At 44.0% G+C, this 72,089-nt stretch overlaps 1 protein-coding gene and 1 pseudogene across 1 annotated transcript; both read left to right on the top strand.

The window, feature by feature from the left end:
- The first annotated feature begins 17,789 nt into the window (after positions 1-17,789).
- LOC136654951 (5S ribosomal RNA) lies at positions 17,790-17,909 on the top strand (annotated as a pseudogene).
- Positions 17,910-52,774: 34,865 nt separating this feature from the next.
- On the top strand, positions 52,775-70,236 carry RAB18 (RAB18, member RAS oncogene family). The gene is made up of 7 exons (XM_066628249.1): positions 52,775-52,942; positions 57,617-57,672; positions 63,108-63,169; positions 64,873-64,945; positions 66,437-66,555; positions 66,634-66,700; positions 68,756-70,236. Exons 1-7 carry the CDS (start codon positions 52,875-52,877, stop codon positions 68,929-68,931), a joined length of 621 nt encoding a protein of 206 aa, XP_066484346.1. The 5' UTR covers positions 52,775-52,874; the 3' UTR covers positions 68,932-70,236.
- The last annotated feature ends 1,853 nt before the right edge of the window (positions 70,237-72,089 follow it).

Genomic DNA, 72,089 nt, shown 5'->3' with positions numbered 1-72,089 from the left:
TATGCTATTCCCTTCCAGGCCTTGATCCGCCTTCCTAGGTTCACTCAGTCTTGTGCCAGCAATATCTGGTGCAATTCCAAGTACCAATTGCATCATTGGAGGCTTACACCCAAGCAAGTGAACAAATGTTCCCTTACCTGGAGGAGATCACTTGGACACCCCCCCACCCACGCACACACAAATACAGTGTGTGCTCTGGTGGCATGGCTGCATTGCCAGGGGGTGGGTGGGTTTAGATAGGATTGGGATGTTAGTTGTATGCATTCCACATAAGGTTGCTTGGATCTCTTAACAAAGAATCTGTAGTACTCTCACAAAACTACATTTCCAAGATGCTTGGAAGAAATGACATTGAAACCATCAAATGTAAGAGTGGCACTAGGCTCAATCCTATAATTGCTGACACATGAAACACAATCAGTGACAGCACCTTCTTTAGTGGTTTCAGTAAAACGACACCGCAGCCTTCTCCTCTTCCATAGCCATTTGCCTCCTTAGAAAAAGTTTTGCTCAGACCATCAGGAAAGAGTATTTTTGTTTTTCCCAGGGATACAAAGGTGCCGGGATTTATGATGCAGCTCACTCCTCCACAGAGTGCTGCTTCACAGTCACCTATTAAGAAAATGAAGCTATTTCATTAGTTAGCTTTATTTGAAATTGTAAAGCCTCTCAGTCTTGGAGACTTCAGGGATCACCTTTCCCCACATGTTCTTTCCAGAATGCTCAGCTCACTGGTCTTTGCTCCAAAGACCCTGGACATCAGAAGGGAGTACAAGCAGTGGATCTTATGGGATTTGTTGCCTAAGATGTCTAGCCAAACCAACTTCCTCATGGTTATGATGGAAATAGTAGTCTTTAGAACATGGCAATGGGGATGACTGGTAGGTTTGCTTGCTTGGTTTTTACCTTCAGTTTTCATATTGGTGTTAACACTTTTGGAATCTGTTTGGGTTCAGCAACACTGCCAATAGTGCAGCAGATGCATTCTCTAAAAAGATGCATTCTCTAAAAGTTCTGCACAGCACGAAACTGGGTGGTAGAATACACCTTTAGACTAATAGGCAGGACATGGATGCTGATTGTCCTAGAATGCACTGCTCCTATTGGTTAGAATAGTTGCCAATCACGCTGGGACAAAGAGCACTATAAAGATTCAGTGCTAAAGGAAGCTGCATTATTGGAGTATGACTGTAACTCTTTATGTATTTTATTATGTGAACACAGCCCAATAACCGAGAAAAAGTTATCATCAGTTACTGCGACAAATGGTAGATTCAGTGCAGATTCATGTTCTGTATTAGTATAGCTGATGTAGTAGAAAGTTAACTTTATGATGCTCATAATTAAAATGTTATTCTGATCTTGAACCAACAGTAGCAAATGGAATCACAGTAAAATACTGCACATAAATACCAATATACAACAGATTTCATTAATTCAGAAATCCAGTACCTTGTTTGATCATGTTCAAGGCACAATGCAGTGCATAAAGGAAGGATGAGCAGGCAGTGTCGATGACAAGTGATGGTCCAGTCAGATTAAATGTGTATGAAATCCGGTTAGCACTTATGCTTGCTGCTGCCCCAGGAGCATCATAATGGTTCATTTCTGTCACTGCTCCACTGGTAATAATCTCATAGTCATGATTCATCAGACCTAGGAATACAAAAGATGAGCTTCAGGTTCAGTGGGACAGTAAGTTTCAAAAGTATGATAAAGTTAATTTAGGGGCAGGATTTAGTGGTTTGCGGGGGATTGGGATATTATAACATGGAATCAGAGAAACCCATCACATTCCCAATCACGTCATTGGGAAAATGATGAGATTTTGAACTTGGTTCAGGATTAAAAAAAACACAAGCTTTTTCTTACTTGTTTTTAAGTAGTTCAGTTTGCTAAGTATCACCTGAATTGAACCAAAAGGAGTCAATCTGTGACAGTTTTGGAAATGATCTATCATTATAATTTAAGAGCTCATCAAGAATTGGGACCTACTTCCAACCTGCAGTGTGAACCACCATAAAGAGCCAGTGACAAAGGGAGGTGAGGGAGTGAACTGCCACACTTTTGTGGTTCTCTTCCTTCTTCTTTTCCTGCACTGCTTGGTGGTGGCCAGTCAGCATTAGCTACTACTTTCCCTCCTGGCTACTTGGAAGGAGGAAGGGGGAAGCAGAGAATGACATGGCAAAAGTGTGCACCCAATTTTGTAAGGAGAAGAGAGAAAAACAGGCGGTGAGTGAGGCAAGGTGAAGCAAAGCAGACAGACTGCCGCAGGAGAGGAAGTAGCGGGTGAGAGATCAAAAAAGTCTGCTGAAGATTCAGAGCTTGGCCAGCACAACTCCTCCAAAGTCTCCAGTAGAAACAACGTAAACTAGGATTCCTTGATCTACCTTAGCTACTGTTCAAACAATGCAGGCTTCTCAGACAAATGCCACAACTCACTCGAGGCCATAGCATGATCTCTTTTTTTGCAATTCTTCAGTTCTGTCCTAAAACATTCATAGGCCTTATAATGATCCCCGAATAATATAAATAGATATTTTTCTTCACTTTTCACAGCTACTGTGATTATGCAGTAATTGGATTTATGATGTACAGACTGTGACCCACCAATAAAAACCCCTGTTTTGGTGCCACTGATGTCCTCTGTGGGTATTCCTGCATCCTCTAGTGCTCTGTAGGTGCACTCCAGGAGCAGCTTTTGCTGAGGATCCATATGTGCAGCTTCCATATCATGGATACCAAACAGCCCATTGTCAAATGTGTTGAATCTGAAAAGGACAGATGGTAAAATGTCCACACAAGGAGAAGTATCATTATTCATTTAATGAAGTTATACCCCATTCCATCTAAAACCTCTAAGTCAGTTCACTACTAAAAATACTGTACATCAACAAGATAAAAATAAATATTTATTTTAAAAAAACACAGAACTTTACAACTGCAACCTGAAGCCCACTTACCAGAGAGTAAGGCTGCAATCCTATCCATGCTTTCCTGGGAGCCAGCCCCACTGAACGCAATGGGACTTACTTCTGAGTAGACACGCATGGATTGGGCTGTAAATCATATTGAACTTAGAGGTACTGACAACTGAGTAAACATGCTTAGGCTTGCACTGTAAAATTCCCCAGTACAAACCCACCCCTGATTTACAACTTCTGGGCAAAAATCAGATCCCTGATAAGTACTGCAGATCCCAAAGATAGCCTCATTTTGTCAGTCTTTGTTGTTTGCCCCACAGTTGCATCAGTGACTACATTGGTAGTATGCCACAGCTGGGACAGTAATAGACAGAGTTGGGGGAAGTGGGGCTTAGTCAGAATCCTGTACTCACCCACAGATCAATCCCAGAGTCAGAACTCAAATGGAGCCTTAGCTTACTTACAGCCCAATCCATGCATGTCTACTCAGAAGTAAGTTCCATTAAAGTCAATGGGGCTTACTCCCAGGAATGTGTGGACAGGATTGGGCTGTCAGACAGCATTCTTAGCCATTTGGGGACTCTATATGCTCTCTCATAAAGCACTTATCTGCTAGTTTCGGCATGCTTGACAATTAGCTTATCACGTATTGAAGGGAGGAGGCAGAGACTGAACAAGACCAGCAACTAGGGACACCAAGGGCTAAATCCTATGAGCAGGTCATGCTGGCAAAATGTATGTTCCAGTGGCATAAGATTCTATACAAATGACAAGTGGGGAGGTCTGCACAAAGATGGACCGTTGATGCCCACCAGTGTACTAAGGCTGCATATGGGGCTGGGTGAAGGGGGGGGTGGAAAAGGGTGATGGTGGGTGGAAAGAGGAGGCAATGGGAGGAGGAGGGCAGATTGGGCCCAGGTAGGGGGTGGGTTTGGTGGATGCAATTGCCACCAAATCCTAACCCCATTCCCTGGCCTGATCTGCCTTCACCGGCGAGCATGGACTTGTGTCAGCAATATGTGCCCAGCCATCTGATAACAACAAAAAGAAAAACATTGAATTATCTTTTGGGAGAATTTAATCACAGAAGCCATAAACATTTTAAAGGGAAAAATATTAATTTTCTAGGTCATTAACATTTGTCTGTGGCTTCATGTTAAACATGGCCTGGCCAAGTCATCTGATGCATGATCATTATGCTTATGCATTATACACATTAGAGACTTATACACATTATAGACTTGCGCATCAAGAAGTGCAGCACGTGTTGTGAATATTTTTCCTGGTTTGTTGGGGTCTGGATCATACCACTTCTGGGTGTCAAATCTTTCTGGGGGTATTTCCGCAGTACAGTTTCTGCCTTCCACCAGCACTTGCCAGAAATTATCAATTCCTTCTCCTGCAGCAAGTTTTAATAGATATATATTAACTACTTTTTTCAACACTTTTGAGGGAGAAGATTTTTGTGTAAATCTATTTTCCTGTTGGAAACAATGGAACTCAGCTACACTCAACAACATCCTATACAAGTCCCTTTATTTCCAGTGCTTAGATATCTAGTACTTTCACCCATCCAACATTAAGCTGCAACAACCAAATGCTCCATGAAGGTATACCAAAGTTTGAGTCTATTCTATCTTGCTCTGTTTAACCTGTCAGCACGTTGTCCTAGGCAGCAACTAATTTTGGAAGCAAGTCTTCCTGATAACCCCCCCCCCACCCTTGTTCATAAGTTACTCTCCATGTGTTTCTCTATGTGGGAGGCATGTGTAGGCAAGTCCAACACTAACAGTGATGCATTCACAAAATCCTGCCTTCCCCTCCCCTCAACACAATTTTCTGTTGTAAAAAATAATAAGTGATTATCACCCAGGAATGTAATTTGGGATTAACTGCTCTTCTGCTTTTATTTAGACTGTTGTTTTTTCTGTTTTTATGGCCTTATTGAATGAATGAATGAATGAATGAATGAATGAATGAATGAACCTTTATTAGGCATAGATAGAGAAATCATAAAAGCAAACATAATTAGTCCTAATCCCGTTTATCAAAAACGGAGTTAAGATACTAAATTACTAATAAAACATGGCCTTATTATTTAAAGCCTTGTCCTAAAGAGCTGGGTATAAATACCGTAAGCAAATACATGTTTTCCGGTATCCTTCCCAATCAGAGAGTTTAGAAGAAGTTTAATAGCAGCGATGAGCAGGGGAGGAGGAAAGAAGGAGATGGCCCTTTTCCTGACTACTTGCTTAGAACAGGATTGCAGGAGCAGCCATGCCCCCCCCATGCCAGTTTTTTTGCTGCAACCTTCAGTAGTGGTTCTGGAGGAGGTAAGCCACCCTTTCTCTTGCTCCTGTTGCTCACTCTCCAAGGAGATTGCATGTGTAGAGGATGTGGCAATGACCAGTGGAGCAGGCAAACAGGCCAGGGGATGCCTTGGGCAGCCCAGTCCTAACTTGCACTGGAACATGCAGACTGAGTGGCCTGTACTGTATCCAGTGCAAGGCAGGTGCTGGCTGGAGTGCAACTGGAATAAGGAGATATATCATATTTTCTCTTTACTCCAAGTAACGCCCCAGCCACCACTATGAGACTACTCAGATCTGTGTCAGCAAAATTGGTGGCACAAATCTGAGCAGCCTGGTGTAACACTGGGCTGCAGCTGGTCCCACACTCGTCACTGACCTGATCCACCCAATGCCCCACCCTCCCCCACCCCAAAACGGCCCCTCTCCACCTTGGCCTGCCCTCTTGCCATCCTCTCCCACTCACACCCCCCCCCCCCCGTGCCAGTCTCCTGCAGCCGGTGTGAACTCACCTACTCTGGCCATGGATCTGGCATCCGTGAGCCAGTGCACGCCTTTGCGCCTGCCCAGCCAGCTCTCAAGAAGGCACAAATGTGCTTTATGGCATGTTCACAACACTCCTGGGCTGACCAAACAAGCACTCAGGATTGCACTCTAATACTTTCTGCCAATTTGCCACCTTCTCTAGCTTTGCTAGGCCTTGTGGGTAGCCGTCCCTCTCTATGGCATCAATATTCAAGGGTCAAGATGATGATAAAACAACCATACGGTCTTCATTCGGAGCCATTGGGTGGTACACCTGAATCATCTGCTACTACATGTCTCTTGGTTTAGTGCATTATAAGTAATCTTGAAAAGCAACCTTAATTCCTAGTAGTTGGCATCCTTCAGTCTCGGAAGACTATGGTGTCATGCTCTGAATGTTGGTTCTGGAACAGAGTGTCCTCTCCAGTGCGCGAAGCATGGGTAAAGTAGGTATGGAGGATAGGCTGTTACCCATGCAGCAAAACCCCCCTCTCCACGTCGCTGAAATGGTCCAATGGAAAGGCAGAGGCCAATACGGTTGGTTCCAGCGGCGTCGCAGGAGTTGCCAGAACTTGACTGTGTTCAGCCATGAACTGCCTCAGGGACTCCGGCTCCGGATTTTGCCTCGAGGTTGACTCCTGAAGCCTTTTCCATAACTGGATGTAGCCACAAGGCAGTGGAGGTTTGGGATCAGAGTTTTCCTTCTCTCAGATGAGCTGCCTTCCCAGGCTGACGAGTCCCATCTACCCGGTGGCCTCTTACAACAAGTACAGCCAAACTGAGGGCCTATTCTTATCCCCAGCCCCCAGGGGAACCTTAATTCCTAAACCTTCACAAATATGGATAAATCCCTTTCTAGGTAGAGTGTAGTTGATGTAACAAAGTGCTTATGACATTATTACTGATTTGTGCACATGTTCCTCTTTAAAGTGTAAAATGATCTGTAAATCACTGTGGGCCCAGTCCTATCCAACTTTCCATCACTAGATGCAGCCGCAATATAATCCCGAAGTAAGGGACTCCTTTACCTTGAGGAGGCCTCTGTGACTGCCCCTCACTTCAAGATTCAGTACACACCCCATTGGCATGGCTACTGGAAAGTTGGATAGGATTGGGCTCTCAGTTGCCTAATAATTTCCATTTCTATCAAATCCCCACTATTTATTGCCTTACTGATAGATTTTGATATCTCTGCCTTGGGTTGACACTTTCGTGTAGCAATTATGGAAACTTACCTCCAGGAAAATGGCACGCAATCCCTACTATCGCTATCTCATCTTCAGATTTCATTTTCTCTCAGGTATTCTGCAACTGCAGAATAATTAGTTTTCTTTCTCAGCACCTGTTTGTTTAATTTAACATAAATATAGGCAGAAGGAAACTGAATGATACAAGCTGACATTCATTCTTGTGCAAAACATCTGATTGATGGAGACTGCCATCCTCTGCATATTGAACTAAAAATAAATACTGTGGAACAGAGTGGACACGTTTCTGAGGAAATATGTGAGAAAAATTTGGTTCTTGCTCCATTGAGCAACTGCCATACTAGCAAAAAGCTTTACACAATCTTGCTTTACTTCTTGCCTTGTGTAAGCTTGCCTTCAGGTGGTCCCTTCCAAGTTATTCCCACATGTTCCCAGTAAGATGTTTTCCAGGAAGGGAATGAACCATTGAGAACCATTGGGAATGAACAAATCTTACAAAACAAAATGCTTTTCCGCTTAGTTTGCAAGTCTTTAGAGCAGCGATTTTCAACCTTTTCCATCTTGCAGCATGCTGGCAAGGCATTAAAATGGTCAAGGAACACCATCAGCTTTTTGATAATTGACAGGGCACACTATGCTGTCAATGGGGGCTCACATCCCCCAATGGTCCTATTGATAAATGACCCTCTCCCAAATTCCCACGGCACACCTGTGGACCATTCGTGGCACACCAGTGTGCCATGGCACAGGGGTTGAAAATGGCTGCTTTAGATAGTCCTCAGCTAGCTATTTCTTCCACAATACAATTCTTCTGCAATGTTTCTGTCTTGGTCCTTAGCCAATCCTCTCCACACAAATTCTTCTGCAAATTTCTAACTAACCTAACTAACAACTCTAACTAACAAAACAGAAATATTTTAAAATGTATCCAGTAGTGTCTTCCAACTCTTCCCCTCAAAATTCAAATGGTTCACAAGATTCACATTAGTCACCAGAGCGCATCTGGTGCAGATTAAACATGACAGGAGATGAGGAAAAATGGAACTGGCTGAGCACTTTGGTCTTGTTTGCAGACTGGGTCACCAGAGACCCAGTCGGCCAGCACTGGACTAGCACCGGCGGGGCACTGGTGCTAGGGCCCGTAAACATGCTTTATGGCGAGTTTGCGACAGTGCGCGCCAGTGGTGATCCGGCCTGCACTGTATAGTGTTGGGCCCATAGTCTTCAGATCTTGAAACAGATATAAAGAAAAAAAATACTGTGCTGAATACATAAAGTATGGGTTTTCATATAGAGGAGATGAGGCCTTATATTATTCATATTAATTATAAACATTTTGCTAATGTGAGGGTACAATTTATGGAAATTGGCTGCCAAAGGGTATGCAAGTGAAAAAAAAGTTGGGAATCATTGCAGGAGAACCATGAATCAAATCCTCCTTTAAGGTGCCTGATGTGTTAAACCAGAAGCTCTACGTGTAATGTGCAACATACACGTTGCACGTGTATGCAATTCAATGCACAGCAGAGAGACAAGCAACAAAGAATGACTGCGAGTAAGTGCAGCTGCACATATTTGCAACCCTATTTAGTCAGAAGTAGACCCATTGCTTTCCATGGGTGTTATTCTTAAGTAATGGTGCACTGAATTGTAACCTGGGACTTTGCTCCAGATGGAAACGAAGATTACATCCTGGTGTTTAAAAAAACAAAAAACAGACATCTGCAGAATGCAAGCCTTTGCAACCTGGAAGGAGGCTTCAGCAGCATTTGCAAAATGGAACAAGGCTTGCTTGATTTCAATGGAAGCCTTTAGCCCAGAGCTACTCAAACTGGGTGCTGTGACACTCCAGCCTGACAGCCCTGGCCTCTGCCCCCTTAAGGGGTGGGGGCAGGGGCAGAGGGAAGGCAGTGACACAATCCCCAGGATCGCGTTGCTAATGGGGGCTGCAGGGACTGGGATGTAGTGAAAAGTGAAAGTGGAGCGATCGTGCTCTACTTCCACAAAACTAGAAGTGGAACGCAATCGCTCCGCTTTCACTTTTAGAAGGCTAGAGAGCCCTGCAGATGCTTCCGCAGGGCTTCCCGCACCCCTGACAGGCTGCTGCAGGGACTGGTGAGTATATCCCAGTTCCTGCAGCACCCCTTAGCAATGCAATCGTGGGGATCACGTCGCTGCCTTCCCCCCCACCCCCGCTCACTGTTTTTGGGCAAGAAACATTCTCACTGTTTGTGGGCAAGAAACAAAGAGTGGCTCTAGGCTTCCTGATCCAAAAAGTAAGAAACCCCCAGACCAGTGGCTTATCTATCCAAGCAGCTAGACACAGTAGCCGCAAGATGGCCACCTTGCCTGCGAGCGGTAGCTGCCACAGCCCTTCTGATTGAAGAGGCTCGCAAAATCGCCCTGGGGGGGGGGGAGAACTGACAGCATACACTCCACACACAGTCAAGACGCTGCTAGAACAAAAAGGGAGACCTCTAGCTCACTCAAGCAAGGTTGGGAAGATACCAAACAGTTTTATGGGAAAAAGCTTCAGCTCTGTAACACTCCTACCTGAAGCCAGACCATGATTGCATCCAAACCACAGCCAGAGAAGACTTGAAAGCTACCCCTCTTGCAAACGCTGATAAAGTATGGTTTGTGGATGAGTCAAGCTTTGTGAAGAGAAGAGTCAGGAAAGCAGGATACGCAGTTGTTTCCTCCATAAAGTCAAAAGCCTGACCACTTGCCAGTGGAAGCTCAGCCCAGGTGGCAGAACCAATTGCCCTTACCCATGTGCTTAAGCTGGCAGCAGGCAGACGTGCCATGCTCTTCACTGATTTGCACTACGCATTCGGGGTGACCCAAGCATTTGCCACCCTTTGCAAAGAAAGAAGGTTCCTAACAGCAGCAGGAACACAAATCAAAAATAGCCAGATCTCCTTGAGGCTATGATGTTACCCCAAGAAATGACTATAGTACACTGCCAAGCTCATACAAGGGGAGGTGAAGAAGTGGAAAAAAGGAAATGACTTTGCTGATGCAATAGCTAAGCGAGCTACAAAACAAAGGCAGCTCATCTTCGCTGGAGCCCTATTGCCAGTAATTCCCCTCCCTCCAAGAAGCCCCTAGACTCAAGAGGAACTAGAGCTAGCAGACAAGCTAGAAACTTGAACTCAACGCAGGGGGATGGAGAATCACTCAGACAAGTCAAAGAACCAGCCTCAAAGAAGAAGTCCAGAAGACTCCAGTCCCATTACCCCCGCAGAAGGACCAAGCATGGAATGGCAAGAAGACTTCACTGAATTACCTCCAGCAAAAAGGAAGCGCTACCTGTTAGTGTTTGCAAACAGATTTCTAGATAGCCAGAAGCATTTCCTACCCAAAGCTGCCCCATAGCAGGAGAGGGTTATCCCCCTTTGAACTCCTTTTCAAGAGAGCCTAGCCAGTCACCAGGACGTTTGAGGAGGCTAGACTTATAAATGTAACGTGGGAAACTGGGAATGTCTGCATTGCCAGTGTATGCGCTCCCGTTCTGCTGTTTTGCCTTTTTTTTTTCCACAGGTACATCTGTCCCGCTGGATGCCCCAGTCCACAGTCTGCAGCCCAGTGACTACGTGCTGGTGAAGACCGGTCCCACTCCAACCGAAGTGGAAAAAGAAACCTCGCCTGGTACTCCTGACCACTACATTGCAGCAAAAGTTGAAGGAGAGAAGAAATGGATCCACCACTCCCGGCTAAAGAAAGTTGAGGCACCCGAGAATTGGACTGTTACCAGGGTGCAAGAAGACAACAAAAAAGACAGTTTGGGACTCAAGTAGTTGTTTGTTTGTTTAAAACAGGGGTGCTCACACTTTTTTGGCTCAAGAGCTACTTTGAAACCCAGCAAGGCCCGGAGATCTACCAGAGTTTTTTTTTACAATGTTCGCGCCATCATAACATATAACATTTATGTGTACAATGTATGTTGGTGTACCTTGAGCCCCACTGAGTATAACAGGACTTACTCCTGAGTAGACATGCCTAGGATTAGGCTGTGAGGCTGCAATCCTAGCCACACTTACCTGGGAGTAAGCCCCATTGAGTACAATGGGCCTTACTCCCGGCGTTTCCTCCCAGAGGCACCTGAAGGGGGGGGTCGGCACTCCGCGATCTACTCATTTTGCCTCGCGATCTACCGGTAGATCGCGATCCACCTATTGAGCACCCCTGGTTTAAAAGAACCTAAAAGTGTATGGGAGGAGAAAAAGCTGTTAAACTGCCTCCAACTAAGGTAATCACTTATCCCAACATTAATGCACACAGAGTAACAGTATTCCTGAAAAACCCTGAACAATCTAAACACTTTTAGGAGCTAAGGGAAAACCCACAGTGTGACACAGTAACACCACATGACCCTGACCAACTACAATCCAGACCACGCTTATTGTCAGTGCTCAACACCCTCCTGAGGTAGTTAACAGGCCGATAGGAACGAGGCTACCCTTACCTGATCCAAAAGCCTACCAGGAGAAGACGCCCATACAGAATCAGCACCTACACCTTAGCCTGAACTCCACACAAACCTCAGTGCTGTAAGCAGTGCACTTTTAAGAAATACACAGACAAAAGCCAAAGGAAACTGCTTTCAGGAACCACAAACCCCAGACACCAACTGCTTTTAAACAGCATAGCAAAAGCATATCCAGAGTTTCGAAATGAGCCTAACCACACCCCAGACCACACATTCTGCCATTGCTCAGTGCCTCTTTGCTCAGTGGTACTCGATACTGGTCTGGAGTGGATCACAATTAGAAGCAACAGGGATCTCAGAGAAGTGGAATGAGAACTTAGCAGTACACACCTTCCAGGCAGTGGCACTTCAAGCCTTAAAATGCCTCCCAACCACCAGTCAGATTAGGGAAGACTAAGAGACCACACATTAACCTCACTACCTTGTGGCAGTTCTGGAATGACACAGGAATATAGAAAGCAATACATAACAGGTCAGTGACAAATACCTCAGGCAACCTTTTCACTCACATGTTCGATTCAGATAACACCATCACTGGGAGACCAAGTCCACTCCAGGAGAAGTTAAGTGGTGCTGTGAAACCAGGTTTTGGAAGCAAATTTCAACGCAAAGGAGTGAAACATGTTGCTTCTATTATATGTCAATGGCAATATTTGTACAAACTAAGCAGCATTTTATGTGAGGGTGAGGGTCTCCAAGATCACATCATTGAGATCCACACCCTCAAAGGGGGGAAACTGTTACCTAATTACCTGTCTTGGACCCCCTTCTTTCCTCTCAAAGTAACTTGTAACAACCATCAATACAGGACAGAGGGAGGGGGTGCAGAACGAAGACAGACAAAGTATGAACTTAGGGGAGATGCTCCAGACTAACTGCCTTGCAAATTCTATAATTAACAGACCCCCTTCCTTTTTGCTGACAAGTTAACCAAAGGTGCCTAATGCCAGTAAAACCACCACTGACAAAGCCAGAAACCAAACAATATAGCTGAAAATAGCCATAGCAAAACATGTTTGCACAGAAAGACCGAAACCAGGATACTTCCCTGTTGGAAGGTGGGGGGCAAAAGCCATGAGGAGGACAGTGAAGAAGGGCGGGGGAGTGAGGGCATCTCAGTCACAAAATGGGTCCCTGATCCAGTCATGAGTGTCAAGATTTCCTGTGAAGTAAGCAGTGAGGTCTTGAACCAAGTTTTGACAGGAGTGTCTTATGTCCCTCAGCACATCAGGATGAAATTGGAGCTCATTCTCTTGGATGAAAACCTTGAAGGACTTGGAAGAAAGACCCACTACCTTTCTCAGCTTCTCTAACTGCAAACTGAAGCTTGCGTTTCATGGCATTCACATTGTCTTGAACATGAAAGGGAGTGATGTGTCCTTTTGTTCAGGTTTTCAGTAAGCTGAAAGTATCTGCTAAGTATGCAACTTTACACAGCCATATTGAGCTTGCATTCCTTCCTCCAGCCACTAGAGGAAGCAGCAGTGGTGGAGATAGCAGAAGTGGACTAGGGCGAAGTAAGATGCCCCAGCCCACTGCCACCCCTTCCCTTCCCTTCCTCCTCCAAGTCTGGCACTGTGGCCTCTGCAACCACTATTACAGTGGTCTCTAATGGCAGTGACAAGAATGCTGGGCTCCCAACATTGTTCCCTCACCTGGTCCCTCCTGATACCTGCTGGAGTTACTATTGCTAGAGGAAAACCTAGAATGCATTGCAGAATGTATTCATAGAAAGCATGTGTGAGTAATATTTGGCTGGCTGGCTTAGACTGACAAGAGGCTGGACAAGAGAAGCCTGGGAGTCTGTTGCCAGAGTTGAGATGAGGACATCACGCCATGAGAAGAGAAACATGCAGGGGAAAAGATAAAATAATTGTTAATGTTTCAACCATAGGTTTTGCCTAACAGCCCAATCCTAACTAAATTCTCTTGTGGCAATGTAGTGGTGCCAGCACAGCCTCTGCTGCATCCTGCAACTGGGAGAATTTCAGCTGCTGGAGGTCTCTTTGGGGTAAGAGGACATTTGTCCCCATGCCCCAGGGTAAGCCCTGCAGCCACAATGGGTCAACTCGAAGGCAGAAGTTCAAGTTGATCTGTGTCTGCGGATTAGACCTGGGAAGGGGGATAGGGTATAGTGAGCACTGGCACTGCTGATCCCACCCCCTCCCGGGCCCAATCCACCCACTCTGCCCCCATTGCCGCATTCCCCCGCCCCATTTCACCCCTCCCCACCCTTCCCTGCGCTAGACTTTCGGCAGGCATCCGTGCGACTACTGGCCCCATCGGGAAGGCTCCATCTTTCTTGCCAACACTCCTGACCTTCACACTGTTGCGAAGCTCTATATGGCACTTTTGCAACAGCACACACAGGTGGATCACATGTTCTGCTGTCACCAGATGAGACTAGGATTGGGCCATAAGTGTGGTTAGCTGAATAAAGGACTGTCAGGGTGGAACTAGAAGACTTGCCCAACAGGCACTTGAACTCACATGCTCCGACAGTCAAGGCTGTGTGGGAGCCTAGCTCGGTAGAGCAGCCATGAATAGAAAATTACTCCATATGTTATAATGACATCAAGAGAGTTACATAGTTAAAAGGCAGACCCAACTAGGCTGGAGGTCAAGACCTGATGAAACACATTGATTACCAGATGCCAGCCTTTCAAATACTAGTTAACAATTGGATCAAGGCATCTAATTGACTATGCTTGTGTGAGTATGAATAGGCGCATATGAATAACGGAACACCTGTAACTATCCAAGCCAGGTGTTCTTAGCTTGTACCCTGTTGTGATTTTTGCAGTCCTCTTCTAACGATTCTTGTTCCAGAGCGGTGGCCTGATTCCACACTAGACTAAGGACACAATCCTTTATGTCAGTGCTTTCCAGCATTGGCATAGCTGTGCCAATGGGATGTGTGCTGCATCCTGCAGTTGGGTGTCACTCATGGAGGCCTCCTCACAACAAGGGAATGTTTGTTCCATTACCTCAGAGCTGCATTGCCCTTATGTCAGTGCTGGAAAGCATTGACATAAGAGGTTAGGATTGTGTCCTGAGTGGTCAAATTTGTAACAGACGAGAGAGACAAGCCCTCCCCATTATCCTCCTGTGTGCTATTGTGTGAGAAGAGGACAGAGCTGGACAAGAAGCAGGTGACAGTTTGGAGGAGGTGGCAAGAAGGTATACACCAAAGAGCTCAATTCTACCTAACTCCCCACATAAGAACATAAGAACAGCCCCACTGGATCATGCCATAGGCCCATCTAGTCTAGCTTCCTGTATCTCACAGCGGCCCACCAAATGCCCCAGGGAGCACACCAGATAAAATGGTAATGCAGCTGTTCCAATTTGCTCACGCTGCATCTTGTAGGAGAGTTTCAGGCTGCAAAGGCCTCCTCAAGGTAAGGGAACATTAACTGCCTTGCCCTGGGGTAAACTCTTGCTGTCCTACTGGGTCTACATGGACCCGTGCCAGCAATATAGCTAGTGCAAGCCTGAGTGGTCCCAGGAAGCTGGATTGAGGTCACCAAGGAGGATAGGATATCAGTGGTGCTGCTTCCGTCAATACTGCCTCCTTCCTAGCCTTCTCCCTAGCCTTCTCCCTAGCCCAGTCTCTTCTCTGCATGAAGGGAGCACAGTGAACCTCCCATAGGAGGGAGCTCCACAGGAATGGGGCCACCACTGAGAAGGGCCTATGATTTGTCCCCTCCTACTGTACTCCAACACTCACGGGATGTGTAAGCAGTGGCATAGCTAAGGCATCCGGCACTTGGGGCACAAAAACTTTTTACACTCCAAAATACGTAATTGTGGTGACATGATGACGTCACTGCCAATTACTTCTTGGTTGCGGTGCTCTTGGAGTGGCTGCATGCTGCTCGGAGCAGCCAATGGATTTTTTTGCCTTTTTCCCCCTCAAAATTTTCCCCCTCCCATTATACCTTTTGCCCAACAGACATTCTTTGAGTAAGCCTCTTTTGGAGTCGGAATATGAATGTGTCATGGAATCTGTGCAAGGAAAAATTAATGAAGCACTGTGTCTTGCACTACTTACAGATGGATGGACAAATGTGAGAGGAGAAGGAATTATAAATTTTGTTAGAACACCTCAACCAGTTGTTTACAAAAGCATTGAAACAGGAGAGAATAGACATACTGCAGAGTATATCAGCTGTCAAATATGTGAAGTCCCACAGAAAATTGGGAGTGGTAAAGTAACCCCTGCTAATTGGGTAAGAGGCACTTTTTCAAGTGGGTACTCCTTTTTTTTTAGCAGGGGGAGAGTAATTGGCCCACCTCACCCCAGCAGTGTCTGTTCTAGTGGCTGTCTGCTGGTATTCATTTGCACCTTTTTAGATTGTGAGCCCTTTTGGGACAGGGAGCCATTTAGTTATTTGATTTTTCTCTGTAAACCGCTTTGTGAACTTTTAGTTGAAAAGCGGTATATAAATACTGTTAATAATAATAAAAGCAGAGGCCAATACGGTTGGTTCCAGCGGCGTCGCAGGAGTTGCCAGAACGTGACTGTGTTCAGCCATGAACTGCCTCAGGGACTCCGGCTCCGGATTTTGCCTCGAGGTTGACTCCTGAAGCCTTTTCCATAACTGGATGTAGCCACAAGGCAGTGGAGGTTTGGGATCAGGGTTTTCCTTCTCTCAGATGAGCTGCCTTCCCAGGCTGACGAGTCCCATCTACCCGGTGGCTGTTTAGTCGCCTCTTACGACAAGTACAGCCAAAACTGAGGGCCTATTCTTATCCTCCATACCTACTTTACCCAGGCTTCGCGCACTGGAGAGGACACTGTTCCGGAACCACCATTCAGAGCGTGACACCGTAGTCTTCCGAGACTGAAGGATGCCAACAAAAATAATAATAATTAATAATATTTGCTTTGCTGACTGACAATGCCAGCAATATGAAAGCAGCATGGGAGATCATAATGGATAAGTATCCACATATTACTGCAATAGGATGTGCATCTCATGGGCTCAACTTGCTTCTTAATTATATCATGAAACTGGACACACTTCAAATGATCTTTAGACGAGCAAAAGAAGTTATAAAACATGTAGAAGGTACGCATGTTGTAGCTGCAGTTTTCAAGAAGCAAGTAGAAAAAAATTCAAAAAATAAAATAGTGACACTGAAGCTCTGTAGTAAAACTCAGTGGGCTGGAGTGGTGATCTCCTTTGTAAGTTTACTAAAAAAAATAAAGAAGCTCTTCAAGAAACAGTAATAGATGAAGATCTTAAAGTACCCAGGAGTGTGAGAAACACTGTTCTTGATCAGGATGTCTTCCGGGTTCAGCTGCAAAGTTCCCTGAAGATTCTAAAACCAATTCCTGCAGCAATCACTGCATCTGAATCAGATGGTGCACTTTTGTCAGAAATTCCTTATTTAATGACCAAGATAAAAACAACTGTTTTTGAAAATCTCAGTATATCTCCACTTACAACTATAGAAGAAAGTACAGTGGAAGATTTTATTTTAAAAAGGGAAGAATTTTGTTACCATCCAATTCATACTGCTGCAAATTTGCTGGATCCAAGATTCAAAGGTGGAAATAGAAGTGATGATAGCACTGCTACTGCATTTGACTGGATTACAGAACAAGCATCACATTAGGACTTGATGTTGGGAAAGTACTTTCAAATGTTGCAGAATTTCTTCAGAGATTTGGTCTAGGAATGCAATCTGGGATTCTGCCAAACATATTCCTCCTGCAACGTGGTGCAAGGTCTTTGCACAACACAGCCTCTGACTCTTCTTGCTTCTCGCCTTCTTCAGATTCCTCCATCTTCTTCAGCATGTGAAAGAATCTGGTCTATGTTTGGAAACACTAACACTAACTCAAGAAATAAACTGACATGCGTAAGGATAGAGAAACTTGTTTCAATCCAGGCAAACCTTCAGTTTTTAGAACTCCATAATAACTGTGATAATGACAGACAGAACAGAGTAGCTGCAGCAGCAGAGACTGCAACTGATAATTACAGCTCAGAAAATGATTCTGATTAAATTTTATGTCCATTCATTGAAACTTAGTCCCACTCCCTTTTATACACTTCCCCCCTCTTCAATTCTTTTTATGAGAATGGGTTTGTTTTTTTTAATTTAATACTGTGGAGAGGAAATATGACTAATTGTTACTTCTGGATTTTAAAAAATTGTTTTGTGGAGGTTTTTTGTCTATTCCACATAAACTAGTAAACAGTTCAGAGATTGTTGCTCCATTTGTTAAAATTACAAACAAATATTATTTAAAAAGTAAATTATGCTTGTAATAATTGTTTGGATACACTATACTTTTAATATGCTAGTTGTGATAATTTTATGCAGCAACTGTTACCCTGCACATGCCTGATCTTGTCTGATCTCAGAAGCTAAGCAGGGTCAGGCCTGGTTAGTACTTGGATGGGAGACCTCCTGGGAATACTGGGTGCTGTAGGCTTATACCATAGTCTTTCGAGACTGAAGGTTGCCAACCACGATAATTTTATGCCAAGTCAAATTGTCCATAGTCATATTTTTATGTTCCCAAAGTAACTGAATGACTTTCAATCTGGGAAAGAAAAAAACAGTGCTAATGTAGCATTTTTTTCAATTTTTCCAAACATTTCCGTTTTTTCCCGAAAAAAATGGGAAAAAACCAGGTTTTTTTCTGAGCTTCAAAATTTCCAGAAATTGTACATCTCTGAAAGGGCTCACAATCTAAAAAGATGCAGAACACTAGGAAACAGCCACTAGAAAAGACACTGTGCTAGGGTGTAGAGCAGGGGTGTCCAAAGTTTTTGGCAGGAGGGCCACATCAGCTCTCTGACACTGTGTTGGGGGCCAGGGGAAAAAAGAATTAATTTACATTTAAAATTTGAATAAATTTACATAAGTTTACATAAATGAATATATTAAAGACGAACTTATGTGAATGAATGAAGGTCTTGCAATAACTCAAGGCCTATAAAAGGCCTTGCACAAAGAAAGGCTGGCCTTTCCTTTAATGCCGCTACTGCATCACAGACATGAAACAGCAGGAAGTGGAGGGAGCCCTCATCCCACAGCTCATGTGAGAGGTCAAACAGTCGCCCTCACGCTACGAGCAGTTGTGTCAGGCCAGTGCGGGCTCCAACAAATCTTTGGAGGGCCAGAGGCTCATTGGAGACTGGGGGCTTCCTGAGGGCTGCATTGAGAGGCCTTGAGGGCCACATGTGGCCCCAGGGCCGGGGTTTGGGCACTCCTGGTGTAGAGGGATAGTTACTCTTCCTGTGCTAAATATAAGAGGAGCACCATTTGAAAAAGTGCCTCTTTACCCAGTTAGCAGGGGTAACTGTATTATGATAACATGGAAATGAGAGCTGGCTCATACCTTATTGGTTCCATGCTGTATCATAAAAACACCTAATTAGCTCTTGGAACCATCAATCTCATTGGTCAGTTTGGAGTTAGAGAAATATATTTTTTGTTACATAAGGCAGTTGTGTTTTCATTTTTTGGTTATTTGGCTATAACCTTTGATAAAATACAGATTTGCAGTTTGTTTCATTGCATTCTGCATTAAAGGACTTATCAAATGGTATATAACATGATGATATTATTCATAAATATGTAGAAAACCAAGGTTTCTACAATTTTGACCACTAGTGTCAAGTTCCCTTGACACCCCCTCAAGATCATGTACCTGAGGCAATGTACCCCCTGCCCAGCCTTAGCTCTGCCGTGAGGTGCAAGAGGGCCTCCTCAAAAGATCCCATGGGTAGGATCATGTGGGGGAGGCAGTCTTCCAAAGGTGGCTTGGGAGAACCACTGTCACTTTGGTCAGTCCGGCTTCTGCTGCCACCGAAGCATGGCATCTCCCCATCCCCAATTCCCACTTGCCAGGTAAACAGCCTTCACCCAAAGCACAGGCTATAGCAGATGTTCCTTTCCCTCAGCTACCTCCATTGTCAGCTCCATCATCTTTTCCTCCTTTGATGTACTAGCCAGAGAACTCTCCTCCTTCCCTCTGCAGTGGATTCTCAGGCTGAGCTGTGAAGAACATTGCAAGGCCTCAATGCATCTTGCTGCTTTGCAACTAGAGACCACAAAGGGCTGGCGCGGCTGAGCCCCTGTGCATACACATTGGGGAAACACAAGGGAAAAGTTGTTTCAACTGACTGAATTTGGGGGGCCATTCAGTGGCAAGCTGCAAATGAGGCCACTGATTGTTCTAACTCCAGCAAGTGAAATCACTGCCAAAAGCTACTGGCTTCATTGAGTCTAATGGGGCCTTTTCCAGGGAAGCCTGCATAGGATCACCACTATGGCAAATCTAGGATTGCCATAGGATTGCCCCTGCAAATCTAGTCTCTGACCCAAGGAAAACTCAAACCATGTGTTACGTGCAGCTGACACCCTCCCTTTGCTTGTGTACAGCAGCCACAGCTCAAATTGGGGTCTTGTCAGGGCAGAGAAAAAGGTAAAGGATATTTATTCCTTAACCTCCACGCTGCACCTCTGAAGCTCTCTACAAATAGAAAACTAACACAGCAGGGAGCTAGAACCTCTTAACTTCATGCACTAAAGTTTTGCTTCTGCTTGTTCGCATTCCAACCATGCAGTTTTCTTGCAGCCCTGAGCACACTCCCTCCTTCTCTAGCCTGAGCTCACGTCCAAATTCTTCTAGTTGTCCTTAAATCCCACTGCAAGATAGTGTGGTTGGGTTGGACATAGGCTTCTCGTAAATATGGTGAAGATAAAGAAATGATTGCACCCCCTAAAATCCCTAACACTAATCAACTTCTCCATTGTATGATGGTCAACATGGGCATATTCCTCCTAAGCCATTTCTGTATTTTACATGCAGTGCAGACCTGACCTTCTTGACATGAATTCACATGATCTGGATTTTAATCTGAAGTTTGAGAAAACAACCACCTTTACAGTCTTTTGGGGCCAGAAACTCAGACCATAAGAACATAAGAAGAGCCCCACTGGATCAAGCCATAAACCCATCTAGTCCAGCTTCCTGTATCTCACGGTGGCCCACCAAATGCTTCAGGGAGCACACAAGACAGCAAGATACATCCTGGCACCCTCCTCTGCAACTGGCATTCTGAGGTAGTCCACCTCTAAAATCAGGAGATTGCACATATCCAACATGGCTTGTAAACCGTGATGGACTTTTCCTCCAGAAATTTTCCAATTCCCTCTTAAAGGCATCCTGGTCAGGTACCCATCACCACATCCTGTGCCAAGGAGTTCCACAGACTAACTACATGCTGACTAAAGAAATATTTTCTTTTGTCTATCCTAACTCTCCCAACATTCAATTTTAGCAGATGTCCATCAGTTCTGGTGTTATGTGAAAGTGTAAAGAGCATCTCTCTATCCACTCTATCCATCCCTTGCATAATTTTGTATGTCTCAATCATGTCTCCCCTCAGGTGCCTCTTTTCTAGGCTGAAGAGCCCCAAACACTGTAGCCTTTCCTCCAAAGGGAAGTGCCCCAGCCCAGTAATCATTTTGGTTGCTCTCTTCTGCACTTTTTCCATCTCCATTATATCCTTTTTGAGATATGGCGACCAGAACTGGACACAATATTCCAGTTGTGGCCTTACCATCGATTTGTACAACAGCATTATTATATTCGCTGTCTTATTCTCATTACCTTTTCTAATGATCCCAAGCATGGAATTAGCCCTCTTCACTGTCACCGTGCATTGGGTCGACACCTTCATCGTGCTGTCCACCAGCACCCCAAGATCTCTCTCCTGATCTGTCACAGACAGCTCAGAACCCATTATGTAGAGTTTTGATTCTTTGCCCCAAAGTGCATGACTTTACATTTACTTACATGGAAATGCATGTGCCATTTTGCTGCCCATTCTCTCAGTTTAGAGAGATCCTTCTGAGCTCTTCACAATCTCTTACAGTCTTCACCACTTGGAAAAGTTTGGTATCATCCACACACTTGGCCACCTTGCTGCTTAACTCTGCCTCCAGGTCATTTCTGAACAAGCTGAAAAGCACTGGTCCAAATACAGATCCTTGGGGTACACCGCTTTTCACCTCTCTCCATTGTGAAAATTGCCCATTGACACCCAGTCTCTGTTTGCTGGTACTCAACCATTTCCTAATCCATGAGAGGACCTGCCCTTTAATTCCCTGACTGTGGAGTTTCCTCAGCAGCCTTTGGTGAGGGACCATATCAAACGCCTTCTGAAAGTCCAGATATATAATATCCACAGGTTCTTCCACATCCCCATACCTGTTGACCTTTTTAAAGAATTCTGAAAGGTTTGTGAGGCAAGTCTTACACTTACAGAAGCCATGCTGATTCTCCCATAGCAAGGTTTGTTCGTCTCTGGGCACAATCCTAAGCAGGTCTACAATCCTAAGCAGGTCCATTCAGAAGTAAGTGTTCAATGGGACTTACTCCCAAATCAAAGGCTGGATTGCACCCTTAATCAAGAGGGGCCGTTCGGGTAGCGGTATCTGCCTGAGGTCTTCTGCTGTGAAGACAGATGCAAAGAACTCATTAAATTTCTCTGCCATCTCCTTTTATCTCCCCTTTCCTTCCCTCACCCTCCAGAGGGCCAATCACTTCTCTGGCAGATTTCCTGCTTCTAACATATTTGAAGAAGCTTTTATTATTCCCCTTAATGTTGCTGGCCATGTGTTCCTCATAGTCTTTCTTGGCCTCCCATATGCCCTTCTTACATTACTTTTGCCACAGTTTATGTTCCTTTTTATTCTCCTCATTCGAGCAAGACTTCCATTTACGGAAGGAAGCTTCCTTGCCCTGTACAGCCTCTCTGACTTGACTCGTTAGCCATGCCATCATCCTCCTAGACTTAGCTGAATCCTTCCTCCCTTGTGGTACACACTTCCACTGGGCTTCTATCACCATTGTTTTAAACAGCTTCCATGCACTCTGGTGCAAGTGGACCCTTTTTACTTCCCTTTCAACTTTTTTCTAACTAGCCTCTGCCCTTCAGAAGTCAAGGATTTTTGTTTCAGATTTGCTTGGCACTCTTCCTCCAACATGTATGGCAAAATGGATCGCAGCATTTTCACTGTTCCCCAGTGGCTCAGTAACATTTACATCCCTAACCAGTCCTACCACACAGTATTAAATCCAGAGTCACCTGTCGTCTGGTGGGCTCCATGATTAGCTGCTCTAAGGCACAGTCATTTAGCATATCAAGAAATCTGGTCTCTCCTTCATGACCAGAGCATGAATTGACCCAGTTGATGTGAGGATAATTAAAGTACCCCATGATTACAAACCCTGTCTCTCCTCGACACCTTCCTGATCTGTTTCCTCATTTCAAGGTCCTCTTCAGGTTTTTGTTCTGGAGGACGATAGTAGGCCCCCAGTAATACATTGCTCCTTGAGCCTGGTAATTTAACCCACAGTGATTCCATGGTGGCATCGGACCCGCCTGCAATCTCTACTTTGTTGGATTCCACCCCTTCTTTAACAGAGATGGCCACCCCACTGCCAACATGCCCCTCCCTGTCCCTCCTATAGAGTTTATAACCTGGAATTGCGGTTTCCCACTAATTGACCAGTTAGTTAACCAAAAGCTTCAGTTGACCAAAAATAATCAAACTGATTGTTTAAATTGGTTATCTGAAGTGTTTAGCTGATCAACAGTGCAATGCTTTATGCCTCTACTCAGAAGTAAATCCCACTGAGTTCAATGAAATTTACTCACAGGTAAGGGTACATAAGATTGCAGCATGGCAGCCCAATCCTATGCATGTCTGCTCAGAAGTAAATCCCATTAGAGTCAATGGAGCTTACTCCCAGGAAAGTGGGGATAGGATTGGGCTGTAAAGCTGGAATCCTAAATACATATTCTAGAGCAAGGTTTCTCAAACTGTGGGTTGGGACCCACTTGGTGGGTCGCAACCTGAGGTCAGGTGGGTCACGGAAAGATGCAGGCAGCCTTCTTGGAAACTGGCAAATTAGGCAGCTAGCGCCATCATTTCTTTTTTGTTTTGCTTTCTGTTTTACCAGCTCTTTCCAGCTCAAGCTCTGCCATGTGATCTAGCCCCCTCTCCCCTCACTTGCATCCAGCCCAGCTCTGCCCTTCCTACCCCACTCCAAGCACTTAAACTTCAGCAGATCCCTGAAATGGGGGAGGTTTAAATAGGTTTAAATATGTGTCAAGGTTTAAATGGGTTTTTTCTCCTTATACTTTGCTATTGGAAAATGGCTGAAAAATAACCCAATAAAAGTTAATAAAACACCATGAGATACTCTCCCTTTAATATAGTGAACAGGTGGGATGCTTGGTAGCAATGGCGGAGGTGCAGTGAGAATTGAAACAAGCTTTGGAGCTGGACTATTTTCTCTTGTCACTTGCAGTTTATGAACTACTGGGTGAGAACAGTGATGTCACTTCCTACTTGATGATGTCACTTCTGGCCATGACACCACTTCCATGTTGATGACATCACTTCTGGTGGGTCCCAGACAGATTGTCATTCTGCAAAGTGGGTCCCAGTCTAAAAGTTGTGAGAACCACTGTTCTAGAGAGTTAGGCTCATTGAGCTAAGTGGGATTTACTTCTCAATGGATATATTTACAATTGCTCTGTAAGACTGCAATCCCATGTCCACTTATTTCGGAGTAAACCCTATTTTGTACAGTGGGACCTACTTCTGTGTAAGCAGGATTGTGCCATAACTTATTTACAGCACAAATGTATACATAGTCACTGAGAAGCAAGTTCCATTTTGTTCAATATAACTTAATTCCTGGTAAATGTGTTTAGCATAGCAGCCAGGCAGCCCAATTCTATGGTATGAGAGTGCCCATCCTGCCCAATGGCTGCTGGGCAAGTTAGTGCTGCACCGGGCAGTGGGGAAGTGGGGGAGGGTATTCTGGAAGTGGGGAGGGGGTGTTTTTGGGTGGTGAAAGGGTGGTGAAGAGGACGGTTCAGGCCTAGGGAGAAGGCAGAACTGGCCTCCGCCACAATCTAACCCTCTTCCAGACCTGAAAGTCCTACACAGGGCTACTAAGTTCTATGCCAGCAATTTAGCTGGCACAGACCTAGTAACACCATTGGGCAGACTGGGGCGTGACACAGGGTAAGGGAACAAATGTTCTACCTGCATGGATCCCGTGCAGGAGCTGCCTGCTCTTGAGCTGCACTGGGTAAAACCGGGGACCTTGCCACTCCACTGCGCCAGCACATTTTCGGATTAGGCTGTGATTTAAGTAGCATTTATTCCCCTAGAATGTGCTTAAGGTTAACCATTGTGTATATAAGTGTTCACTCCAGCATGTACATTTCAGTTGGCCTCATGATGGCACCAAAACACTTAGCTTTAATTTGTTATTCAGGTTAGCCAGGGTTGTCTTTCAATCATTTATATTTAAAACTTCATTTTTCTACAGTGACATTAATTAACAAAGTGGGAACAAGAAGAAGGACAAAAGTGTGTCACTGTAGCCAATACTGTAAGTATAATCAATACTGAGTTATAACTTGGTTCTTTTAAGGACTGAAAAACTACATAACTAGAGCTGAAGTGGAGTGCCCCTTTTTAGAAGAATGGAAGAGTATAAATTGGCTAAATAAATAGGAAACAGAGATGCAGTCCACTCTGCCACCTCATTCCACTGCATGGGTAGTAGTAAGTTTTTAACTTGTCCTAAGTTTCAAACATCAGTACAGTGCAGTGGAACACTGTAATTGTCTAGACCAGACAGTGGTGATCCTGTCCCTGGTACCACCCGAAATCACAACCACAAGCTGCTGCCCCCTCAACTGGCTGGGCTGCTTCTGCCCCCTCCCCACAGCCTCCTCAACTCTTGAAGGTCTTGTAAAGTCCTTGGAGGGCCAAAACATCACTTACACGGAAGAAACCGAAAGTGACGTTTTTAAGCCTTTAGAAGGCCTTCTGAGGGATGGGGAAGCTTCCCTGGCCTTCGGAATGCCTTCTAAGGATATATATTCTAAGGGTATTCTGGTTTTCTCCATGAAACCAGAAGAGATTTTTTTGGCCCTCCAAGGGCGCCAAGGACAAGGGCGCTCCACTTCCCCAGCCTCAGAACATCACTGGGCAACTGAGTACCAAGGCTGAGCAACTGAGTGCCACACTGGGGTGCGGGGGTGTGTGTGGGTGGCGGTATGGTGCTGCCCCCCTAAGCCTGGTACCTGTGGAATTTGCCCTCTTGTCCCCCTCAGGAATGCCAATAGACCAGCAGTTCTCCAACTTTTCAGTCTCTTAAGCCCTTTACACTCCTAAAAGGAGCCTCAGGGTTCCCCAGAGCGCAGGTGCATGCACAGCAATGAGCTGAATGCTGAATACTGGCAAAGAGCTGTAACAGGAGGGGAAGGAGAACAGAAGAGGTGGGAGAAGTGGATGAGCAAACCAGGCAGAGGGTAGATGGGGGCCACTTATGGTACTCCCCAAAGGGAACACTTTGAGAAATATTGGTCTAGACCAGAGGTTCTCAAACTCTCAGGGAGAGTTTTGGCCATAGTAAGCGCATGCAGGGACGGGGGGGGGGGATGGCAGCGATGCAATGCACTAGATCATACTGCTTTGGGGGCCCACAGGGGCCACTTACTGCTGCCACTTACCAGAGCCTGCAGTCAACATGCGGAGACCCTCAAAATCATGATCGCAACTGCTTCTGATTTCGCAAAGGCGATTTTGAGGGTCTCTACGGTGTGGGGAGCCCTACAGAGACTGAGGCGGGGGCTGCCCACACCACTGGAAGGCTGTTGCAGGCTCTGGTAAATGGCAGCAAGCCCCTGAGCTCCTCCAAAGCAGCGCGATCTAGCACATTGCATCACAGCACATCCATTTTTGGGGGCGTGGCTGCACCAGTGGGGCGGGGGGAGGAGAGGGTAGGATTGGGTTCTAAAGCTGCAATCCTAAACATACAAGCTAGCTAGGAAGTAAGTTCCATTCAACTGTGTGATTTTCTAAGCAGGCATAGGATCTGACTGCATGTGTTTTTAGATTTCTGATGCCACTGTGGTATTTTTTTCCCAAATCATCTTTTACAAATATAAGTAATTACAATAGTATTATGCGAGGAAAGTATCATTAATTCAGCAGAGTCACATAACGGATAAATTCTGAGAACTGTATATTTGGATATGTAACATTTGTTTTATAAAAATCAATAAATGTTTTCCCTAGGTGCCTCATAAATGTGTCCCGCGTCTGCCTGTTCTCTCAAACGCAAATGAAATGGTTAATTGTCCTACTGTGGCAATCTCTTCCATTTTTGTAATCAATTTTCTAGTATTTTGTAATACTATTTTCTAGTATTTTGTAATACTTTTTCTTTGGTATTTAAGGTGAGGAAAAAAAGGAGAGAAAGAGAGAGATGGAAGTTTTTCTGAGCGACTTGGAAAAAAAGAAAATGGCTTCTCCAGACTTTTGCAACATTTTTGGAAGTGGCTCCAAAAATAGGAAGGTATGTTGTGTTTAACGGCATTTCAGAAGGGAATGCATAATGTACCACTGGAAACAAAAAATGAAAGGAAAAAGGTTACTGCTAAAAACATGTTGGCTACTCGAGCAAGGAATTAGGCTGTCAGGTGATTGTTAAATGATCAGATTGGTGAGGGACACCATTGAAAGGGTCACTGGAAATGATGGATTACTGCACTTAGCCACCGCTTAGAGGCAGAGATGGTTAATAATGTATTTTATCATATTTGTTTTATTTCTAATTAATAATTGGCAGAAGGCCCAAAACATTAAAGAACAATTGTATAGCCAAATAGCATATTCACTGAGCACAAAAATGAAATATGCTTGTTCTAACTAGAAAACTCTGTTTTTATTTTAAATAAATTCATCTTTAAAGAAAGGGGGAATTCCCCCCCCCCCGAAATCACAGCTGGCTCTCTTTGCTTGCATAACTTTGCACTGTACATAGCTTTCTTTGATAACATCTCTTACATATTTCATTATAGTTCAACAAGTCCTGAAATCTTTTCATGTCTCTAGGAGGGATGTATTTTCTTCTTGGAACTCTGATTAGAGTTAATGGAAATTGCTTTGAGTAAGAATGCATTTGGCAGGGTCCACCTTGCCTGTTTAAAGTTCAGATAAAAGAATCTGAGACAGAGAAGAACAGTTTAGGAAATTATTCAGAATGAGTGGAAAATAAGTCAAGTTGCAATTTAGTTCCAACCTGTTCAGAGGAATGTAGAATTCGAAGATTTACAAACTTGAAGGCTAGAGAGCTGTAGGAAAATAGGAGGTAGATGTGGTTGTGGAGAGAGACAAGGTGCAGCCCAATCTTAACCGACCCAACACCGCCAGAACAAGCATACATGCTGTTGCAAACGTGCCAAAAGGTTTGTAGCACAAGCAGAAAGGCCTGCACTGGCCTGCCAGTATCAGTCAAAGGCCTGTGTCCACTGGAGCAGGTAGGCTCTCCATGGGCTGGCAGAGGGGCGGGGGGAGGATGGAACGGAGGTGACAGAGATGTAACAGGGTGGGAGAGCGCAGGGGCGGAAGGAGGCAAGAACAGCAGCAGTGGCTACTGCCATATCCTCTCCCCCTTCCTGGGCCTGATTTCCTGACACAGGGGTGCTCAAACATGCGCCAGCTAATGACCCCTTCCTTTGGGGAGACCTCCAGCAGCTTCTGTTCCAGTGCTGGATACAGCGGGGGCTATTTCAGCGCTGCTGCATCGCAGCACAGGAATCTCGGTAGGATTGTGCTGTAACTTAGATCCATTTCTGTTTCCATTGAACTAAAGGGTGATCAGCCTTGCTTCATGGCACCTATGGAAATTTGTTGCCCATTGAGGGACTTACTGGCCACTGAGTGCCATGGAAAAGGAGCACAACTGAACAGGCTTAACATTTGCCAGGACTTAACTCCCTGAAAGTACAGTACATTGTAAGATTTTATTTTTTGTCAGTTTAAGAAGATTTCAAATGCCTGATGTTTTGTTTTTCCCTAGTAAAGAATGGAAAATTATGCACTGGTCCTGTACTCATAATCTTCTATCGCGTCTTGGCTTTTTAGCAAAACTGCACCTTCCCATACAGGCTTATTGAGTTGGCACAGAGATTTCTCTTAATGGCTCAAATGATTTACTACCTATAACTTTCCATTGATGGGCTCCAGTAAAAGTTACTATACCATCTACCGTGCATTTTCCGAGTAGTTCCTTTCTAATTCTCAACAGACAGATTTCAGAGACTGTTGCAAAAAAATAAAGGAATGGATACTGGGCAGAGCAAGCCTTACCTGCACTTAAGCCGATGCACACCTCCTGCGCTGGACTCCTTGTGTCGCAAATGTGCCGTTAGACACTTCTGCATCGACTTGAGAGTTGCAGATGCTGGCATGGTGGCTGACACTGGCTCCCAAAGACCAGTTTCTGCACTGGAGAGGCCAAGGCAGTCCAGTACAGGGGCTGAGAGAGGGTGGAACAGAGGTGGGAAGGGGGAGGGTGGTCTGGGAGGCGGATCAAGCTCAGGAGGGGGCGGAATCAGCTGCAGTAGTGCAGGCCAAATCCTAACGCCAACTCCTGGCCCAATCAACCTTACACAGATTGCTTGGATTTGCACCAACAATTTCTAGTAGCCCCACAGGGGTGGCTGAGGCACTACTAATAACCCCTTACCCCAAGATGCTCTCCAGCCAGCACCTACCTTGTGCTGGATACAGCATGGGCCAGTCGACCTGCCTGTTCCAGCGCACATTAGGATTGAGCTCTATGACATCCTGAGCCACTAGTTTTTGTGCTTGGAGAAATGTAGTATCAGATATCATCCTTTTCAAAACTATGTTAGGAGACAATCTCCATTATCAGTTCTATCTGCATGCCTTGGTTAAGCCCCTGGATGGAGTCAACATTCCCAGCTGCCTCTATCCCTTTACATGTTACATTTTTAAAGCACAAATCTACGATGTACATATAAGAACATAGTCAATGTATTTGCAAATAAAAATAAGCTTATCGTATTTTATTTCACCCTGCTTTCAAGGCGCCCAGAGCAGCACACAAGGTACTGATGGATACAGGGGAAGAAATCTCTTGGCTTATGTGGATTTATAGTACGAGTATGCAAGTCATCTGAAATAGTTTTCAAGTGCATCTAGTCAGTATTCCAACCCAGGAAGAAGCATACTCTTTGTCTATGCACATACCCAAATCAAATGATTTTTAGTTTGAGTGAGTATGTGGCCATCCTGGTATCAGAAAAATTCACAGTGAATGTGCAGTCCAATGTTTACTGAGTGTGTGGATTGGAGTGGCTGATTGCTAAAGATTTTCGCTAACATCAGTTAACCATCCAGTCAGTATCTTGCCAAATATTTACTGAATACACATTGCACCCAAAGAATCCCGTTTGCAGCTAATCTAGAGTATTTTGTTTAAACGGAGAGTAAAATGACATTAGTGGCATTGATCCGGTCCTTAAATCAGTGCTTTTACATTTAAATGTGCATTTGCTTCAGTGGGAACTTTGGCACACAAATCATGATTGCTGTGGCTCTGCCCCCCCCCCCAGCGCAGTACAATAGTAATTGAATCCAAGCAGTTGAACAACACAGGAAAACATTTGGCAATAGTAGTGTATCTGTAGGTGTAATACTGAACTCAGCTGAACCATAATCTATTTTCCACCAAAATATATGTGAATGTACTTATGCAGGTAAACTGCTTAAACACATCCTAAGTCCGTTATTTCCTGCTCTCCCCCTCCTCATCACGTGACAAGAGACCTTTAAGAGTCATATTCTGGGGTGACATCATTCCTTTTATATTTTATCTATTGGACAGCACGGCAGTGTTTTGAAGATTATAGCAGCTGTTTCAATGGTATATGCTTCGTGTTACAAAATAAGGATGCAGCGATTGTCCTTCTCAGTAGTCTAATGTGTTTTGCATGCAGATGCAATCTGACAGAATGAGAGAAATTTTTTTTTAAAGAAAGAAATAATATGGAACACATTTTTATAGCTATACTGCTGTAGAAAATCATTCTGAAGTAATATGTGGACAGGATATATCCAAAGAACATCTAGATCCTTCAGAAAATGCTGTGTTTTGATCTGGCTTGTAACCGCTCAGGTCATGTTGAATGAATGCAGATGGATGCTTTCTCACTCACTTCCATCAAATCCCTCGCTAAAACCCATGTTTTCCGCAAAGCCTTGTTTGCCACATCTTAGTCCCCATTTCCTATGATAAATAAGCCAAGTACATGTAATGGGAATAATCACATCAGTTTCCCCTGTTTGCCCCCTTTCCCCTCCACTGTTCTCAGTATCTAGATCAGCCATTTTCAACCTTTTTTAGCTCACAGCACACTGACAAGGCACTAACGTTGTCAAGGCACACTACTAGCTTTTAATTACATTATTATGTTACAATTAATTTAATTAATATAACGAAGGGCACAAGCCTAACCAAGTCTACTCAGAAATAAGTCCTATTTTGTTCAATGGGCTTACTCTCAGGAAAGTGTGGTTAGGATTGCAGCCTTTGATCAATACATGTCAATGAAAGAAATTCCCAAGAAGCTTGGAGAGGGAGGTGTATGTGGTTTCTGGAAAGGTTTTGAATCAGGTCTGTTCAAACTGTTATCAGTTGATATGCTCTCATATGCCAGGAGGTGCTGGCAAAGAGATGAGACTGAGCATACTGGAGGGACAGTGAGGAGATGTGGCTGAAACAAGTGCAGGATTCACTGGGGTGGGGAGGGGGGAGAGAGAGAGAGAGAGAGAAAGAGAATGGGAGGCAACTGACTCTGGTCTTTGGAAGGTGGGGAAGAGGGAGGGGTGGGGAGGGGCAGAAAGAGAGGGGTTAACTGCAGTTATGATGGGGGGATGTGTGTGCAGGAGGGGAGGAGGTGGGGGGAAGGAAAGCATCACTTGCCTGCTCGTTTATTCAAGATAGAGTGTGACCAAGCCTCTGTAAGTCTACTCAGAAGTAAGCCCCATTATAGTCAATGGGGCTTACTCCTAGGTAAGTGTGGATAGGATTGTGGCCCATACCCTTAAAGCCAGGGGTGTCAAACATAAGGCCTGGGGGCCGGATACAGCCCTTGGAAGCTTTTTATGCGGCCCTCAGGCTTTCAGCTGCCTTGTAGTGCTGAGGTGCTACTGCTGAAACGGCAGCCCACATGAAAATTGGGCTCTCCCATATCTTGAAATATGATCAAGATTTGTATATTTTCTCTGTTGTTATTTGCAGCTAACGAGTTTCTAAGTGAGAAAAAAGTGTTTATTTTTGGTTATGACCTGTTTAATGACATCACTTCTTGCCTAATGATATCGCTTCCAGTCCTCAGCAGGAATCATGAATGCTATGTGGCCCTCCATATGGAATGAGTTTGACACCCCTGATGTAGAAGTTCACCTCTCTCCCGGTGTTAGTCCTGCTCTCTTGAGTGCAGCAGAACTGTAGGAACTGCATTCAAAATGGCTGAGGGATGGGAGGGGAAAAGAGTATATATCACTTGTTATCACCAGGGATGTCACAGAAACTTTACAAATATATAACAACCAATGCTGTAATGGATGTGTGCAATATTTCTGGGGCCATTAATACCAGTAACTGGAATGAGGCAAAGCCCAGATTTAGTATGCAGAGATACTGTGTGATTTAAATAGCAATCTGCACTAACAACTCCATGTAATTAATTTCCTATACTGCATAAAGGGAGAAGAGGAAGAGACGCAAAGAGCCCCTTGACTTCTAGAAGGATGTCTCTGTACTGTGTTCATGTAAGGGAGGCCACTAGGTGGCAGTAAAGAACCACAAGGGCTAGTATAGCTTCTGTGTTTTGTCAGACTGACAGTAAAACTTCTGTGTTTACTACAAAAAAGCGTTTGGTGTTCAGCTCTTTGCATAATCTCTCTACAGCTATCATTTTCCAGTGGAAACATGTAAGGCGCATCTCTTCTCTGCAAACAATCACATCGGCAATTGTCTTAATGGAAAATCAGATGGCTACTCACAGCCTTTGTCTGGGTTGAATCCACAGTGGAACCCATCCAGGAAAATCTATTGGCCACTATTATTGCACTGAGTAGTAGCGTAAATGGATTTAACTCTCTCTAAGGAGACCTAAATCTAGACTTGAAACAGTAAAGCATTCTATCTGTGCTATTCTTGCAAAAGAAAAGAATAACCTGTCTGGGGCGGGGGGGATGGAGCCACGAATAAACTGCATGAAGTCCCTTTGAAAAGTGGTCCTAACAGCTCAGGGCATCTCTCCAAGCAGCTCTGAGATATGAGCTAAACCTCATTAGGTGCAAAATTCATTCCACTTCTCTCAACAGACAAAAGGTTTTCAAATGCCAACACTTCCAACAGGTGCACAAAATATCCACAGTGAAGAAAGAAATATTCAACTGTGACTTATTTTCTCTGGGACAAAGAGGTTATTAAAGACCCAATGTAAAATAGTTCTGTTTGGAGACTGTCAGACACGTATTTCTGCATCTGGAACATATTGTGTGCCAGCCTTGCACATTAAGTGGGGAGCCTTAGCATATATGAGAAAATGGGGCAAAAGAAATGCATGCACACACTAGCTCCCTGAAAGGGGGGGGAGCAGTAAATGGGGAATCGAAGAATTAATAAATCATTCCCTTCGGAATGAAGGGTTCCTTAAATGATCTGCCTTCCACTTAAGATTTGAATTCTCCAGCTGAATAGACCAGTGGTTCCCAAACCTTTTAGCACCAGGACCCACTTTTTAAAACTACACTCTATTGGGACCCACCTAACTTTATAAAACTAAAAAAAGTTTCACTTTTCCAGCCATCAAGCCTCTGTTTTTTAACTGGTGTTTTTTTACTATGGTGGGGGGAACTACCCTCTAGAGTGTGTGTTGAGCTCCATGTTCATCAGACAGAGAAAATTCTGGTAGCCTTGCATTCCCCTTTGATAAGAGCTAAGGCACTGTTGCATACTCACAAGTAAATGGACACGTGTGGTTCAGTTTTGCTTTCCAAAGGGCTCATTACATTTTCCTTCTCAGCTTGGAGGGAGAAGAGCTTCCTACTTGAGTATTATTGCAGGCTTGCATTCATCAGATCGGGACCATTCTGGTGGCATTGCATTCCCCTTGGCCTGCTGTTTGAAGTGGACCAAGGCACGTTTGCTTACTCACAAGTAAGCATGCACACACTGCTCCCTTTGGTTTCTATCAGGCTCAGTATGCTTTCCTTGTCAGCTATCAGCTTGTCAGTTTCATGACCCACCAAAACTGGGTCACAACCCACTGGTGGATCCCAACCTACAGTTTGTGAACCAGTGGAACAGACCACAGTGCTCTTGGTATTATGCTTTAGAGCAGGGGTTTCCAAAGTTTTTGGCAGGAGGGCCACATCATCTCTCTGACACTGTGTCGGGGGCCGGGGGAAAAAAGAATTAATTTACATTTAAAATTTGAATAAATTTACATAAGTTTACATAAATGAATATATTAAAGATGAACTTATATTAATGAATGAATAGCTCAAGCCTATAAAAGGCCTTGCACAAAGCAACGCTGGCCTTTCCTTTGCTGCTACTAGTGCATCACAGACGTGAAACAAGAAGCAGTGGAAGGAGCCCTCATCCCACAGCTCACGTGAGAGGTCTAACAGTCACACTCATGGTGAGAGCAGTTGTGTGGGCTCCAACAAATCTCTGGAGGGCCAGGGTCTCATTGGAGACTGTGGGCTCCCTGAGGACCACATTGAGAGGCCTCGAGGGCCGCAAGTGGCCCCAGTGCCGGGGTTTGGGCACCCCTGCTTTAGAGCTCTTGGTAGCTCTAAAGACCTACCCCCTGAGGATAATCTGAGCCCCTTCTTCGAGTTTTCCAGCCTTTTTTTAAAAGTTTCTAGCCTTTTCATTTCTGACAAAGAGCAAACTGCAGGAGTAGACTATCTGAAGTTTTAGGGGGAAGAAGAGACAGTATATAGGGGGAAATGATTTTGAAGGAAGAAGAGAGAATTGTCTTAGTAATAAATAAGAAGAAGGCAGAGCAAGTTTCAGGTTTTATCGTCAGTCCTTGGCAAGATGTCCCTGGTAGGGTCCTTTCCTTGAAGTGTTTTCTCTTCCCTCCATCCACAGGGGAGGAGAGATTGAGCAAGCAGTGGTGAGCCTTCCTGGCATGTTGGACCTCAGCAGCATTCTGTAAATGGTGATTTTGCCAGTCCTGAGAGGAAGCTCTGTAAGGCATAAAGAAGAAAATGAACATGGAAAACAAGAGTGACTGATGCTTCTTAATCTTCTCTCTTGGCCCATCACAGCCACTTTAAGACCATCAATAAATGCTTTTCTGTGGGCTCACCTCTTTGCATGAGCATCTGTTTCCATCTGTGTCCCAAAGTAATTGTGATAGTAGCAGGACCACCTCTCTTGAAATGGGAGTCTGCCACAATCATCCATAAAATGGAGATTGGGGGAAGGGTTCATTTAAAATGCCAGTGGGGGCCTGAGCGCTAAGGTGCTGAACACTTCCTCTACTGGGACTTTCCTTCCTGCAGACTGTATCTGAATGTCCTGTACCTTTCCTCAAGTCCTCAAGATGGCCATACATGGAGTGGTCATAGCACATATTGAGTAGCTTCCACTCCAGCGCCAGTCACCTTCAGAAACACGTCATGCAAGGATAGAGGCAGAATGTAATAAAATTGATCCATATGACAAGCAGCTTAGTTAGGTTACAGCTGCTATCTGGAACCACTGCCAGAAAGCAACATTTATCAGTGGCCTCCACATGTCAGGTCTCCCTCAGGCTGCTTGTCCTCGACCCTACCTCATTATTTTTTTGCTCATTGGTCAAAATGTTAAAAAGGTAGAAGGAAGTTTGCCTCTTAATGAGTCATTGGGGAAGAATCTAGTCTGCATGTTTTTCCACCAGCAGAGGTGGTGTATGTTGTGCTGGGAAAGCTCCATATGTGCTGGGAAAGTATCATATGTGATACTATGGTGAAGGCTGCCAGTATGTGAAGCTCACAGGCAGGGATGGAAACTCAGCTTGTAAAGACCCAACTCAAGTTGTGAAAACATGCAATTTCCATGACTCGTGTGAACTCGTGTTATGGGTGTCACTGTCTTGGATGCAACTCGGGCCAGTGATTCAGAAAAGAGTCACAATGTGAATTGACTCAAGGGGTGACTCGCATTTTGTGTGTGCAGCTTACAACTCAGTTTCATGCGTGTGCATGCTTGTTTACTTTTTTCACCGCGTCTGACTAGCACCATAACATGACTCGAGTCAAAAATGACCCTGTAAGCAGCTCGCGCTGAGTCACAACGTTATGACTTATGACTCACAAGTCAAGTCAGGGGGGCATGGACTCGGGACTTGACTCTAGTCTCCAGCACATCCCTGTTTGCAGGTAACTACTACTAGCTAGTTGGTGCAAAGGGAAGACTTAACTGCTTCAAACAGAAGTTACACAGCCTAAGGGAAGAGCAGCCAGCAGCATTGGATTGGTGTTACCTGACCTCCCAGACCCGGAAGATTGTAGACTGTACTATGAATGACCTCAGTGGAATTGCCTGTAGTTCTCTTTTCTCATTTATTTAATATATTTAATTAATTAATTAGATTTGTATTCCGCCTTTCTCCCCGAAGGGCACCAAGGCAGCAGCCCTAGCGCTGCAGGGAACAGGGAACCAATTTCTGATCCACAATGTTTGATGTTTGAGCCCTGTGATGTCTGTCTCAGTGGTTGGCCTAGCAGCACAGCATCAAATGGGTCCCTGCAAAGGAATTTGGGCTTTGAGTGTTATTAGCTCTCGGCTAAAGAGGGGCACACTCTCTTAGATAGTCACTCCCTTTCCCTGGCCCCCATATAGTTTTCTGGTTGGGGTGATACAAAATATTTGCAAATGAGGGGTCAGGGAGTTACAAAGGGTGTTGGAGCTGTAGATTTTCAGTTCTTTGGGGTCTTTCAGTGCACAGCAATGTTGGCTAAGAAATCTGGGCCTAAATGGAGAACAGAAACATTAAAATGTCTCCACACTGTGTAATAAAAGACAGCATTATTGACACACACTTATTTTTACCTTAAAAAGACAGTGGGTTTCATTCCAACTGTTTAAAAGGCATCTTTTATTTTTGCAAAGGAAAGGGAAGAAATCTTCTAGGATTCTATAATGTAAACATGTGCTGACATTAATTATTGTAATATTTATCTGCAAAACAGATGGTAATGCTTTCCCAAAATGTGTGAGCAGTGATCAGAATGAATTTATGGAAGCCTTACTGTTTCTGCCGGGTTCTTGTCTAGGTGCAGCCTTGGACTCTGGTCCATGCAAAGAGCTGCTTTTTCAGTAAAGTTCAACCAGACAGATGGAAAACATTATTAACTACTGTTTTCCTTTCTTGTCAGAAATGTTTTGTCTAATCATCACATAATTACACATCCATATTGTAGTAAATCACGCTATATAAACATTTCAAACAGAGTGGAACTATTAAGGTGAAATGCAAAATATTCCAGACTTTCAAACAAAACAAATATGAGGTGAACCTTGCTGAGTAAGAAAACGCTGGAATCAAGGTCAGACAAAAATATCACTCTACAATTTCGGCATTTGGTGTCCTTAGAGCTACATTCTGGGAAGCCACAGACAGTAAGGTCCTGGGTGCTTTGCTATTCCCCATTCTCCATGGGTATGCTTAGTAAAGAAAGTGTCCTTTCTGTTCCAGGCAAAATGAATGACAGGTTTGGGTTGGATCCCTCTCCATATGGGTGCTTTGCACCAGCTGAGCTTGAGGCTGGCCTCTGGAATCCAGTTCTCTCTGAACTGAGCCGGTAGTCTATCGCATATCCACCAGTACATCAACAGATGGACTCACTTGTAGCACCCTAGTCTTAGTTCAAGGACCACTATCCAAGCACCACCATCACCGCCAGTACTTCATCTATATGCTATGCTCATTTACTGTGCAATAGCTTGTCGTCACTGATTCCAAGTCCGAGACATGTTTGTTCTTTGAGTTAAAGATATATTACAATACAGTGGGTCCTCCGTATCCGTGAGTCCCATATCCACAGTTTCAACCAACTGTGGATCAAAAATATTCAAAAGGATTCCAGAAAGTTCTTGAAAATACTGACATGGTGTTCCTCCCCCTCCCCCCCCCAGGATGCTAGCGCTGCCCTTTGAAGCACACCGTGTTTAACTGCAGGCTCTAGCTTGCCTCAGCCACCATGCTCAATGGCCCCATGTCATTCAGTAGCACTTTAACAGCTGGCGGCTTCTCCGTGAAGGCTATGCTGATGTGGAGCAGGGGAAGGCCCCCCCCCATTCTTCACCTCTTACAGTGCCTTACCCAGAGGCTCCCTCTAGCCCAAAGACGCTTCAGCAGCTGTCAACATGGGAGCAGCCCACCAGCCCGTCACTCAGGCAGATAGCCTCTGGATCTTAAAACCAGGAATCTGCAAATACTGTATACATGGATCACTACTATCTGTGATTTTGGGCATCCATAGCACAGGCCTACAAAATTGAGGGTCAGAAAAGATTTTCCCAAACTTTATGGTGGTTTGATTTGAATTTGGGGTGCCAATTCCAAAAATGGCATCCATATTGCCCCATCACATCTAGTTTTGGAGCTATAGTATAGCCTCATTAGTGAATGGAAGCAAATGGGAAGAAGCCATGGTGTAGGCTTCCTCATGAGGAAGCTGCTTGAACCATTCACTAAAGAGGCTATGCCGTGTCTCCAAAACTAGACTTGATAGGGCAAAACGGATGCCATTTTTGGAATCGGCACCCCAAATATCCCCAGGAATTGGTGTAACGTTTAACAAAGCAAAATGTGTGTTGGCCTGTGTAGTAGGTCTTGGAACCTATTCCCCACAGATATGGGGAGAATACTGAGCATTAATTTCAGGCATACCAAATCAGACCTCCAGGCACTCAAAAAAAAAAAAAAAAATCCCTCTGTCAGGAAATGGCCCTAGTTCTCTATTTAGCAATGCCCTCTGTCTTAAGTTCAAACTCATGTTTAACAGCACCAGGGAGAAATAGTCTCTCCCTCTCTCAGCTTGATGGAGGTGAGCTGTGGTCTGGAGCTTTCAAGAGGTCTGGGGTGGAAGCAAATGGGAAGAATTATTGACAAGAATTTAAAAACCATCCAGAAAGTCCGTCCATGGCTAGACCAATTCAATAAGTAGGAAACAATTTATGAACCTATAATGTTCCCATCTTTAGCAGAAAGTGAAATCTGGCTGTCCGGACAAATCTCTTATTTCACCCACACAAACAGACCGCTTGCTGTGCTGAAGGGCGATGCACTAAACAGACTTGCAAAAAAGCCGGGGAATGGAAGCAAATGATTAAAGCAGAGAACAACTTGTTTTCAAAGGGCAAATCTCTGATTTTGAGTCAGAAGTGAAATTCATAACACAGCATAGAACTAAAGAGCACTCTGAAGCCCAGGCCAATAGATTTAGAAGTTGGATATTACAAAACATGTATCTACAGTATGATTTTACTATTCAAATGCTAGTATTGAAGCCCAGATACAGCTTCTGAAGTTTGTATATTGCCTTTATTTTTATTTGATTTTTCTGTCAGTATTCCACCTTTCACTACAAGTCTCAAGGCAGCTAACAGTAAAATATAAAAACATAGAGACAATTAAAACTACTAAAAACTAATTACTAAACCACTCAGACTGCAAGGCAACTAAGGGCCCAATCTTATCCAACTTTTCAGCACCAATGCAACTGCAATGCAGCCCCAAGTTCCCTTACCTTGAGGAGGCCTCTGTGATTGCCCCCCCCCCCAACAGGATGCTGCACTTGCCCTGTTGGCATGGCTGCATCAGCACTGGAAAGTTGGATACGATTGGGACCAACACTCCAACAGCAAACACAAACCATTCCCAGGTGACCTTCATCCCCTAAAGTCCTGGTGAAACAAGGCTGACTCTTCAGAGTTTTCGTAAAAGTTAGGAGAGGGAGTAGCAACTCAAGCCTCTTGAAGTAAGGGGCTTCTTCAAGTCTAGGGGTGGGAACCAGAGTGGGAACCAAGTCTAGGGGGCGATTACAGAGAAGGCTCTGTTCTATGCATGCCGATTGAACCTTGGGCTGCAATCCTATCCACGCTTTCCTTGGCGTAAGCCCCATTATATAGGATTTTGCTATCAGTCAAGGCCAGCATGTGGAGTCTATGTGATTCAATGACAACTGCACAATTCTTATAGTATGTCCATGCACGCATGCATACACACACATAAAGCAAGGCACTAGGTTAACTCTGGACCTTTGGTTAGACCTGTGACAATCATAGTTTCATTACAACAGAAATACTCTCTTCCATAATTCAGAACTTCTTCTCCAAAATGACTTGCAAATATCTCTAACATGTTGACTGGTTAGCTCAGGGATGGCTCAGCCAGGTCCACTGCCCACTGCCAGCACTGATCTGCTACATGCACCTCCCCTCCAAGAAAACAGCCAAACCAAAATGAGGCAAAAGAAAACCAATTCCCTCCTTCATTTGCTTCTTCCTTGTGTAGGACTCTGGCTTTTTTCCTTGTGGGATATCCTGGTTGATTTAAAGTGACTGTGTAAAAATCATGGCCACAACAGAGTTTTGGATGTTGTGCTTCACAGATTTGGTAGCAGATCAATTTATCAGCATTTCAGCACTACTCATATATCATGGAGGCTAGTTTGACTGAAATCCTTGAAACCTTTACCCATGTAATGTATGAATGCTCAGCCTTGAGAACCCTCAACTCGTTTTAAATATGGACATAAGTTCTGTGGCTCTTTTGTGTACAGAAGTACAGTAATCAGCTTCTGAAACTGCTTAGTTTGCAATAGTCAAGAAAATGTGGAACTCTAAAATATGTAGGAGGTGAAAGCAAAAAACAGTAGATTATTGTGAAGAAAATGAAAGTGTTAACCCCTGCTAATTGGGTAAGAGGCACTTTTTCAAGTGGGTGCTCCTTTTTTAGCAGGGGGAGAGTAACTGGCCCACCTCACCCCAGCACTGTGTGTTCTAGTGGCTATCTGCTGGTATTCATTTGCATCTTTTTAGATTGTGAGCCCTTTTGGAACAGGGAGCCATTTGTTATTTTATTTTTCTCTGTAAACCACTTTGTGAACTTTTAGTTGAAAAGCGGTATATAAATACTGTTAATAATAATAATAATAATAATAATAATAATAATAATAATAATATTGTCCCCTGGGGGCTGGGGATAAGAATAGGTCCTCAGTTTGGCTGTACTTGTCATAAGAGGCGACTAAACAGCCACTGGGTAGATGGGACTCGTCAGCCTGGGAAGGCAGCTCATCTGAGAGAAGGAAAACTCTGATCCCAAAACTTCACTGCCTTGTGGCTACTTCCAGTTATGGAAAAGGCTTCAGGAGTCAACCTTGAGGCAAAATCAGGAGCCGGAGTCCCTGAGGCAGTTCAAGGCTGAACACAGTCACGTTCTGGCAACTCCTGCGACGCCGCTGGAACCAACGGTATTGGCTTCTGCCTTTCCATTGGACCATTTCAGTGACGTGGAGAGGGGGGATTTGCTGCATGGGTAACAGTCTATCCTCCATATCTACCTTACCCAAGCTTTGCGCACTGGAGAGGACACTCTGTTGCAGAACACTATTCAGAGCGCGATACCATAGTCTTCCGAGACTGAAGGATGCCAACAATAATAATAATAACAACAACAACAACAACAACAATAGGTCATCATGGTATCAGGCATGTGTCATTATGCTGCTCAAAACACAACATAGCTGGCTGTCTAGTTTCCCCGACTTCAATAGCAGCTGGACATCTGGAAATAGTATGACTTGTGGCAAGCATTAATAAAGATTGAAAAATGCCATTAGAGTACCAGCATGCCAGAAAAAGAAATTAAGGAAAATTAACTGAAACTAATCAAAAACACATAAAACCTGAAATAGTAGATTGCCAATGGAAAATTCTGGGAACACACTTATTACGGTATAATAGGAATATGTATTTACACATTTGTGAATATTAGTCAAGCTGTATCATATTACCTAGAAGCATATAAGGAAAGCATTTGGATGAGAAAGGAGAGAAGATTGTTAAAAGGTTAGAAAAGGCAGGAAATGATTTATAATGCAGCACTGTGGAATCTAGAACAGTGGTTCAAATTCTCAAACTTTTAGCACCAGGACCCACCTTTTAGAATGAGAATCTGTCAGGACCCACCGGAAGTGATGTCATGGCCGGAGGTGACATCATCAAGCAAGAATTTTTTTTACAATCCTACAGCTCAATCCTATCCACACTTTCCTGGGAGTAAGCCCCATTGACTTTAATGGGACTTCCTTTTGAGTAGACAGGCATAGGATTGGGCTCCTAGACTGCAAATCTACCCACATTTACCCCGGAGCAAGTCCTATTTACTATCATTGTTAAAAGCATATACATGGTAGCCTGTTAAAAGTATAGATCTGTAATATTTCCCCAAATGCAGTCACATACCATGTGACCATCAAATCTATTAAAAATAAAATATTGAATGCGGACCCACCTGAAATTGGCTCATGACCCACCTAGTGGGTCCCAGCCCACAGTTTGAGCAACACTGATCTACAATCACTCCCATCAGCAAATGAAGTGCATGTTATAATGAAGATTTAAACATAAAATGTCTAGCTAAGATACTTGCTAATTCTATAAACATACAAGATACCTCTAGCAATTAGGAATCCAGTGAAACAGATCTGCTAAGGTGCTTCATTTGTTCATAAGAACATAAGAACAGCCCTACTGGATCAGGCCATAGGCCCATCTAGTCCAGCTTCCTGTATCTCACAGCGGCCCATCAAATGCCCCAGGGAGCACACCTGATAACAAGAGACCTGCATCCTGTGCCTTCCCTTGCATCTGGCATTCTGACACAGCCCATTTCTAAAATCAGGAGGTGGCACATACACATCATGGCTTGTAACCCGTAATGGATTTTTCCTCCAGAAACTTGTCCAATCCCCTTTTAAAGGCATCCAGGCCAGATGCTGCCACCACATCCTGTGGCAAAGAGTTCCACAGACCAACCACATGCTGAGTAAAGAAATATTTTCTTTTGTCTGTCCTAACTCTCCCAACACTCAATTTTAGTGGATATCCCCTGATTCTGGTGTTATGTAAGAGTGTAAAGAGCATCTCTCTATCCACTCTATCCATCCCATGCATAATTTTGTATGTCTCAATTATGTCCCCCCTCAGGTGTCTCTTTTCTAGGCTGAAGAGGCCCAAACGCCATAGCCTTTCCTCATAAGGAAGGTGCCCCAGCTCAGCAATCATATTAGTTGCCCTATTTTCCTCTTTTCCATTTCCACTATATCCTTTTTGAGATGCAGCGACCAGAACTGGACACAATACTACAGGTGTGGCTTTACCATAGATTTGTACAATGGCATTATAATAGCCGTTTTGTTCTCAATACCTTTTCTAATGATCCCAAGCATAGAATTGGCCTTCTTCACTGCCGCCGCACATTGGGTTGACACTTTCATCAACTTGTCCACCACCACCCCAAGATCTCTGTCCTGATCTGTCACAGACAGCTCAGAACCCATTAGTCTATATGTGAAGTTTTGATTTTTTGCCCCAATGTGTATGACTTTACACTTACTTACATTGAAACGCATCTGCCATTTTGCTGCCCATTCTGCCAGTTTGGAGAGATCCTTCTGGAGCTCCTCACAATCACTTCTGGTCTTCACCACTCGGAAAAGTTTGGTGTCGTTTGCAAACTTAGCCACTTCACTGCTCAACCCTGTCTCCAGGTCATTTATGAAGAGGCTGAAGAGCACCGGTCCCAGGACAGATCCTTGGGGCACACTGCTTTTCACCTCTCTCCAGTGTGAAAATTGCCCATTGACACCCACTCTCTGTTTCCTGGTCTTCAACCAGGTCTCAATCCAGGAGAGAACCTGCCCTCTAATTCCCTGACTCTGCAGTTTTTTCAGTAGTCTTTGGTGAGGGACCGTGTCAAATGCCTTCTGAAAGTCCAGATATATAATGTCCACGGCTTCTCCTGCATCAACATACCTGTTGACCTTTTCAAAGAATTCTAAAAGGTTTGTGAGGCAAGACTTACCCTTACAGAAGCCATGCTGATTCTCCCTCAGCAAGGCTTGTTCGTCTATGTGTTTTGAGATTCTATCTTTGATGAGCCATTCCACCATCTTACCCGGTATAGATGTTAGGCTGATTGGCCTATAGTTTCCTGGGTCCCCCCTCTTTTCCTTTTTAAAGATCAGCACGACATTTGCTATCCTCCAATCCTCTGGCACTGTGGCCGTTTTGAGGGACTAGTTGCATATTTTAGTCAAGAGATCAGCAACTTCATTCTTCAATTCCTTAATAACTCTTGGGTGGATGTCATCAGGGCCCGGTGACTTATTGATCTTTAATTTATCAATGAGGTCTGAAACATCTTTTTTAACCTCTATCTGACTTAATTCCTTGGTCAGGAGGGGCCATTCGGGCAGCGGTATCTGCCCAAGGTCTTCTGCCGTGAAGACAGATGCAAAGAACTCATTCAATTTCTCTGCCATCTCTAAGTCTCCATTTATTTCCCCTTTCCCTCCCTCACCATCCAGAGGGCCAACTGCTTCTCTGGCGGGTTTCCTGCTTCTAACATATTTGAAGAAGCTTTTATTATTCCTCTTAATGCTGCTGGCCATGTGTTCCTCATAGTCTCTCTTTGCCTCCTGTATCACCTTCTTACATTTCTTTTGCCACAGTTTATGTTCCTTTTTATTCTCCTCATTAGAGCAAGACTTCCATTTATGGAAGGAAGCTTCCTTGCCCTTTATGGCCTCTCTAACTTGGCTGGTTAGCCATGCGGGCACCCTCCTGGACTTAGTCAAGCCCTTCTTCCTTTGCAGTATACACTTCCACTGGGCCTCTATTACTGTTGATTTGAGCAACCTCCATGCTCTCTGTAGAGACTGGACTCTTTTTATCTTCCCTTTCAACCTCCTTCTAGCCAGCCTCCTCATTTGAGGGAAGCCCGCTCATCGGAAGTCAAGGGTTTTTGTGAGAGATTTGCCAGGCATTCTTCCCCCGGTGTGCATGTCGAAACGGATCACAGCATGATCACTGTTCCCCAATGGCTCAGTAACATTGACATCTCTAACCAGGTCCTGAGTACTGCCCAATATTAAATCCAGAGTCACCTGTCCTCTGGTGGGCTCCATGACCAGCTGCTCTAAGGCACAGTAATTTAGCATGTCAAGTAAACCGGTCTCCTTTTCGTGACCAGAACACAAATTGACCCAGTCAATATGAGGATAATTGAAGTCCCCCATGATTACAACCCTGTCCCTCCTTGTCACCTCCCTGATCTGTTTCCTCATTTCAAGGTCCCCTTCCAATTTCTGGTCTGGAGGACAATTGTACGCCCCCAGTATTACATCACTCCTCTTGCCTGGTAATTTAACCCATAGAGATTCTATGGAGTTGGACCCACCTTCAATCTCTACTTTGCTGGATTCTATCCCTTCCTTAACATAAATGGCCACCCCACCTCCAACCCACCCCTCCCTGACCCTCCTGTAAAGTTTATAGCCCGGGATTGCAGTATCCCACTGATTCTCCGAATTCCACCAGGTTTCCGTTATGCCCACTATGTCAATGTTTTCCCTTGTCACCAGACATTCTAGTTCTCCCATCTTCACTTGGAGACTTCGGGCATTTGCATAAAAGCATTTGTACATGGAATGCCCCAGGGTGAACTGCTTATTAGCTCCTCTATCCCTGAATCCTCTCATTGTGCCAAACCATCTATCACATCCCATCACGCTACCATTCCCAATTTCTTCTCCTACTCTGCCTTTACCTTGTTGTTCTCTAACCTCCCCATCCTCGTCCCATAGGGATGAGGAGTCCCGGATGCCGGATGCCCCTCGGCTCCTGTCGGCCTTCCCCCAGGGATCAGTTGAAAAGCTGCTCTGCCACCTTTTTAATGTTATGCGCCAGTAGTCTGGCTCCATTCTGGTTCAAGTGAAGCCTGTCCCTCTTGTACAGGCCCCACTTGTCCCAAAACGTTCCCCAGTGCCGAATGAATCTAAACCCCTCCTCCCTACACCACCATCTCATCCACACATCGAGACCCCTGATTTCTGCCTGCCTAGCTGGCCCTGTGCGTGGAACAGGTAGCACTTCCAAGAACGCTACCTTTGAGGTCCTGGCTTTCAGCTATCTACCTAATAGCCTAAATTTGGCCTCCAGGACCTCCCGGCTACACTTGCCCATGTCGTTGGTGCCAACATGCACCACAACTGCTACCTCCTTCCCAGCACTGTCTACCAGCCTGTCCAGATGAGAAGTGATGTCCGCACCCTTCGCACCAGGCAGGAAAGTCGCCATGCGGGCCTCACATCCATCGCAAACCCCCCTCTCTATGTTTCTAATAATCGAATCCCCCACTACAAGAAGCCCCCAACCCCCCTCCTGCTGAGGAGTATCCTGAGTGCATTTGGATACGGGCCTGTCCCCTGGAGAAGGGGTCCCCCTTAGGGGATTGTTTCCCTCCTCTCCAGGATGATGTCCTCCAGCCCCGAGACTTCCCACCCAGGCAGCTGAGGAGCTGCACGCCTGAGGTTGGGACGAAGACTGATCATTCCCGGAAGTCTCCCCACGGTCCTTCTCTGCCTGCCTCTGCTTCTCCAGGTCGGCTACCAAGGCTTCAAGAGAGCAGACGCGTTCCCTGAGTCCCTGGAGCTCCTTGCACCGAGGACACACACATGACTTATGCCTCAGAGGCATATAGTCATACATATGATAGCCTGGATAGCCCCCACCCTGCAGCTGGCTGTCTGACTGCATTGTTTGTTTGTTTCTTTAGGGGTACTTAAAAACCCTTCACTGGTTTGCTGCCCTCTTTTCAAGGGAAGAGAAAGGGTGGTATCTAGGGCCCTGGCTTCCTCCCCCTGCTGCTGAACTCGCACAGATGCTAACCTCGTGGTGCCTTACCTGGCACTTTGTTCCTGAGGCACTTGGTGTCCCAGAGGCCACACACGCTTCTGCAGATGTGTTCAATGTATTGCAAGATACCATGGGCAGATATCATGAATGGCATAAGTTTGAAATTGACAGAAAAGATCTTCAGTCTTTTGAAGATGGAGGATTAGGACTCCATCTTGAGGCCTAATGGAATCATGTGTCAGCGGAAGACGTCCTTGCATAGTGAGCTGCAAGACAAAGACTTTGTGGAGCACAAGGAGACTCCTGAAGAATCAAAAGATAAACAATCCTTGTTACTCTGTTTTAGCTACCAGATGCTAGACCCATTAGGCAAGACAGCTTGAACTGCTGAAATCAAACAACAGAGGGGAAGAAGAACTGGCTGTGATGCAGGAAATCTAGTGGAAGCAGAGGAAGCTATATAATTCTGTGATTCTCTCACTTGCAAGGAATATGTAATAGTCCTACTCTGATTCTTGTCCCAGAAGATACTTTTTCCTTGGCAAATAGCTTAATTTGAATATCATTATGAGAAGATGAGAAAAAGAGCCACTTATAGTAATGTACCCAACTCCATCCCATTCAAGTGCTAGATTTTTCAGGGTAATAGTTGGGAGCTCAGAAACTCAGGACCCAATTAGACATTACAGTGAATGTGTGGCTGCCACCAGTGGCATAGCTAGAGGAGGTGCAAAGCACTAAGTCTCGAAGGGAACCTCACTGTAGTGTGAAAGGGCCCCCTCCACCTTGGAGCCATTCCAGGCAGTGGGAGAAAAACAGAGGCGAATGCCTGGAATGGTTCTAAAGAGGAAGGGGGGGTGCCCTTTACATGCTGTGGTGGGCTCCCTGCAATCAATAAATTAATATGCCTTCCCTAAAAAGATTTCAACAGCTGTCTCAGATTCCTATGTTTATATTTTAATTATTTATTTACACTGCAATACGTGAATCACCTTCAGAACAGTGGTTCAGGTCAGAATCCTATGCACACCTTAAACCCTACTGAACACAGTGGAACTTCTGAATAAACGTTTATAGCAGGGGTGCTCAATACGTCGTTCGCAATCTACCGGTCGATCGCAGGCTTCTCTCCCATCCACACATCCCTGGGAGTGAGCCCCGTTGACTCTACTGGGGCTGACTCGTGAGTAGACCTGGAGAGGAGCCGCTGGCAGGCTTCTGTCCACGCATCCCTGCAAGTGAGCCCCGTTGACTCTACTGGGGCTGACTTACCTTTCCCCTGTTTTTGCACTGGTATGTATGGAGATCTCCCCCCCCCCCACTTCCATCTGTTGGTTCTGTGTGCAAGGGGTTTTGCGCTGGTCTTGCTGTGATGTCTATATAGAGATCTTCCCTCCCCCACACCTTTCCCCTGTTTTTGCACTGGTCTGTATAGAGATCTGCTCCCCCCCTCCCCGTATTGGAATCGAGGAAGATCTGGTTTGGAGGCAGATGTGGTGTCAGCAGTGGCCCCTTTAAGGGTAAGGCCTGGGCATCCAGCAGATTGTGCTGCACAGCTGCAGCCACTTGAAGGCAATAGGGCCCTCAGGGATATAAGAGCACCTGAGGCAGGAAGGGCTTCACTTATTTATGTGAGTCAGCCTTTTCCTACATGAAGATCATTAAGTCCAAGTACCGTTCCACCATGACTGATGAACATTTGGAAGTGTGCTTGAGGCTGGCTGTCAGCAGCTACTGTCCAGACTATGCATCCTTGGCTGATTCACTTCAGTGCAAGTCATCAAAGTAAACTCAAGTAATTACAAAAAATGTTTATAGTTAATTATGTAGTGTTGTGCAATATTGGCTCATGTGGTTATGCAATGTACACCAACATACATTGTACACATAAATGTTATATGTTATGATGGCGCGAACATTGTAAAAAAAACTCTGGTAGATCTCTGGGCCTTGCTGGGTTTCAAACTAGCTCTCGAGCCAAAAAAGTGTGAGCACCCCTGGTTTATAGGATTGTGCTGTAAAACATTTTTATAAATACAGAAATACTAAGTTTTGCATTATATGTAATCTTTGCTATCTCCGGTGAGATAATATCTTCAGCACTGCTGGGACACTTCAGCACTTTGTTTCCATAATTACTAAGGTAATGTTGGGAGTTATTAGGGTATTTACCTTGGCCACAATCTGCTCATGGTGAATGCTTTAACAAGGTACATGTATCTACTATCTCATATAAATAATTGTTGTTATTGTACTCATCTGTAGTGGTAGCTGAATTCCTTGAGAGAAACAAGACTGAATTTGATGGTGTCAGGAAGTATGGATGAAACTTCAGGAAGTATTATAAGAATCAACATGCACAGCTGCTCACAGTGGGTGTCATCACATCCTTCCTGTTACTGATCCCAAAAAGACTTTCAAGCAAGATTCCTTGCTCTGTGCCATAAATCACTTGTTTGTCTGTACAGTATATTTGTTTAAACATCTTTATATCACTTTCCTGGCCTGGGAGAGGGGTAGGACTGGCAGAGGCCTCCTGTGCCAGATCCTATCCTCCATATTGGGCTGAAAAACCAGACACAGAGGTTCTCAGGTCCATGATGGCAAAATAGCTGGCACAAACTTGAAAAGCCCCATTGCGGGGCCTGAACCCTTACTCAGGGGAAGGGACCAAATGTCCCCTTCCCCCAAGGAGAGCTCCAGCAGCTTCCCAGCACCCACAGGATACAGTGGTCACCATTTTGGCACCTATGATCCTCCAGGCGCTATAGCCGTTAAGACTGGGCTGTTACTCCAGGAAAATGTGCATAGCATTGCAGCCTGAGCCACTGAAACACATTCCTGAGGAATTATATAATGCAACTGATGTGGCATGCACACAAATGATACATAATCCACAAAATTATCCAGACCATGCCTAATCCAGTAGAGGTAGACCCTACAGAATATAAAACCCTTGGGCATACCTGCTCCTCTTGTCTGGGAAGCAAGAACTTGTGGGGAAACAGTCCTGTCAGAATTTGCAGCTCTATGGGACTATTCCTCCAATAAACCATTGATGGAGAATTTATAACTCCTCTTCTGAGTCAGAAGACGCAAATCTTGATCAGCTGCTGGGGCAAGGGAAGAAGGCAGCAATGAGAAAGAAAGATGGTTCAAGATATTACTACTTGTTAGATACATTTGATTTGCAGGCTTTCCAAGATCTGATGGTTTTCAGATTTGAACTCCTAAGCACAAACTATCTCAAACACTAATACTTCAAGAATGGAATAATTTCTTTAAAGGCAACACTGCTGACATCATAACAATTCCTCATTTGTTTCATCTGTTACATTGTACCAGTTTTCCAAGAAAGTTTCAAATTACTGTATACAGTGTATGCTGTAGTCTAAATCAGTGGTCCTCAAACTTTTAGCACCGGGACCCAATTTTTAGAATGAGAATCTGTCAGGACCCACTCCTTTTGAGTAGACAGGCATAGGATTGGGCTCCTAGACTGCAATCCTATCACATTTACCCAGGAGTAAGTCCCATTTACTATCATTGTTAAAAGCATATACATAGTGGCCTGTTAAAATTATAGATCTATAATATTTCCCCAAATGCAGTCACATACCATGGTAGCATCAAATCTATTAAGTGATGTCATGACCAGAAGTGACATCATCAAGCAGGAAAAGTTTTAAATTAAAAAGTTTTAATTGTAGCCCAATCCTAGGCTGCAATCCTACCCACACTTACCCAGAAGTAAGTCCCATTTACTATCATTGTTAAAAGCAAATACAAAGTAGCCTGTTAAAAGTACTTGTAACATATCCGCAAATGCAGTCACATACCAAGATTGATCAAGTCTAATATATTAAAAATAAAATATTGAAATGGGGATCCACCTGAAATTGGCTGGTGACCCATTTAGTGGGTCCCGATCCACAGTTTGAGAAACACTGGTCTAGATGTTCAAAAAAACAGAACACAAGCAGAATCAGTTAAAGAAAATGCATTACTTTAATTTTTTAAAATTGGAAAAATTGATGAGATTTTTCAGTTTAGCAGTTGTGTGTCTTGCTAAAATATTACTTATAGGTAGCTATTGCTACCACTGAGGCTGAGCTGAAAGTACCATAGTTTGAGGAATAACTACTCATTTTTATTTTTGAGGGCAAGAGAAAAGGTAGAGAAAAAGGTAGATTTCTTTAATATCTGTACCTGGAGAGAAAACAACTGGCTGCTGCCCTATAGTATCTTGGAAGCATGCTGGGAATTGGGAGATTCCAGCACATATAGCGCATTCTGTCTTGTCCCCGATCCCGCCATACTAGTTTTCCCACTCTTTCCTGGGAGTAAGCCCCACTAACACAATGGGATTTACTTCTGAGCACACATGCCTAAGATTGTGTTGTTACGCACCCTTGCAATATGGAAAGGAGCCCTAAGCGGACTAACCTTTGTAATTCTGTGCATATCTACTCAGAATTAAGTTCCACTGAGTTCAATGGGGCTTACTCCCATGTAAGTTTAGGATTGCAGCCTTAGGAAACTCACCACATTTACAATGGTTAGATATCCTGAAGTTCTGATCTTGAGGGGCTGAAATGTAAGAGCCTAAGGGCACAATCCTATGCATGTCTACTCAGAAGTTCTATTGTGTTCAATGGGGCTTACTCTCAGGAAAGTGTGGGAAAACTAGTATGGCGGGATTGGGGACAAGACAGAATGCGCTATATGTGCTGGAATCTCCCAATTCCCAGCATGCTTCCCAGATACTATAGGGCAGCCTAAGGATAATCCTATCCTAAGTGTGGATAGGATTGCAGCCAAAGGATGGTGTGAACACATGAAACCTTGTGGGATGGGGAAAAGCCTGAACACATTAAAAATATTATACAAAATACATGAAAACATAATTGTCTTTTTTCCTTGAATATTTCCCTTCCAACCAGGAGCCAGCATTAGATTATCATTGGTGATGATGAGGAAGAGGAGAGAGAGTTCAGTTTAAAAAATTGGGAGCGGATTACTCAACTGCTGGGTGCAGGGAGGCTACTGAATTAGAGACTGCAGGAGAGTCTGGTTCTGTTTTGAAACATGCAGAATAATCCACAAAACATGTTTATTCTGAAGGAAATCTCAATGAGTCCCACCGGGACTCTACTGTCACCATGGTTAGGCATGAAGCCAGACCCATGCATGGAAATGATCAGTTAGACCAGGATTCTCAAATATGCCTGCAGGCCTAATGTGACCCCAGCAGCAATTTTATCTGACCCCCATTATAATTGAACTCTCCCAGCATGATAATTGGGCTCCCTCATATCTTGAAAATGTGAACAAGATTTGCACATTTTCTTGACTGTCATTTGCAGCTAATGAGCGTGAGAACTAAGTGCTTGTTTCTAGCTATCACCTACTTGATGATGTCACTTTTTGCTTAATGATGTCACTTCTGGCCCTCAGTAGGCAACATGCTACTTTGCCTGCTAGCTTTGGCCCTCTGTATGAAACAGGTTTGACGTCCCTGAGCTGGACCTGCAAATCAGCAGGATGTGCATCTGCATGCACCATCCCAGCTGTTTGCAGAAACCCACTTCATTCCCTGTCTGATTAGGAAGTTACTGGGTTTATATTACATAAGGGCATAAGGACAGCCCCGCTGGATCAGGCTAAAGGTCCACCTAGTCCAGCTTCCTGTATTTCACAGTGGCCTACCAGGTGCCTCAGGGCAAACACAAGACAGCAACAGACCTACATCCTGGTGTCACTCCCCTGCATCTGGCTTACTGAGATAGCCTATCTTTAAAATCAGGAGATTGCACAAAACCTTCACTGCCTGTAACCTGTGATGGGCTTTTCCTCCAGACATTTGTCCAATCCCCTTTTAAAGGCATTCAGGCGACATGCCATCACCACATCCTGTGGCAAGGGGTTCCACAGACCAAGCACAAACCCATCCTGGCTTGTAACCTGTGATGGGCTTTTCCTCCAGAAATTGGTCCAATCCCCTTTTAAAGGCATTCAGACCAGATACCATCTCCACATCCTGTGGCAAGGAGTTCCACAGATTCATTTTACACTTACACAAACTTTTTTACACTTACGTTTAAAACTAAATAAAAGTTATGGAAATAAGGTCTGAGTTAAAAGGACCTCTTTTTTTTCCCCGTTTCCTTTTATTCCTGGGTGGACTCGCTGCAGCTGCCTAATCACAGCTACACAAACCCCCGGGTTTTCTATGGGCAGTTCTCCCTTTCTCCAGGGAACCACCAGCACCACCACCCCCCAAAAAAACACTTCAGACCCGGAAGTGAGTACTTTGCGTCACTCTGGCAGGCTATGGCTCTATCAGATTCCCAGGAGGGGCGGGCCTGTCACGAGTGGCGCGGAAGGCCCGGAGGGCGCATGCGCAGGCTGCCCTCGGAAGGGGCAAAGCGTCGGAGCGAGGGAGGGAGCGGCGCATGCGCAGAGGACGTGGCAGGCTGCGTAGGGACTGAGGAGCACTGGAAGGGTCGGCGGGCCCGGCTTGCGGCGGTCGGGATGGACGAGGACATCTTGACCACGCTGAAGATCCTCATCATCGGCGAGAGCGGCGTCGGCAAGTCCAGGTGCGCCCTCGACCGGCCAGGCCAGGCTTGGTCGTGTCATGGCCGACCCCGTCGCTCTGACTCCCGGCCCACCGGCAGGCCCGCTCGGCCTGCGCCTGGGAGGGGCCGCCTCCCCTGCCCCGCCCTGGCCGTGGGCCGCAGGCCCCTTACTCCCGAGGAGGCCTGTAAACCGCACTGGGGGCTGAGGGGACTACTGGGTCGGGGGCCCGGGCCTGCCTGCCTGCCCCACGCCCTGTCTGCTGCAGCACCCAGGGCAGGCTGTGAGTGGCCTTGAGTCCCTCCCTCCCACTCCCGGGGGGGGGGCTGGTAGTCTGCACATGCTCAGAGGCACCGTCTCCTCTTCATGCTGTTTTGCTTGTTGCAGAAGCTTTTATTCTGAAAATGGGTTGCTGTGCTCAGCCTTCTCTCAGAAGGACATTGGAGGAGCCCCCTGGATCAGGCCCAGCCCCATCCAGCCCAGCCTCCTGGATCCCACAGATGCCTCGGGGAGCACCAGGACAACAGGAGACCTGCATCTGGGTGCCCTCCCTCACATCTGGCTCTCAGAGGTCGCCTACTTCTAAAATCAGGAGGTTACACATGCCCATTGCAGCTTGTGACGTGTGATGGACTTTCTCTCCAGAAATTTTGTTTGATCCCCTTTTAAAGGTATTAGGACGGGCACCATCACCATATCCTGCAGCAAGGAGTTCCACAGATTAGTTACTTAGGAATACAAGAGCCCCGCTGGATGTCTTTAAAAGGGGTTTGGACCAATTTCTGGAGGAAAAATCCATTACAGGTTACAAGCCATGATGTGTATGTGCAACCTCCTGATTTTAGGAATGGGCTATGTCAGAATGCCAGTGCAAGGGAGGGCACCAGGATGCAGGTCTCTTGTGATCTGGTGTGCTCCCTGGGGCATTTGGTGGGCCGCTGTGAGATCCAGGAAGCTGGACTAGATGGGCCTATGGCCTGATCCAGTGGAGCTGTTATGTTCTTATCAGGCCAAAGGCCCATTTAGTTCAACCTCCTGTATCTCACAGTGGCCCACCAGATACCTCAGGGAGTGCGCAAGGCAACAAGAGTCCTGCATCCCAGTGACCTCCTTTGCATGTGAACATAAGAAGAGTCCTGCTGAATCAGACCAAAGGCCCATCTAGTCCAGCGTATGTATCTCATAGTGGCCCACGAGATGCCTCGGGGAGCACACAAGGCAACAAGAGGCCTGCATTCCAGTGCCCTCCTTTGCACCTTACATTTTGAGGTAGCCTACTTCTGAAATCAACTCCTTCCATTTCTGGTCTCAGAGCAGTGATTTTTCCAATATATGTCATTTTATAGCACACTGATGAGGTGTTAAAATTGTCAAGATACACCATCAGTTTTTTTTTACAATTGACAAGGCAGCACCACACTGCCAGTGGGGGGCTCACATTAAACCCCCCCCCCCATTGTCCTGCTCATAAATGACTACAAATTCTCATGGCACACAGGTGAATCATTTGCAGCACACTAATTTGCCGTGTCACACTGGTTGAAAATCTGTTTTAGATAAACAATCACAACTTCCTTGTTTCCGTAGTTTTGGTGGCACAACAATTCTGGGATGTAACTTACTGTTGGCTTGGAAATGAAGAAATTTGGCTAAGATGTAGTGAACTGCTTGACATGACATAGTACATGTATGGTAGAGGTGACCCTTACTTTCTAAGTATTTCAATGGGCCTGTTAAAGAGCCAGTCCCTATTTTCCTTAGTCCTGTCTCAGCAATTTTGTAGCTTCTTTGTCTGTTTAAAAAAATCTCCTTAGTTCTTCAGTCTGTTGCCTTTTTCAACCTCTGTTCATATCTGGGATCTTTCTCATTTCTTATTGTAGTAACCTTTGCTCTGTCTGTTGGGTTGCTGTTGCTAAATGCCACATAGTCCTCAATACGGTGATGAAATCACTTTTTCCTTAAGAAATGACATACTTTGCTTCCCCCCTCCTTTTTATGCATGTTGCCTTGACTGTCATGGGTCATATTCTGATCTCTGTGTGTAATATGAATTTAGGTGCACTTCAGGACATAAAGTGCAATATGTAGTACAATGCCCCATGAAGAGTGATACTTTATGAAAAGGTTTCTTGAATGATCTAGAAGTGCTCTTCTTTATCTGACGTTATTTGCCTTGTAGTTTGGCTATATAAATGGTGAATGCTTCGTTCATCTGTCGTTGTGTGTTAGATTCTGTCTTGTGGCAGTGCCTTAAATAAAGTTAGGTGTAACTGGGCATATGTGCTCAGCATGCTATGCAGTTTTTTTATACAATAGCTATATATGATATTCTGAACTTACAAAGTTAAAAGGAGAACACACATGAATGTGTATATTAGCTGAATATTGACTCTGTAAGAGATGTTGCGAAAGCGCAGTGTTGGCCAGTATGACTTGAGCAAACTTCTTTCAGATGAGATCATCTTGAGGTATGTGAAAAAGCTTGGCATTGAATGTAGCTTACCTGTAAACACCCAATGCAGGGAGGGTTTATTTTTAGGTTCCAAAGTAATAATTAAGCCATTCAAAAACTTATAATTGTTTGGAAAGGAAGTTGAGGCTGAGTTTGCTATAAAGTTGAGACAGTTGCTCAGACCTCATGGCTTCCCACTAAGGATGTGGGATTGACAGGGTAGAAGTAGAAACATTTTAAGCAAACAATTCCATCTTCAAGCAAACGCACAGGCATCCACACCCCAAACTTCAGGACTTCAAGTATGCAGATAATGAGCTGTCCTTGGTGAGAAGCCTGGAGCAAATTGAACAACAGTTTTAACTGGCTCAACTAGTTGTTTACCACGCTTGCTACCTTTCAGACTCCTGACTTCTGCTGTAGTAGGCGGATGGGTTAAAGAAGCAGTTTCATTTTTAAGCAGACTTCCAGTGGCTGGAATAGACTTTTGTAGACTTGAACACACATCTCAGCATTAATGTAGTACTTTGTAAATGTTTTCAGTGCTTCACACACATTCGTTTGATAATCCTTGTAACAGTCCTGTGAGGTTGGCCACTATTAACTGATCCACATCACTGCAGTAAGGGGAGCTTGAGGGAATAACAGCTTGCCTTGGGCTTAGCCTTGACACTTAATGAGTTTTTGTTTCAGATTGCAACAGAGGACTTTCCAGCTCATTGCCAGATTTACGCCAACCTACCTGTGGGTCCCTAAAACTCAAGGAATCACAATTGCTTACAATTCTTCTGGGTCTGGGAAATATGATTAGTTTTATTTTTAGAATAGTTGCTCTCCAGCCTGGACTCTACAAAGTGTGTTTCTTATTCAATACATGGTATATGAAGAATGTATCTGGGTCAAAGAGAAAGCAGCTTGATTCTTGAATTGCAGAGTAAGGGCACTCATTCACATGTGAACTCTGCTAGTTTCTGGTTTGGATAAAAAGATTTGCTGTACTGGAATGTTTGTGTTGCAAGTGCCTTTTGTTAGCTTTGTAATGAAAGCAGTTTAACTAATACAGAACTTAATATGCTGTAACTATTTCAGTAGAATTCTTCAACTAGATGCAGGAGGTGAGGGTGTTGAAAATGGACTGATTTGGCTATTTATGAACAAAATAGATTATAATCATCTTAAATATGGATTTTTTAACTTGTGTAATTTGGTCATCTTGATGGTTTTTAATGTGGTTTATAAACTTGCAAGACAAGATTTTGTTAACATTTTTATACCACCCTTCCTCCAAGGAGCTCAGAGTGGTGTATATAGCTCAGAGTGGTGTCTTCCTTCCTCTTGTCCTCACAATAGCCCTGTGGTGTAGGTTAGGGTGAGAGAGAGATTGACTGGCCCAAGGTAACCCAGGACATTTCATAACTGAGTGGGGATTTGAATCTGGCTCTTCCAGTTCAACTCTTGAATCACTATACCAGGGCACCCCAAACTACAGCCTGTGGGCCAGGTCCAGTGCAAAGAAAATGTTGTCAGCATCATGAACTGAGCTTACCATTCCGTGAACCTCAGTGTTAATCTTCCCTTCTGACCTCTGCTCAAAGTTGCTTCAGGCAGCTGCTTTTACCCCAGAATCGGGGTGCAGATTCTGCTGGGCCAGCAGGCAGCGAAAGCAGCTGCCAAGCAACTTTGTGCAGAGATTGGAAGCGGAGATAATATGGAGTCACACAGAAAGGAAAGCTTTGTTCGTGACATGGACAGCATTTCCTTTACATGGCGGTCCTGTGGTCTGCACTATACCATTTGTAGGTTTCAAAACTGTAATGTCTTTTGAACAACCCATCATTTTGCTTCTGAATGTTTTGAGTAGTCTTAAAGCTCTCTAAATATCTTTCTGCTCCATTTGTTGGTTATTTCCTGTGCATAAGCTCCAGGAGACTGTGGTTAAACTCTGCAATATTGATGCTTGGTCAATACTTCTTAGGGAACAGTAAATTATAGTTTGCAGTAGGGTTACCCAATACTGGGAGAAACTCAGCAGCAGCAATTCCTCCACCATAGGAAGATTAGGTTTAATTTTCCTAAAAATGGAATTGTGGGTGGGGAAGATTAAGTTCTGTTGTACAACCATGTAACTTGGCATACAGTAACCTGAAAGTGACACAACATGTGCCTCTGGTGTACTAGTTAACACTTCTCAACTGTAACTTATGGAATGATAAACTTTCTCCTTTCCTCCCCTTTCTTTGTGTAGCCTTCTATTACGATTCACAGATGATACATTTGATCCAGAGCTTGCAGCAACAATTGGTAAGTGGGTGATATTAATGCCCCTGTGAATAAAATTAGAATGTCTCATTGTGATGCTGATCTTGACTTATTCAGTAAAAATAATGTTGTTGCAGTGCACCTCAGGAAGATGATTCCTGAGCCAAGCTTAACATTTACACACAGTCAGACCTGACCTAAGGTAAGAGTATAGATAAACAGAAGCTGTGGACTCTAAGTATTGTAAAATGGAAGCTGTTATGGTGGTTTACTTGGTATTTTGTCAGCACTGCAGCTATACCTGAGTAGGTGACTTAAGGACCCAATGCTTGCAACTTTCCAGTAGTGATGCAGCTGTACCAGAGGGGCGTTCACTGCATCCTACAGTGAGGGGCCAGTCACAGAGGCTGTCTCAAGATTAAGAAGTTTGTTCCTTTACCTTGAGTCTGCATTAGTGCTGGGAAGTTGGATAGGACTGGTCCCCAAGTGAGATTAATATATGTTTCAGCAAAATAGCTGCTAGTAAGTTGAAAGTTTCTAAGAACACATTCGGCTTGGAAAACCTGAGTATAGTGTTATAAACTGGTGTCACTATAGGAGAATAGTGGCAGGAGGAAACTTTGTACATATTTCACTAAGTGGTGAGCCATTTGGTTTTGCAACTCCAAAGACAGTAAAATAGGCTTTTCTTATCTGCAGCTGGCTGTGTCTAATTGCTTAAGATTGCATGCATCTAAACATACTATTTGGAAAGGCATTCTTGTTTAACTTGGGTAGTGTTACATGTGTATTTTCAGCCTCTTTTTTAGCCCTGGAAATACTGCCTGCTGGTTTTCTGAAATCCTCACTGGTTGTGTAAAATGTTGTGGTTGTTGGAAATGGAAAAGGTGCAAAAGAGAGCGACTAAGATGATTACGGGGCTGGGGCACCTTCCTTATGAGGAAAGGCTACAGCGTTTGGGCCTCTTCAGCCTAGAAAAGAGACGCTTGAGGGGGGACATGATTGAGACATACAAAATTATGCAGGGAATGGACAGAGTGGATAGGGAGATGCTCTTTACACTCTCACATAATATCAGAACCAGGGGACATCCACTAAAATTGAGTGTTGGGCGGGTTAGGACAGACAAAAGAAAATATTTCTTTACTCAGCGTGTGGTCGGTCTGTGGAACTCCTCGCCACAGGATGTGGTGCTGGCGTCTGGCCTGGACGTCTTTAAAAGGGGATTGGACAAGTTTCTGGAGGAAAAATCCATTATGGGGTACAAGCCATGATGCGTATGCGCAACCTCCTGATTTTAGAAATGGGTTATGTCAGAATGCCAGATGCAAGGGAGAGCACCAGAATGAGTTCTCTTGTTATCTGGTGTGCTCCCTGGGGCATTTGGTGGGCTGCTGTGAGATACAGGAAGCTGGACTAGATGGGCCTATGGCCTGATCCAGTGGGGCTGTTCTTATGTTCTTATGTGGTGTCTAGTCCTGTATTGAGTATTAGTTAGACCTGCTTCTATTGAACTTAATATTTGATTACCATTTTTTCTGCTCTAACCAGTTGTTGCTGTAACTCAGAATAAGCAAAGTGCTTGACAATCCCATCCCATTCATCCTTGCCACAATCCTGTGAAATAAGATCTTAGTAAGGATTACAGATTTAAATTCTCATGGCGAGGTCAGGTCTTGGCTTGGGAGCATTGCTGTCCATGTATCCAGTACAGTGTGAATGGAGCCATTATGAGCTTTCATGCCTGATTCCATCATTTCGTGGCACTATAACTCTGGAAAACTGCCAGAGCTCTGACTGAATTCCTCATTGGACCTTTGAATATAGTATGCAGCTTAGTTTATGAGCTAGATCTCAGATCAACTTACAAAGCATATCAACCCCTAGAAGCCCAGTATTATTTTACAATACTTATACCCCATGTTTCCTAATCCAATAGAGAAGCTCAAGACAGCGCACAACATTAAAATGAACATTCAACAATATGACAATATAACAACCAAAATAAAATTAAACAAGAACAGAACAATTGGTGCCAGTAGCCCCTTCCTCAAGAACAGAAAGCAGATTTGTACTCAGAGAGATGACTTTCAAGCATTTAGGTCCTATGTTAAGGGCTTTATAGGTCATTGCCCATTGAGTTATATTCAGAAACTTACAGATAGCTGACTGATACAGGAGTCAGTAAAATCCTTTTGTATTTATTGTATTACGTTTTAATTATTGTTGTATACCACTTTGAGCTCTGGGAAAGCAGTTTATAAATCTTCTAAATAAAAATAAATTTTAAAATGGTACAAACAGTACTTGCTCTACCGCTCAGCCAAGTATGACAGAAGTCCCAGGTTTAATCCCAGACATCTGCAGGTAGGATAGAAATTCCTGTTTGACACGTTGGAGAGCTATTGGTAGTTTGTGTTGACAATATTGATTTAGATGGAGCAATGGCCTGACTAAGTCTAAGATGGTTATATGGTCCTGTACAACAAGGGTGTGACATGGTGTCAACTTCCAATCAGTAGCCTCGTGGCTGCATTGTATACCATTTGCAGTTTTTGTATAGATAGGCTGTCCTACGTAGAATGCGTTACAGTAGTCCAGTCTGAATGTCACCAGTGCACAGGTAACCTGGTCTAACCAATCCAAGAAAGGATACAGTTGGTACACCAACTGAGTTGCTTCAGGTCACACTCATCTGTGATCTGGACATCCAGGTTCTAAGCTGGGCCCAAGAGCATTCAGAAAGTGCAATCCTGATCCTTCAGGAAGAGTACAACCCCATCCAGAGCAATTTGTCAGTCTTAATTCTTCTAATAGCATCTCTGTCTTGTCTGGATTTAAGTCCAGTTCGTAAGCCTTCATGTAGCCCTGAAGTTCTCAAACTGGCGTCGTAATGCCCCAGGACCTCTTCCTTTGTCCCTTTAAGGGGTGGGGAGGGGAAATGCAGTGACGCAACCCCCAGGATCACACTGCTGCCAGGGGCTTTCCTATAAGAAGCAGCAACAGCTTCCTGGTTTTACGGGCAAGCCTCCACATGGCTCCCCAAGCCATGGAGAATGTGAAAATAACAATCCTGACCCACTTCGTTTTTGCAATAGCAAAACCAGAAGTGGGTCATGATCATTATTCTCAGTTCTCCATGGTTTGGGAAGCTCTGTGGGGCTCTGTGTATCCCCATGAGGTGGCTACTGTAAAAGAGAGCCCCCAGCAGCGGTGCGATCCCAGGGATCATGTCACTACCTTCCCCCCTACCCTGCAAAGACTTACTGTGGCTCCCAAACTCTGTTAGAGTTTGGGAACTGCAGGTGTAGGCCATTGTAAGTTCAAACATTGATTCAGACTTTCAGGACTTCCACAGCGTCTTTGGTTAAAGGTGGAAATGAGACAGATGAGCATCATCCACATATTGGTGACACCAAACCCTGAATGACCTTCTCTAGCAGCTTCATGTAGATGGGTGACAGAATAGAACCCCGAGGGACACTGTAGACCAGGATGTCGAATACTACTTAAATTACTGCTTGGAATCTGGCAGTCTTCAAAAACTAACTAACTAGGTATTTATATACTGCCTTTCTGGTCATCGAATTACTCCTCTGACTTTATTCAAGGTGGTTTACATAGGTAGGCATTTCTAAATCCCTCAAGGGGATTTTTACAATCATAGAGGTTCTCTCTTTCAAGAACCAACAACATTTCAGAATGGATCTTCCTGGTTTGGTCTCACTTCTGGCCTCCAGTTCTCTCTCACAGGCTGACAAGCAGCTCCATCTCTCTCATGGAGGGCATCCAAGACACTTCTTGCTCACACCAAGAGCAGGTGGAATCACTCAGCTCAGCTTGTCAGCTGCTTCAAGGTCTCGCCATTTTCAGCCTTTCAGGGAGCTGCCAGTGTCCTCCAACTGGTGACCTTCCAATGTTACCTTTGGGCTAATGGAGGCTCTACGCTCTAGACCAGACCTCCTGCCCAAAACGACTAGTTTTGCATAGCAGGGGTTAAATTTCTTAATCTTCCTCAATTATCAAGTCAATTGAATCTTCCATGTTTAGCACATTTTTCCCCAAGGATGACATCCTTTTCTGAAACAATGTACTAGTGTCTGTGTTTGTGTTCATATGTTGCTTGAGCAGTACAAAGATCATGGCTATATTTAGTATGTGATTTGGAAGGTGTCAGTAGCTTTGAATTGAGAGGCCTGTACAGTTCAGTTATGCAGGTTCAAATAAATCAATGGGAAGAAGCCACGTGGGTGCATAGTGCTTAAAATTCCCCAAGGATAAGGAAACCCCTGCAAGGAAGAAAGATGCCTCTTGGTGAATTCCATCACAGTGGTTCGACAGCTGCCATGCATCACTGGAGTGGCAGGATCATGTTTCATCAGGACATATGCAAAATGTCTTTTAAAGACACATGCAGGGTAAGATGAGGTTGTAGAGAAGCACCGGCATTTCTTTGTGGAGGGTCATCTTGCACAATGCAGACTTCATCTAACAGTGAACCTCTGAATGAAGAAGATGCAGGGAGTTGCTGGGAAGCTGTAGAGCTTCTTGCTTGTTGTTTTTCTCAGATTTGTGTGCTTGTCTTTCTGAAGGTGTGAGGCAGATGTTGTTTGCAGTTGTTCCCCTTGTTTGAACCGAATGTTGACATTGGCATCCCCCCCCCTTTTTTTTTTTTTTTTTTTGCTATTTTGGATCTTCCTGTTATGGAAACATGCAGCTGGTAGTCCCCTCAATTCTAATCTGCTTTTACTCTGGTGACACAATAAATGAGTATGGATTTTTCAGACATGATGAACAATATGCAGGATTTAGAAGTTCCACTGCCTACATGAATTCTACATTGCAGTCTTCAGAGATGGGCCACTTGTTGCAGAGGCTACAAGAAAACCATATCTTGGACAGCTTCACACGCAATGAATCTCATATGCAGAAGTCACATGCCATTCTTGACATGTGTGATGCAGATGAATTCTGCATGTAGTTCATCATGTCTGACAAATGCACACTTGTGTTTGCCATCTGTGTTGCTTGCAACAAAGTGTATGTGGGATTCATGCAGCATCCTATATGGGATGAAGTTGTCCATTTGGAGATCTTCTATGAAGTGGCCTGTTGGTTTCAGATCTCTTTGCAGTAATTGCCTTAAGAATGAACATTGTGTGTTGGCTCATTCTGAAACTAAATCTAATAGGAAAGCCAGCAGCTACATCTTGCTTATATTTTTCTACCAATATCTTTCCATATTCTATGATTTTTAGTTCCTCTGAAAGCACAATCTGCCATGAAAGTGATGGATGCTTCAGTTTTCCTTTAGCCAAATATTGCACCAGATGCAATGGAAAGAAACAAAAGCTACTTGGAAAAAAGCCTGCTTACTAAATTATTATGTAAAATGTGTTCTGTTTTGCTTAGTGGTTTTTTTCTCCTATAAATCTTGGTTTCTCTCTCAGGGAGCACTAAATCCTCTTGTCTTTCAGGTGTTGACTTCAAAGTGAAAACTATCTCGGTTGATGGCAATAAGGCTAAGCTAGCAATCTGGGTAAGTATTGAAAACATGTCACCCTGTCATTATAGATGAGTGATGCCAAGGGCTTTTTCACTGTTATCCAAGGCAGATACTGGCAGGTGATAGTATAGTACGTTTTGTATTGGTTAATAAAATTATAGTAAATTTCAGATGGCTAAGCATGGGTGAAGTTCTTTACACTTCTTAACCCTAGACTGGATATGGACACCTCACATTTTTGCATTATTCAGCTTCCTCATTTTTTGACCAAAACCAGTGTGATTGCAGTATTTGGAATTCTGAGTAATTCCAAATACTGCAGTCACACTGGTTTTGGTCAAAAAATCGCATTTCTCTTCTTAAGAAGATTATCCAAAAAAGAAGCAAAAGAGTAAAATCTGGCATTTTTAAGGCCTCTTAGGTGGTTTAAAATAAAAAGTGATGGTGGAAGAGTGGAGCATTTTCTTATTCCAAGCCTTTTGGTAGAACATTACCTTGTCTGCAGTCTTGAGAGCTAGAAACTTGCTCTCCTTAAACTGAAAAATCTTTGAGATTGTTTGGTACGCGTTCTTTTAAATAAATTTTCACTGTGTTTACCCACCTTTTGGCTAAAATAAACTTATTTAAAACACACACACATACACACAAATCTGCTTCTTTGAGTTTGCCGCTTATGACTTGGCAAACAAGAATCTTGTATGACGCTAAACATACAATCAGAAAGAAGCAGGCAGGATGGGTTGGGTAGTAGATGCTTAATCCTTTATCCCTATGAAGTGGCTTTTCCTGTTGGATTTTAAAAAATAATTTGAAGAAGGAAATTGTTAACTGGGGGGGGGGTCATCCAGAATATGCTTTGAGAGAGAAATATCATTGCTTGTATGAAAAATCTGTGTCACAGACTCTCAGCTGTTCATTAGTTAACGCCTTTCCCTTTAGGAGTACTACATGTTGCTTAATTGAAGGCTTTAGCAAAGTAACTGATGGATAAACTGTGTAAAGCTGAACCTTAAATTGCACTGAACCTTGCAATTAGCAAACAAAACCCAACTTTTTCTCTCTTCAGGAGAACAAGGATTTCACTTGTCATGGCAAGTGCGTCCCAGTTCTCTCGCAAGAATGATGGTTCTCCCCACTCTGAAAATGCAGAAGGGAATAGGAAGACTAGAGATTAGGTGCTGCATTGATAAGGCCCTTCTTGCACACTGCAACTCTGTGCTAGAGGGGGAAGGAGAGGGGCTTGATTTGGCTGCTGCATTTGCAGTGATGCAACAACCAAAGGGACAGCTGATGGCCCGTCTTTCCAGTTCTAAGCTGCAATAGTAGGTAGGACCAATTCTGCCCTTCCAGCTTGAAACTAGGGAGGGAAGCAGGAGATTGTTGCTGACCTTGTGCTGCATTTTGTAGGGGCAACACCTCGCACTTTGGGGAAGGGACCTGGCAGTTGACTACCAAGACCAGCAAACATTAGTTGATGCCGTCTCCATCTCATGAATGCATTCTCCTCACTATACTTCATGTAGAGTACAGGAGTTCACTCTTTGTCCTTGATCTGAGGAAAGAGGTTTTTTTTTTAAGGTGGTTCTTCTGAGAGCCAAATTGGGAAGCTTGGCAGAACAGAAAATACCAATATTGGCTCACATGCTACCTACTTCAGGAGAGATGGATTTAGTGAAGGAAGGAGCAGGAAATGTACAATTGTCAAGTATTGATACTTAACTTTCTTAATTCCTTAGGACACTGCAGGCCAGGAACGGTTCAGGACACTGACACCCAGCTATTACAGAGGAGCACAGGGTGTTATACTAGGTGAGCATTGTAGTTGGTTACAGCTTATCTGAAACTCGCTTGCTGTGCAGAAAATGAAAAGCGTGAATTCTGTTCACTTTAATGAAACTCTTGCCCTCTGTTTTGTCACTAGGCTGATGAAATTGTTTTGCTGAACAAAAGAGTAGAGTCCCTGCCATGTCTCAAACATGTCTTTGACTTGGCAAATGCCTGCCAGGTCTCTGCTGTATATCGTTTGGTGCAATCTCCCAGCCTCTAATCTCACCTTTTTCTGCTCCCTCACGAGACAGGGGAACTGTGTGTCTGTTCTCAGCTGTTAGAAAATGTGCTGTACTTAAAGCCTCATTGGCATGAGGAAGATGTACTCTCCAGTATAGGCTAGTTTAGGGGCAAGCAGTAGCTGCTGTCTAAAAGGGAGAAACTGCTTCCATGCCCAACAAAGGAAATCTCAGCAGTCTCTTTTTTGCAATGAACTACCTTTGGACTGTAACCCGTACTGCTAAGCAATATCAATGTTATTTGAAACAACTTTCCTCACTATTACTCTGATATGGTTAGGAATAATTGTAGACAGTGTGTTCAAAACCAGCATTATGGGAATGCCAGAGGTTTCATCGCGTGTAGTGTTGTGAAAATGCTCTTCTATCAGGTAAAGAAGCTGTGGGATACTTTGGATTCAGTCGAGGTGTACTGGGTTGGGAGGAATGGCCATTTGTCTGCTCAAATTCACTGTTTCTTCCAAACAGACAAGTCATTGTTTGCCCTCCCTGCCACAAGTCTTCTAGTCTATCTTGATGTATTACTTGATGAAGGAAATCTGGGGGGGGGGGAGTCATAATGAGTCTTTCTACCAAGAGTTGGGGATAATATAGGGATATGACCAGGTAATCATTGGGAGGAGCTTGCTTATCCAACTCTGTTTAAGAGGGCCTCTTAATAGGTTCCTCCAAATAGGTTCCTCTATCACTTTCAGCTGTCTTATTTAAATCCCCCGAGTTCATGAACTTCAGTCTTTCTAAACATACTTGTTTCAGATACAGGAACATTGTTTAGATCTCTTTAAATTAGTTTGAAGACTTGAGCTATCCTGTTGTACTTCTGTGTTGTAACGATGATACTAGGGTGTGGCTGTGTGATGTAAAATCACGCAACTGTGCAGTTATCAAGGTATTCTGTTTTGAGCAGTTGGCACTTAGCAATTCAAGGAGACACAAGCTTGCAAACTGGATTTATAACTTGCATTATAATGATTGGTTGCAGAAGATTTATGGGTTTTCTGTTATTGAATAAGTCAACCCCATAGAGCAGTAAGTTACTTTTACTCAGAACAGGTCCAGTGGCTTTTACATGGCTGCCTATTTTCTTAAACTTTATTTTTATACCATATTTTATATAGTCACAGAGAGGTAAGCAGGGTACCAGTATATTTCAGAAATTTGGAGACAAATGATCTGTATTTCAGAAACCTCAAAAATGCTTGCATCGCTGACCATTGCTAATCTTTTCTTTCAGTATATGATGTCACAAGAAGAGATACTTTTGCTAAACTAGACAACTGGTTAACAGAATTGGAAACATATTGCACAAGAAATGATATTGTTAAAATGTTAGTTGGCAACAAAATTGACAAGGTAAGTAGCTCTAAAGCACCAGTTTCTAGTAACTTTTAAACCTGTTTCACTGACTAATGATCCTGCTCCTCCTTCTAGGAAAACAGAGAAGTTGATAGAAACGAAGGTCTCAAGTTTGCACGGAAACATTCTATGTTGTTCATAGGTAAGTTTTCTGCCGGGGGGTGGTGGTGGAGATGGATAATGAAATATGTTAAGTGATGCAGAAATTATTCTTGTCTTGTTCTTATACCACTATGTTTAGGTGGCTGGAGTTATGCTGCTGCATGCATTAGAGCAGAGTTGGACCTGATCAAGCTTGGCTTGGGAGATGAAGCCTTCCACCCAGTTTTCCGCATGCCAGGCAGGAAGTAGCAGTGCAACCTGCCCAGGCTTACAAATCCTGCAAGCCTGGGTAGTGGGCAACTCTGCCATTCCCTTTCCAGTATGAAGGCAACTTGGGATGGGGGGCTTTGCTTCTCAAGCTGAGTTCTGAGTGGCTGCTTCAGGGAGCTCAGCATCCCAGATTTGGTGATGACATCATTGCTGAACGTTTGGCCCCTTTTTCCCGAAAGGTTGCTGACCCCTGTTTTACAGGAGAAAACTAACTAAAACTAAACTACTGGCATGCCCCAGTGTCCATGGGGATCCTTTCCAGAAACCCTGCAGTTAAGCGAAACCACGGATAACCAGGGACCTCCCCAGCCCTTCGAAGAGGCTGCCTGTGTCTGTCTGCAGCCTCCAGAATGGCTGTTTGAGCCAAAAAAAAAAAAAACCCAACTTCCTGTTTCCTTAGTAAAAAAGAAGTGACTTTTTATTGTCTTAGAAGGCATTTTGAGGAATTGTGTGGCCTTTGCAAAGCACAGAACAGGGACCCTTGGGAGGGTCCCAAGGCAAGGGGAGCAGAACTCCCCTCGCTTCTGGAGGGGGTGCGCATGGGGGGGGCACATGCAGTGCTTCTCCATGGAGCTGATCCGTGGATATGAGATACACGGATATGGGGGCCTCCTTGTATTTTACAGTTGCAATATGAATGCAGACTAAGTGGAACGGTAATGCTGAATAATTTTTATTCTATAAAATTGAAATTGTTTTTCCCTCACAAGGTGCCCAAGAAGTACAGTTCTTAAAAGTCTTGTTTTGTTTTATTCATTGATTAAATTGATCACAGCATGGTTGTTGCAAAATTTCCCTTATTTCAGTGAGTATTTGGGAGAGAAATATGTTGCAGGTTTAGTTACAGTATGTACTGGTGGTGAAACAGCAGCAGTGATTTAATCCAAATGCATTTGTTGCTTTTGTGGATTTCAAATTTCTCTCAATGTATTGGTGTAGGGACCTGAGATAGAGACAGAGTTGAGCCTGCTTCACTCTTTCCCCCCCCCCTTCCCAGGAAGTGAGAAATCAGTTTCAAAGAGGTGTGATGTAGCTCCTGGTAGAGTTTCAGTGTGCTTTATTTGGGAACAGGTATTGCTGCTACTCATCATCTCAGGCACCAGCTCCCTCCTTTCTTCAATCTGTACTTTGTTTCAACCCCAGGAGGCATGCAATTATGTGTGTCAGTTGCAGTCTGACAAAATTGGTTTGCTGATGCTTCTGAAAGTTAAGTTGGGTGGGAAAACTAAATACGAACTTTGATAATGCATGGAAAGAAAAATGATCATGACTTTCTGCAGCTGCCTTGTGGCTATGAACAGCCTTGTTGCATCTGGTTCAAGGCAGCAAGTTGTCATTGGTTTCCATTGGAATTTAGACTTGATGATTCAGTAATGACGGGACCCTCTCTCAGTTTCATGCAATATTCAGCATGGTTGTACTTGAGGAATCAATCTCAGAGAGGAGACTGAATGGAAGTCTTCAGCAAGTCTTACAGTGTGACCTGGTTCTTAATTCTTAGACCCCTTTGCTACAAAAAGCACCTGGGTTTTCCTCTTGCCTCCATGCCTGCCTTCTTAGCCAAACAGCACAACCACATCTTGTAGTCAAATGATGCCCTATGGAAAGCTGAGGTTCCTCCAATGCTTAGTTCTAATCCTGTCTGAAATTAAGCCTAAGTATGTGAAACTGAATACCCATTATTTCCTTATTTCCACAATTATGTGCTTTGCTTAATGGTGAAATTCTGATCAAAGTAGCAACCCCCCCCCCCCCCCAAAATGGGATAGAAAGTTGTAGAAATGTACACTGGGACTTGTCTAACATTTCAACTCTTTCCTCACAGAAGCCAGCGCAAAAACATGTGATGGTGTACAGTGTGCCTTTGAAGAACTTGTTGAGAAAATCATTCAGACTCCTGGACTGTGGGAAAGTGAGAGCCAAAACAGAGGTGTAAAGTTGTCAAACCACGAAGAGGGCTATAGAGGAGGTGGCTGCAGTGGCTATTGTTCTGTGTTATAAACTCTGGAAGACTTGTCCTTTTGCGTATTTAAATGGCTAGTGATGTCGTCTGTATATAAACTCATATCTGCTATTTTAGGGACCTTGCAGTTTGCACATACTTGGTATCATGGCAGTGAAAAATTTTTTTTTTAGGAAAATGTGGTCTGCAGCTTTTCTAGTTGAAAAGTGTTATGGAAGCATGCCTAATTTGCAACTCTTCAGTTCTTTTATATGTAGCATAAGGTGATCTGTTGCAGGAACAAATGCACTCAAATTTCACAATCTTAATTATCATGGAAGTACTTATTCTATTTCAAATACACATTGGCTGTGTTCTGTCTGCCTTCGATGGCCTTTAAATCTTACTACAGCACTGCTTGAGCCACCCACATCTCTGAAATAATACAAATGGATACATGTACAATTTGAACATTTTATTGGCAAACGCTTTGTATCAGTTTAACAGCATGATTATAAAATCCCTTTTTAGCTATAAACAGCATTTTCTACCTTATAACTCATCTCAGTTAATCTGCTTGTGGAAGAGTTCTAAAATTCCTTTGGATTTTTACAATTGCCACTTTGACTTATCTAATGGGAGTTTTAACCCTGAAAGGTTGAGGATTGCACTCTTGCATTGTGGTTCTGGCAACGCACCATGCTGTGGACCTGTAGAAGATCCTGTTTGGTTAAGGGCTTAATTGTCTCATTGTGAATCACTTTGCCAAGCTTTGATGAATGCTTCTTTCTCAATGTTAGTAATGTAATTTGGTTTCAATAACTCAAAACCATTGCTCATTTGTGGCTGAAAGACCTGAATTGGATAACTCCTCTCTTTGTGGCTATTGGTTCCAAAGTTTAGATGTTTAAAATGTGTCTTCTGGGTGTGTGCAAGGAATGTGTTCTGTTGGGGTTTGTTGTAACAAACATCCAGTGGCTTGTGTGTTTCAGATAACTTGTATAGATTAATAAATTTTTTTCCACAGTATTCAATTTTTTCTAACATCTTCCTCATGTACAGGTGAATTTTGTAAGACATTATTCCAGAACCAACTTCTGGAGATTGTTTAACCCTGTAATGGACAACACAAATTATTGCAAATAACAGGGTACTGATCTATTACCAGTATGAGCTACTGTGCTGTTCCTGTAAATATAGAAACTGAAATAACTTTATAATGTTTTGTATACTTGAATGCTACACACTATCACTGTTCCAGGTATATTGGATGTTACCACTTCACATACATTTTCCTTTCACTTTTACCTTTGTTCGGAAACTTAATCAAAATTTGAAAAGAATTAAAACACTTTGTTCTATAATCGAACACTATCACCAGAAATGTAAGTAAAATCTTTGAATGTGTGCACATTTCATACTACACACAACTGTTGAGTATATACTACAGTTTTAATATACAACACACTTGCTAAACATTAATTAGTACAAAGATGACTATGTACTTCTTGAATGCATTCCTGAAGGTAGGTTAGGATCAAATTTTTAATTGCAGAGAAGTATGTTTTGACATTGGAATAAAAATGGTGAAGCAGGAAAATCTGCCACTTCCTTTTTATCACAAGGCGGTGTGTGAGTGAGTTCAACTCTGCCACACCTGTTTCTGTATTTTGACTAAATTTATGACTGATCTGTGTGTGTGAGTGTGAAAGAGAGAGAGAGAGAGAGACGGAGAGATACTAAACTGGATTCTGCACTAAAGTAACTCAGTTTATATACCAAGAAAATGTGGGTTCCATGAACTGTAGAAACATTCAGAATTCTGCTTTTGCCAGTCAGAAGGAGAGGTGATGATGTAACCAGGGCACTGCATCATTAAATACCAGAAATTTGTGTTTTTAATGAAGAGTGTCTCAGATGAATGGTGTCCAGAAGTGCATTGTATGCACTTCTGTCCTTGCTTGGCATCACGACATAGATGGACCTGGCTGTACCATGTTGGGTAAGATTCCTATTAATAATTCTGGTTCTGTAGAATTTTGGGGGCTTTTAGAATACACATGACCTTGGGCTACTTAAAAATCAGGTTCTTAAGCCCTGTAGTCTCAGTAGTAAGAGACGGGAGTAATGCATTATAATTGGTCTGGTTACAGTTACCTTGATTTGGATGACCAAGAGGAACATAAAATTTTATATCAGTTCTAAGAATCTGGGCTGTCCGTTGGTTTGGTTTTTCAATGCATCTAGTTAAAACTGTCATCCAAACCTGTTCTGGCTTAGTTGCTGAAAGTGACTTCTGTCCTAGTCCAGCCTTCCACTTGTGATTGCAGGAACACTTTGAATAGGCTTCTCACCTCTGGTTTCTGGAGGTGTGTGGCATGCTGGCTGTATGGAGTAGCCTTCACTGACACCTGTGTCACCACAGGTATAGCCTGGTCTCAAGGTTCACATGGTTTAATTAAAGACTCTTTCTTGCTGACAATTTTGATAGTTGAACATATACCAGACATCGAAGTGAAGAATAGCCTTTTGCATTTTGTTCTTTTCAAATTCTAATGGTTGAGACAGCTGAAAAGGCTTGGCCTTCTGAGGCAAATGTCCTGATGAGTATGCAAGCAGTATTTTTGATATAAAAAATATGGGGGTGTGAGGAAGAAGGAGAAATGCTTTAGATTTAGCTAAAATGATCAAACTAAAATTGAGTCCTGTCAACTGGGCTTCTCTTAGTCTAGATTGGGGTGTCCAAAGTTTTTGGCAGGAGAGCCACATCAGCTCTCTGACACTGTGCCGGGGGTCAGGGGGGAAAAGGACTTAATTTACATTTAAAATTTGAATAAATTTACATAAGTTTACATAAATGAATATATTAAAGATGAACTAAATACGGTTAATAATAATAATAACTTATATGAATGAATGAAGGTCTTGCAATAGCTCAAGACCTATAAAAGGCCTTGCACAAAGCAAGGGTAGCCTTTTCTTTGCTGCCGCTACTGTACCATAGATGTGAAACAGCAGCAATGGAGGGAGCCCTCATCCCACCTCTCACACGAGTCACCCTCACGCTGAAAGCAGTTGCGTTGGGCCAGTGTGGGCTCCAACAAATCTCCAGAGGGCCAGAAGCTCATTGAAGACTGGGGGCTCCCTGAGGGCTGCATTGAGAGTCCTTGAGGGTTGCAAGTGGCCCCAGGGCCAGGGTTTGGGCACCCCTGGTCTA

This window comes from Tiliqua scincoides, chromosome 5 (genome assembly GCF_035046505.1).
Source record: "Tiliqua scincoides isolate rTilSci1 chromosome 5, rTilSci1.hap2, whole genome shotgun sequence".
Lineage (NCBI taxonomy): Eukaryota > Metazoa > Chordata > Lepidosauria > Squamata > Scincidae > Tiliqua > Tiliqua scincoides.
This window is presented reverse-complemented; position numbering and strand designations above follow the sequence as displayed.

Coding starts and splice junctions, on each gene's coding strand:
- RAB18 (XM_066628249.1), top strand. CDS start 52,875: ATGGACGAGGACATCTTGACCACGCTGAAGATCCTCATCATCGGCGAG. Junction 57,673..63,107: donor AGAGCTTGCAGCAACAATTG/GTAAGTGGGTGA, acceptor CTTGTCTTTCAG/GTGTTGACTTCAAAGTGAAA. Junction 66,701..68,755: donor ACATTCTATGTTGTTCATAG/GTAAGTTTTCTG, acceptor CTTTCCTCACAG/AAGCCAGCGCAAAAACATGT.